The sequence below is a fragment of the Phocoena phocoena genome, chromosome 1 (assembly GCF_963924675.1).
Source record: "Phocoena phocoena chromosome 1, mPhoPho1.1, whole genome shotgun sequence".
In the NCBI taxonomy this organism is placed as follows: Eukaryota; Metazoa; Chordata; class Mammalia; order Artiodactyla; family Phocoenidae; genus Phocoena; species Phocoena phocoena.
This window is the reverse complement of record NC_089219.1, coordinates 147982163-148054251: the sequence shown is the minus strand read 5'-3', so window position 1 is coordinate 148054251 and position 72089 is coordinate 147982163. Positions and strand designations below refer to the sequence as shown.

At 43.3% G+C, this 72089-nt stretch overlaps 3 protein-coding genes across 3 annotated transcripts in view; all 3 read left to right on the top strand.

Moving 5' to 3' along the window:
* The window catches only part of G0S2 (G0/G1 switch 2), a 312-nt gene extending 142 nt beyond the window's left edge, over positions 1–170 (top strand). The window contains exon 1 of the mRNA XM_065893609.1: positions 1–170. This exon is cut by the window's left edge and continues 142 nt beyond it. Coding sequence (XP_065749681.1) covers positions 1–170 — 170 coding nt within the window.
* A 20524-nt stretch (positions 171–20694) lies between these two features.
* Positions 20695–50813, top strand: HSD11B1 (hydroxysteroid 11-beta dehydrogenase 1). Its single transcript, XM_065883277.1, has 6 exons — positions 20695–20884; positions 21627–21757; positions 22481–22592; positions 22723–22914; positions 48455–48598; positions 50210–50813. Exons 1-6 carry the CDS (start codon positions 20797–20799, stop codon positions 50437–50439), a joined length of 897 nt encoding a protein of 298 aa, XP_065739349.1. The 5' UTR covers positions 20695–20796; the 3' UTR covers positions 50440–50813.
* A 19339-nt stretch (positions 50814–70152) lies between these two features.
* TRAF3IP3 (TRAF3 interacting protein 3) overlaps positions 70153–72089 on the top strand; it is a 19522-nt gene continuing 17585 nt past the window's right edge. Inside the window, 1 exon segment of the mRNA XM_065880105.1 lies at positions 70153–70497. Coding sequence (XP_065736177.1) covers positions 70153–70497 — 345 coding nt within the window.

The following is a 72089-nucleotide window of genomic DNA, read 5'->3' as shown; positions in this document are numbered from 1 at the left end:
GCCCCTTCACGGCCGCCGACAGCCTGCGGGAGCGGGAGGCAGCGGTGGCCGAGCTGCAGGCCGCCCGGGAACGACAGGCCCTCCGGGCGCGGGCCCTGCTGGAGAAAAGCAAGCAGCTGGAGGCCGTCCAGGGCTGCCGGGCCCCGACCAACCGGCTGCACGCCTCGTAGGAACCTTGGGGGCCGGCGGAGGGAGGGGGAGAGAGACACACAGGGAGAGGAGAGTGAGGCAGAGCGCGAGGGTCGGGCTCGAGTGAGCGTCTCGTGCTGTTTGGACTGACGAGAAGCTACTGATTTTAGAACTGAACTACCACGTGGACCCACCAAAAGGCGTTTGGGATTGAGTTTTGCTGCTGTGCAGCACTGCAGAAAGATGACATGTCCAGAACCTTCCAGCTATCTGACTGCATCCAGCATTTTGCACTAGGGTGAACGGGGGAGAAATGCTTTTTATATTATTATTGTTACCGTTATTAGGTAGTACCGTGACCACCATTTTGCATTTTGAAATAAAAAACGTTTTGTATTCTATCTCAGCATCTGATTCCTGAGGGGCACGGTTTTCTGGGGTGGGCAGCAGGGAGGGCGGGCATTTGGGCGGAGGGGGTCTTCTTAACATGAGCCCAGTGGAGAGAGGAGCAGTTTCCTGAAGGTCAGGCAACACTTGCTTCAGGGCTCTGGACTCATAATGATGTTACATGCTTATAAGTCTGGTAAGGATTTGTTTTTGCTTTGTGTTAGGAGTGGCAAGAGGGAAACTTTTCTAAGTCCCACCAGACTCAGCATTTTAAGATCAGAAGATAAATCAACTTCTGAGCTAGAGTAAGTGAATGAGAGATACTGGTTAATTCTAGGGCACAAAGCCTATTTGCCATCTCACACCTGTGCACCAGAGGATCTCGTGGTTGATACCTCTTTCTTCCTAACTGTATTTTAGTGGAGGGGGGTGGGGACAGTGAGGGGGAAGGAGGGGTGGAGGGAGGGAGGGAGGGAGGGAGGAAATTGGATGTCTAGCTCTACCAAGCCCTTCTCCTCACACACTGAATCACAGTAAAAAGTTCTAGGTTAGGAGGGGAAAAGACCGGTTGTCACAGTCCTGAGTCATCTTCCTCCAGGGACAGAACTTGCTCTGTGGTAATAGCTAGTCCAGTGGCTCTATAGGGCTCAGCATAGGGAATTTTAAACAATGGCTCTTAAAGAAGTAGTTAGGGGCATAGGCCTGATGCCACTCCCCTAGTGATTTTAATACGTCTCCTGCCCTAACCAGGTACAGACATTTCCCTCTCTCCATCCATGGCTATGCATTTTTGCCAAACATAGCAAGGCTCGTGCCATCGCCTCTGACCAGACTCTCTCTCCACCACCACCCTCTTCCCTCACACACACCCTTCCATTTTATTTCTGCCAGCTCAAATCCTACCCAGTGTTCCTGGCCCTGATCTAGTGCCATCTCTGATATCTATCCTTATCACTCCAAACAAGAGAGCCATCGGAATGGGGTGAGATTAATCAAGGGAAAAGACACGTATTTAAAGGAAAAGAAGAATATCAGTGGAACCACTGTTCTTGCAGTTTCCAAAATGGGAAACTTGACCCTATATTAAGGTGACATAACCTCACCTTAAATGTCCAAAAAACTTCTCAGGAATCCACCCCATCTTATTCTTCAGTTTTCCTTCCCAAGTGCCTCTCCTATTACGTCTATTATTCTTCCACCCATGCAGCCACCCTCTGGTCCAGCTGTCAGCATCTCAAACCGCCTCCTGCACTCTCTAGCACATTCACCCCAAAACATTCCTGCCAGACTGGGGACTGTGACCTTCGTTCATCCTGCTGCTCCTCCCTCAAAAATGTCAGCGCCTAAGACCCCTGTCCAGATTTTCCAGTGTCTCCATGATCCGCTTGCATCTCAGCCCTCCCACCTGATGTTCCACATGAACCCAGGACTTTCCTAGTCCCTTCCGGTCTTTCACACCTTTTTTCACATTACTCTTCCCACCTGAATGCCTGTCCATCCACAATCGCCACACCTTCTGAAGGCATAGACCTCAGATTCTCCAAGAGAGGGATAATTTCAAATATTCTGCCTCTTGTCAAACTGTATATCAAATCATGTACTCCAATTTTTGGTTTAGAAGGTAATGCCTATATTTTTTGGTTTGCCTATATGTAAAACTACATATATTTTACATATTTGCCTAAATATATAGGAAATGCCTGTGTATTTTTAGTTTCGAAGGGTATGCCTTTTACCTATGCGTGTACAAACTACCCAACCCAATCAAATCCAACCTATAGAAATCTTTTCTGTCCTCACTGATCTTTTCACTTCTCTGAATTCCTACAAGACATTCAGTCTGGGTCTCATACTGGATCACGCAGTAATGGACATTTTTGTCCCAGTTGTTTTACGGAGGTGATCAGATATGAACTTGTACTACTTTCTAGTGAAAACAGATACTAGGTATCAACTGTGAGAACATTTAAAAGTTTCACACTTTCTTAGGAAAAGTTTGATTGTTGTGTAATCATGGTAACCAGAACCAGTTTTAAACCCATTGGCTCAATCAATCACAACTCTCCTCAGGTAACACTTTTACAAGCCAACCAATCAGTAACATTCCCTCACTTCTAAGGGTCATTTAACCATGAAGTGACTCAACCCCATAAATATATTTCAGAGTGCCAACCAATCAACAAATAAATATGCTTCGACAGATATCAGCCCACTTATGACCAGGAAAGTACACCAAACTCTGAACTTCCTGCTTTCCCAAAACCAAAAGACATACTTAACGGGTTCCTTGTGTTCAGACTCTATTTGTCCTTCAGATCGGCTGCCAGATAAGTCAGTCTCAACCATAGTCTGAATCTGATGAGTTTCACTGAGTTCTCACAGCTTCTAAAATTTCTAACCAAGTACGTCTTTGTATAAACTCATTAGATCTCAGTCTTTGTGTAAAGTAAATAGAAATTTTAGTTTACAGATGTACATTCTGGTAAATAATTATACCTAGGCCTTTGTATATGGCCATTAGACATTTTGTCTAGGAGGTATACTATTGAGTAATTAGACATAGGTCTTGTATAAGTTCATTAGACTCTCTTATTGGAGGCATACCATTTGATAACTGCATTTGCCATTAAACTGCTAATCCCCTGCTGCTCACTTTGCTTTTGCTTTTGTTTATCTATATTGTAAAGTTTTATTTTATGTGTTTTTGTTTTGTACTGAAAAGCCTTATTTCTGATACACAGATAAAGAAGTGTTCCATATGGAATGGCCCAATAAGTCAACAATCCAATCCAAGCTGGTCCTAGGGGACAACAGCTGGAGCTCCATTAGATTGTGACCAATTCAGGAAAAGGTAAATGATCAAACTTGGCTTTGGGTCTCCTTAAAACTTTGTTGAGAGCCGCTCTCTATCTATCTCACCAAGGTGTAAAAGAAGGTCACTTTTAGTCTGTATTCTGAGGTCAAAGATTGTCAGGTCATTGATTACATGGCCCCTTCCTAACTTTTGCATAGAAAGGGAACCCAAGATACCATTCACAGGCACACATTCTTACTAAGTAGCCTTTCTTGTCTTTCTTGGGTTCTTCTAATCTGCAAACTCCTCTTGGAAGAACTCCTATTCCTGTTGCACTATAATCCCAGTTCTTGCACTTACTTCGATAAAGCGCAAAAACTGAGTTTAGAATAACGATCGTCAACATGGGGGAACTTTTGACATATCAAAATCAATAAATTAATTCATTTGACGAACCCCCAAATAAATTAATACATTTAAGAGGAACCCCAGAAATCTAAAGAGTCAGTAGTTAGCTTCTTTGATTAGTATGCTGAGGTCTAAAAAACAAAATTCTAATTCCAACATGGTCTCCCGCAAAGACTCTATTACCTTCTGAGATCCACCCTAATTTCATTTCTCTCTCTTCCACTCACCTTTCTCCGACCTTCTATATGAAACACCCTTTTTTTCAGAGTTTTCTTTAGAAAAGATGCAATTACATTGTAAATCTGCTAAACCAGAAGGCATCCCTAAGGAAGTTAAATTTAAACCCTGATCCGGAGCCATATTAAGAGTTAAAATTAAGGATCTTCCTAAATCTCAGGAAGCCAGGTAAAAAATTTTACATAATTTAGGATTTTATTTGGTACTTATTCTTCTGGACTAGATCTTTACCAACTAGTTCAGTGAATTGTTAATCCTTCAGCTGGAGAAAAATATTTAAAAGCAGCAGGGTTAGAAAGGAAAATTTTAAATAAGTCAGCTGTGTAAAATGAAAAAAAAAAGTGTTTTAAGGGGGGCAAGAAAAAAAAACAGAAAACACAGTACAAAAGACAATTCTAGGGCTTCCCTGGTGGTGCAGTGGTTGAGAGTCCGCCTGCCGATGCAGGGGACACGGGTTCGTGTCCCAGTCCGGGAAGATCCCACATGCCGCGGAGCGGCTGGGCCCGTGAGCCATGGCCGCTGAGCCTGCGCGTCTGGAGCCTGTGCTCCGCAATGGGAGAGGCCACAACAGCGAGAGGCCCACATACGGCAAAAAAAAAAAAAAAAAAGACAATTCTAGAAGCCTTTCTTTTAAAGATACAGTGGACAAAAATTCAAAATTATAAGTTAAACATGAAAACAGACTTCGGGAAACTTTCAAAGAGCATTCTGGAGTAAAGCCAGCTGTTGAAGTATTAACCCAGGACCTGGCAAGGAGCAGGTGTTCATTAAATATTTGTTGAATATAGAATAAGTAAATGGATGAAGAAAGTAAACTTTTTGATGACCCATTGTTATCCGTGCCTTTCGTCCAAAAGAATGGAAACCTCTGAATTGGGATGTGACCCTCCATCATTAGTTGGTGTGAATCAGGCTGGCATTACCATCCCTACTTGTGGAGACCCTACCCCACGTGGATCCGTCTCCCCACTGCCGTCCACTCCACACTCCCGCTGATGTGATTACCGTAATGGTCTATAAGTCACCTCGATGATTCCTAAGCAGTTTATAACTAAGAAACGTGTAGACACGCAGCCTCACAGAGTACATTAGGTTGCTGGTCTCTCTGGGTGGGAAAGGAAAATCTGCCCAAACCCAGTTCTTGTTTTGATTATTTCCTTTGAGGCAAAGCCAGGAATCTGAGAGTGAGCGCTTGCTAAGGGTGGAACAGGGGTTCTGCCTGGTGTGCCGCTGGCATGTTCAGAGCTAGCAATAGTAATGGACAAGTCTCCAGGGCAACCAGGACCACTTCCAAGCATTCCCACCGTGGGCCGCTGCAGGGGCCCTCTATTCTTTGGGGAGCCCTGAACTGGGCTCATCTCCCAGTGCCTCCTGGCTGCAAGCTCAGTCCTAGCATGAGGGCTTTCTTCCTTGGCCCTTCCTTCACCTTCTTGTATCAGGTGGCAGACCAGCTGGTTCCAGTCCCGAATCAGATCTTCTGACTCCTCCCAGAAACCAACCACCTTCTGAGCAGGAAACCCTGCCCCTCCCCAAAGAGTGGGAAACCGCAGAGGAAGAGAGAGATGAAACAGAAGGGAAGGCAGAGGAGGAGGGAGAAAAGAAGCAAAAGAAAAAAGGAGATCAATAAAAAGAAGTCAAATCTGGTTGAAACCCCAAGGTAAGACTTTTTTAAATCACAGTAATATGTAATAGCATCACCATTTGTGTCAGGGCCTAGTCCATAGTAGGTCCTCAAAAAACCGCTATTGAAATAATGCATCTATTTGGAATAAACCGGAGGGCTGGGCTGAAAGAGATTTCAATGTCAAATGCTGGTCAAAACAAGAAACAAAAAGAAATGCCCGGTGAGCTTTGCATTCTTTTTTTTTTGGAGCTTTGCATTCTGTAGGAGGGAAGATGTTATAAAACACAGATGGAACCAGATGTCTGTTACTGGCACTGAGCACATTCTGATCATTTTGGGACAGAAAGTTAAGTTGAAACAAAAAATTGAAAAAGTAGTTTAAAAATGTCTGCATGTTCTTTTGAAATCATACAAAGATTGCAGGTCTTAAGCATTTTTATAAAGCGGCTTTAAAGTAATGACAGAGCACAAACACTGTGCTGTATCTCGGGAACTCCTAAGAGTGCAGATATCTGCCTTTTGCATCCAATCATCAGCTAGTTTCATATTTTTAATATTGAGATCTAGAGCTTTGAAGAAGGCATGTTTTATCTCAAGGAGTCTTATTCAAAGGACCAAGGGAGGCCTCTAGTTGTCATTCAGAATTCTTCCTGTGCTGTTCATCTATTCCTTAATCCCAGCCCAGCCTGTTGCTTAGGACACTGACATTCTGAGCCTTAGAAGGGTCTAATCAGATTTCAAAGCCCCTGGTTTCAGGTCCATTAGAGGAAACCTAACAGGAGCAAGAAATAGCATTCCCCACGCTCTACACCCCCATTTGCCCAAACGTTCCCTTGCCATCGATAGCTAGTACCCTCCAGAAGGTTGCAGTTTACTGATCCAGTCACTTGGGGGAGTTAAACTAGTTAAACTCACACTTTGGAAAATGCCTGTAGACCATGATGGTGTGTTTTAACAACACTTGGCTTTGAAGAGTCCTGCTCCCCCAACTTTTCCAACAGAGCTTACCAATTCAAAGGGACACACTTGAAGTGTTTATTTTTCTTTTAGTGCCAGTATTTTCCTTTGGGTTTTCTGTGAGTGCATCACAGACGGAAGCTGAAAGGAAGGCGGGAGAGGTAAGGAGAGATGGAAGAATCTCACTTCTGCTTGCTTGCCAAAATTTGGAAGGAATTGCCTTTCCCTCTTATGTATGATATGAAAATAAAATCCAAAAATCCTAGCTCTTTCTTGATGCTGATTTCAGTACAGCTAAAAAGCTCCGTGCATCCAATTTCTGAGCTGGAACAAATCTTAAAGGTAATCTAATTCCCCTTGTTTGCCAGGTGAGGGAATTGAAGCCAAGACAGGGGCAGGGTCTTGCCCAAGGTCACATATATGTCAGTGGAGGAAGGGAGACCGGAACTCAATTATCTGGGTCCCACCCAGGCGCCTTGCAAGAAACTTTATACAAAAGAGCCCCAGATACCCAAGGACACATAAACATGGCAACCCCTGATTAAATAAAATAAAATATTCAGTTAAAGATGCTCAACTAATCCTTACTTGGCAGAAATGAAAAATGGGAAAAGATTTTCCTAATAGTTAAGCTTTTCTAGATCTGTTTTGTAACTGTTAGGAAACTGGAGAGTAGAAGGATTCAAGACAGATTTGTCATGAAAGAGCCAGAATATTTTACATTCCTACCACTGATCCAGCATTTTACATATCTTACCTCTTTATATAATCGCATAGTATCCTCCTTTTACAAGTAATATATTTTTTTTAATTTGCTCAAATTCACAGAGAGAATAAGATATTACTATTTCCGCATCTTTCGTTAGTAGGCCCGGCATCGTGCCGTGGACTAACGTGAATATTTACAGTGAGTGATTGTTGCATTCTTACTCAGGTCATTCCCCAACGTGGACCCCTGCTCCAGCCACTTCAAACTACTTGAGGTCGCTCTGAGGTATCAAGCTATTTCTAGACTCCTTACCTAAACACATATAGCTCCCTCTGCTTGGTATGGCCTTCCCCCAATTTCTTCATCTCCATAACTTGTACTCATTTCTTCAAAACGTAGCCCCAGGGTCACCTCCTCCCTGAAGGCTTTCCCACTACCCTGGGATGACTTGGCTGCCCTACTCCGTACTCCGTTAGCACCCTATGCACATTATTTTTACACTACTGTGAGCTTTGACTTACTTACCTACCCTCCTTAACTAGAATCTCCTTGAAGGAAAGCATCAGATATTGATCAGCTTTTACAATACATTCCTGGCACCAAACACAGTTTTGGACATTTATTAGTGCTCAGTAAACATTTGGGGGAAATGGATGGATGAACAAATGAAAGATTTTCCCTCCTTTTCTTCCACGTAAATGATTTAATAAAAAGACTCACTCCCACACTCTTGAATTTTGGGTATCTTGGGAGGAATAGAAAATGGCACTACTATAGGCTTCTTCTCCTTTCAAACCTGACAGCCTGCTCAAAAGTACTTTCTAGGGTTATACGTGCCAGTTGAACAAACATTCATTTCTGCTCCCTTACAAGATGCACTGATCACAGTACAGTAGAAGAATGTGCATGCTATAAATCACAAGGACAGAGGACCAGGATGGAGACAACAACAGATGAGAAATGTCAATACCCTTTCAGAAGATGGAAAGTGGATGGACGAGGGATAAGTGACTTAGCAAACTGGAGACTGCTGAAGCCCAACAGCCCATGGAGGCCAACAAGAAGCCACAGAGCCCAGGAGAGTCCCAGGGATCAGGCCACCAGAAACCTCAATTCAGAGGGAGAGATGGGAGCAAAAATAGGAAGAGATGCTCCAAATCCCCTTTCTTTCCCTCCAAGAAGAAGGAAAGTTTATTTTCTGGAGAAATCAGCCAAAGAGGTGCCAGGCTCAGGGGCATCAGGCACAGCAAAGGGTGGGCTTAGGCAGGGAGCTAGAAACAGAGGATTAGAGGAAGACGCCATCCTGAAAGATGAGACTCCCCAGCCCCTATCCTGACTCAGATCCCAGAACACGCACAGCCCTCTGCATTCTCCTTATTCCAGCCCACCCCAGGCAGAAGAATGAAGCATTCCTCCTTGTAGAAAGTATGCAACTAAAGAAAAAATGATTACAGACACTGATATTTGGGGGTCCCCCAATGATACTGCCGACTTCCCTCTGGGTTATCCTGCAGTGCATTCCCATAGTTGACAAGCCCTGCCCTTACACACAAAGTTTCCAACAGCCAAGGAATTGACTCCAAAGATCACCAAGCATAAAATGAAAGCCCCCAACGTTGCCGATGGTGACCCCAACATAGGTAATCCAGGGAGCAGAAGAAATCATTAACAACAGCCCTGGCAACGTCAATATCCCCCCCAGAGATAAAGGAAGGCAGTGTATACCTCAATGAAGATCAGGAAGTCAGTGTTTCTAAAAATAGTGGAGAACAGAAAGGAGCTTTTGAAAATAAAAATGCAGCTAGAAATTTAAAAATTAAAAAGAAATACTGGAAGATAAAATTGACAAAATCTCCCAGAAAGTAGGACAGATAGGTTAAGAGATGAAAAATAGGACAAAAACAATAAGAAACTTACAGGATCCATCCAGGAGCTCTGACATCTTCTAATAAGAATTCCAGGGCTTCCCTGGTGGTGCAGTGGTTGAGAGTCCGCCTGCCGATGCAGGGGACACGGGTTCGTGCCCCGGTCCGGGAGGATCCCGCATGCCGCGGAGCGGCTGGGCCCGTGAGCCATGGACGCTGAGCCTGCGCGTCCGGAGCCTGTGCTCCGCAACGGGAGAGGCCACAGCAGTGAGAGGCCCGCATACCACAAAAAAAAAAAAAAAAAAAAAAAAACAAGGATCAGGAGTCCAGACAGAAATTGAACTTCTCAGTATCAATACTGGAAGCTAGAAACCGAAAGGCAATGCAGCAATGTCTTCCAATTCCAGGAGAAGATAATCTCCAATCTTGAAATCCTTACCCAGCCAAACAATGAATCAGGGAGAGGGTAAAGTAAGGACAAGCAGGCAGGGCTAACACACTGGGCTGTATGTGGCCAGGGTCTGATGGACTAAAGCCCATGTAAAGATGTTCAATGTAAAATAGCACTCCTGCATCCAAGGTCTCAAAAAAAGTTCCCTACCATCATGAAGAAATAAACCAAGAAAAAGTCGGGGTTGCCAGGTGGATGGCAAAGGGAGGTCCCATCTACCAGCCTATCAGGCTCCTAGTCCAGATTGGAACAGGAAAAATGGGGCTCCAAGATGGATGTCTCCAAGGGAAAAAATAAATAGCTTATCCAATTAATTTGACCACTGTATTTGAGTTGTATTGCCCTTACTGGAGGATTTGGAGAACATGACAACTGAGTAAGCAAACAAACAAAAATGAGGTGATTATTGACTCCCGGGTCGGGGGTGAGGAATAGAAGAAAAGAAATGCAATCATAGTACATTGTATTGTTGAGCTGCCAAAAATCCGTCATCATAATATGAACACTGACTATTGATTTCATTAAAATTGTAATTTAATAGTGTTAGGAATCTAGAAGGAAGGGAATGAGTATCTGTGTGTGCTGTTTAAAAAAAAAAGGAAAAGTCCTAATATTCCGTAGTGGAAAATCAGTACATAATCTCTAAAACTGCAAAATCAAGAAATAGCAGTAAATGTTTTTAAATATGCAGTTAATTCCCGGAGGAAAGAAAGATTTTAAAACGTGATTGCCTCTGAATGGGACTAGGGCATGGGGAAGGGAGAAACAAGGATTGCTGTTATCATCATAAGCCTTTTGATATCATGTGACTTTGTAACGCCTCTCGTGTATTATATTAATAAATACAAAAAAGAAAGAAAGAAAGGAAGGAAGGAAGGAAGGAAGGAAGAAAGAAAGAAAAGAAGAAAGAGGAAGGAAGGAAGGAAGAAGGAAAGAAAGAAAGAAAGAAAGGAAGGAAGGAGAGAAAGAAAAAGAAAGAAAGAAAGAGGGAGGGAGGGAAGAAGAAAGAAAGAAAGAGAGGAAATGGCTCAGTTATAACAACGTTCATGGATTACATTCTACTTACCACTCAACATGTTGATGGCTGGAGCCATTAAATTCAGTCTCAAACAAACTATATTTAAAGTATTTACCTAATTACCCAGAAGAGTTCCCCAGTCTGTCTACCTGAAGGTTACTTCAGAATCACCTGGGGAGCTGTGCAAAAATACAGACTGCTGGGTCCCACCCTTGATGGTTCTGATTCAACAGGCCTTGGTGCGGCTTGGGGATCTGCCCTTAGTTCCCCCAGATGATCCAACTGCCCAGCAAGTTTTAGGAATCATTGGACTAAAGCAGAAATAGTGAGTGCGTGTAGGGAGGAGTGAGGGAGGGGGGATTATGTGATTTGTGTGTGTGTAACTGTTTCTGTGTATATGCCGGTGTATTGCGAATGTGTCCTCCCTCCTTCCCTCTTTCATCTTCTTTTATCTTAATCCATAAACCCCTGTGGACTGCTGAAAACAATACCAGAAACAAAGACCCCATCCCCATGATTTTAAACCCCAGCAGTCTGTGCTTTCTCTCTCAGCCCTGGGGCTCCCTCTTCTGGCAGAAACCTGTTAAAACTCGTAGCATCCTAAACCTAGAAATTCTCCCTCCTTTCCTGTAAGGCCATTTTCCTGGGTGATTTCCAAGCCCTCAAACTTCGTGAACCTCCCATCAGACAGAAAAGGAAAAATTCAACCACCCTGGGAAAGACTTTCCTGCCTTACAGGTGTGAATGCACGAAGATCAGGAACGGCGCGGAATGAGGCAGGTATGAGAATAGAAGTTACCTACTGTGGCCAAATCCGAGGAAAAGGAGACCTTAAGGAGTTCAACTCCCCGCTTGCTTCCTCGCCCTCCTCCAAGAGAGAAGGACACATGGGGAAGCCTTAGCCATCTGCCTCTCAAAAATCGAAGGAAGGACACACGCTATGCTAAAAAGCTCACGGAATTTAGAAGCAGACTGCAGGAGTTCAATAGCCACCCTCACCTTCCTTCCTTGAGTCTCCTTTTCCGGAGCCACGTGCCAGATCGTCGGACCCTGTAAATCCAGCGATTCCGTCTATGGACGCTGTTGGATCTTTCCCCTACGCTGAAAATCTGCTCAGCCCAGCACAGTGTCTGGCACAGAGAAAATGCTCCAAAACATTTGAATGAAACCTTAACTCACCGCTATCCTAAAAATCAGAACCCTCCTTCAGATCTGCGTGCCTCCCAAGCTCCTCGAATGTCCCCCTTCTCCACACTCACACTAAACATGTCCTTTCCTTCTATACATCACTCCTCAACCCATAGCATCCTGGCTTTAGTGCCTTCACGACTCTGACAGGCCTCCAGCGATTCCTATTTCCAGACCCGATGTATTTTGATCGCTTTTCATCCTCCTTGACCTCTCAGAAGCTGTGACCTCTCGCATCTCGTAGAGACCACCCTCTGCCCACCCCCACCCCTCCCCCAGGTTACCTGTTGCCTCAGGTCCTCCCGCTGCCTGTTCCTCCTTTGCTCCGCTCCACCAGTTCTCGTCTTCTGTGATATCCCACTGTGCCCTTCACCCTCTCCCTGCAGGTGTCATCTGTCTGCTTTTAACTTTAACTTATATGATTTCATTCTCCCAAATCAATATCTCTAGCCTAGAGATTTCTCCTGACCTTCAAATACCTAGCAGACATATTTATTTGTATGTATAAGAGCCTGTTTCCATTAAGCATTAAGCACGGGAGATACACTGGTGAGATAGATCAAGCCTCTGCCCTCTCAGACCTGTGTGTAATGGGAAAAACAGACAGATGAGCAACTGTGAGTACAAAGTGATGGGAGCTATGATAAGAGAAATACCCAGTGTTTGGGGATACGTTACATGTCCAAGGGAGGGCAGGGAGGGTGACTTCAATGGGTAGAACCTGAAGGATAAGAAGGAATGGGGGTAGAGTGGTGAGAGGTTCCTGGGAAAGTATTTCAAAGCTTACAAAGAGCTTGTTAAAGCTAAAATAATGTGTTTGGACTTTATTCTAAGAACAATAAGGAGTCACTGAAGAAGAATTGGGTGCACTGAAGCCCACAGGGCACTTCCACAGTGTTGGCAACAGTCAGGTCTTAAGGTGGTTGGTAAGCCAGCATGGCTTTTGCTTCATTATCATGCCCCCTAAATTGTTCATGGCTTCATCTATTGTTTTGTGCATATAAATGTTTCACAATCTTTTAAAAAAATAAATCAATGGATTGGAGAAGGTGGGATAGGCAGAGAGAAGAGTGAGGATAGTCACAGTGAGGGTGAGGATGGAATGACATGGTTCTAGAGATATCCAGGAGGTAGAATTGCCTGGGCTTGGTAAGTAATGGGATGTGGGGAGATGGGGAAGCAGGAGTAAAGAAGGACTTCCAAGGTTCTGGAGCATTAACTGGATGGGTGGTAAAGCCCTTGATTGAAATAAATCACAAAGTCATTGGAGAACAGTTTAGCGGTTTCTTTAAAAGTTAAATATAGATTTACCTCACAACCCATCAAGACCACATAAAGCCTTTCACACCAATGTTCATACAAGCACTATTTGTAATAGCCAAAAAGTGGGAAATTCTAAATGTCTGTGAATTAGTGAATGGATAAACAAAACATAGTATATCCATACAGCGGACTAGGATTTGGCAATAAAAAGGAACAAAGTACCCATACATGCTGCAATATGGATGAACCTCAAAAACATGATAAGTCAAAGATATCAGGCTCAGAAGATCACATATTATGTGATTCCACTAAAATGAGAGACAGAAACTTAGATTATTGGTTGCCCAAGCCTGGGGATGGGGACTTGTAAATGGGTAAAGATGAACCTCTGGGGGGTGATGGAGTAAAATTGGATGGTGGTGATGGTTTCCCAACTCCGCAAATTTATTAAAAGCCATTGAACTGTACACTTACCATGAGATACTTTTCTGGTATAAAAATGGTACTGGGCTTCCCTGGTGGTTCAGTGGTTGAGAGTCCGCCTACCGATGCAGGGAACACGGGTTCGTGCCCCGGTCCGGGAAGATCCCACATGCCGCGGAGCGGCTGGGCCCGTGAGCCATGGCCGCTGAGCCTGCACATCCGGAGCCTGTGCTCTGCAACGGGAGAGGCCACAACAGTGAGAGGCCCACGTACTGCAAAAAAAAAAAAAAAAAAGGTACTTCACAAAAGCTGTTAAAATAATCAGGGCAGTTTCGGCATGTTGAGTTTGAGGTGTTTAGGAGGCATTAAGAGGGAGAGGTGGAGTAAACAGGTGGTTATGCTGCCTGAAATTTAGGATACAATGCGGCACAGGAGATAGAGATTTTTAATACTCATCAACTGAAAGATAGCAATTGGAACCATGAGAATGAGGGAAATCGCCCAAAGATAGAAAGGAGGAAAGAGTGAGGACAGAATCTAAAGAACACCAAAAGGAAGTAGTCTGAGGAGTAGGAAGAAAGCCCAGAGACTATATATGGACAGAATCCAAGGGAAGAAGATGCTTGGGAGCAGGGCAGAGAGGCAAGAGCAGAAAGGGCTCCTGAGACATCAGATAGGTAAACAGAACCAAAGAGCGGAAGACGTGGTAGGAAAATCTGCCTGCGTATGGGTTGGGGAGCCCAGGAACATCGCTCAGCAAAGCTCCAGAGCTGCAAGCCAGAGGACGAGGCCAGGCCCAGCATGGCACTGGGAGAGTGAAGTGTTGATGGAGGGAGGGGGGCTGGAAGTGGGCAGGGGATCCTGAATTTTCAGCATAAGGCTGTGAGGGATGCAAAAGGCCAGTGAACAGGCAGAGTTCTGGGAAGGGATGAGGGTGCCGAGGCTTCATGTCTGGCCGTAAACGCCAGAACAACAGATTCCAGCAGTAAATGTGTATGGCCCTCAAGGATGTGGTTCCTGCCTACTTCTCCTGGCTGATTTCGCCCCATGTAACCCCACCCCTTGAAATTCAGTGATCCTGCCATGTGGAATTTTTTGCAGTTTCCCAAACACTCCATTCTCTTCCACATCTCCTTCTATTTTCTCACTCAGCTTCCTCTGCATGGAATGTGCTACAGACCAACCCTCCTCTCTCTCCCACACACTCCGGAACCCTAGCAATGCTCCCTCCTACCCTTCTTCACTTGCCTGGAGTATTCCTGCTCTTGCTTCAATATGGATCAGGGTTGACCTCTCCTCTGAAGCCTGCCTTACTTGCCCATCCCCCACTTTGAGAGAGCTATTTCCTTCTTTACTCCCCACCGTAGACTTCCATCACAGCACAGACAATACTTTACACATTTCATTTATTGCCATATTTAGTGCCTTCTAGGACTTGGAAGGCTTTTGTTCTTTCATAGGTCATAGGATCCGATCGGTCATACAACCTAAATAAATGAAGTCACTCAGCCAACATGCGGCATGTACCCTTTTCCTCCTTTGCTACTTATAGCCCTTTGGGAGCTGTCTGTGGCCGGGCAGCTGGATTCCATTGCGGGGAAGGTACACAAGGTGTTCTCACCTCTGCTATCACTAGCCATGGTCAAGGATGCTTTGTCCACACCTAAGGTACAATTTCTCCCAGCGTTCCCAAAGTTCTGTGCCAATTCCAGGGTTGTCAGATAAAACTCAGGGCACCCAGTTAAATCTGAATTGCAGATAAACAATGAATAATGTTTTAGTATTCGTATAATCCCGTGCAATAGTTGAGATTATATAAATCCTCAAAAAGCATTTGTGGTATATCTGCAATTCAAATTTAACTGGGTGTCCTGTCTTTCTATTTGCTGAATGTAGCAAATAGAATACAATAGCAAATAGAATACAAATAGAATAGAATAGAATAGGGGCAACCCTACTTCGCGCCTAAGGGAAGTGGCCTCCCTCTAATGCTGTAGTCACTGGCACCCTAAGAATCACACCTGGCGGAGGCTGCTATGCCAACCTGATGTGCTTCCTGAAAGCTGGGCTGAACAACCAAGAAAAAGCACTGGGTGGCCGAAGCCATGCAGTAGCTTTGCCGGAGTCAGTCCTCTCCTCCCCACTGTGTGGGCCTTTCCCATGGAGCCCTGGTGCTGCCCCTGTTTAACCAAACTTTCTGGGGAGTAACTTTACAGTTACTGTGCATGGCTACTCGGAGCTCCAGGGCAAGTTCACGTGCCATAGACCAGAGGAAAATCTTGAAAAACTGCATGCAAGTACATATTTAGAATTGTCTCTGCCCTACCCACACTGAGGGGGCAGGGATCGGGCCAAACTCTGGGCCTCATTAGGGTACTTGCTCTTTCCCAGGAGGCTCTCGGCTCTCCCAGGCAAACACATTCCTGGTAGTCTGCCTCACCAGTCCCCCTGCCATGGACTACATGTGACTGGTAGGGACAGGATGGCAGACACAGGGCAGGTTATCCCATCATTTTCCTGCATCTGAGCTTCCATTAGTTGGAAAAAATGAGTAAATCTGTGCATTAGGAATAGGGTCCTACAAAAGGTTTGACAAATAGAACTTCCCCTCTTGTTAGGTATACAGGGGAGGGAGAAGAAGGGGACGGGGTAGGGGAGGAAGGGAATCCATGTTATTAGACAAAATGACGTAAAATGATAGCTGTATCGACAAAAAATGAATCCGTTGATCTAAGAAAGAAAAGGAAATTTTTATTTGAGTCAAATTTGAGGGTTACAACCCAGGAAGAGCATCTCAGAAAATTCTGAGAATTGTTCCGCCCGTTAGAAGTCAAGCCACAGTTATATAAGTTTTTTGAGACAGAGGGCTGTATTATTGACGTATAATGACAGATTATTGACAATTTACATAATCCACATCTAAGCACCATGAAGGACTGTTATCTTTAAGGAATTGTCTTATTGATGCTAAAAGAACATCGCTTTTATGGTTGAGCAGGTATTTCTGTCAATGGGGAAGGTTTGGGCCATGCATAATACAGATATACAATGCACAGTGGGAGGAGAAAGGAGGCCAAAGAGCAGAGAAGATTTTCTGTTTAAATTTTTCTTGTCTTGCCATAAAATGAATTTCATTTTACAGCTGTTTCCATGGCTAGAAACAGATTTTGGCAGCCATGGCACAGACTGAGGAGTCCTTAAAACAATCGGACCAGAGGAACTGGATTGGGATGGGGAACAGGGTGGGAGGATTGAGGAAAGGGGAGAATTTTATGCGTTCTAACATTATGCTAAGATCCTTTCCTGTCTCAACCTGTTGGTGCTACTTTCCCAGAGAAGGCAGAACCTCAGAACAGAGAGGGTTCACCCACCTTTTTCTCCAAGGTCTGCCCACTGTTCCACTGGCAGGATTAGTTTTCACAAGGAAGAGTCCACTTTCTTAACAAAGCTACCAAACAGTCCCAGAAAGCCCTCCAGATGCTGCTGCTTCAGAAATGACAGGTGCTCCTTGCATGATCTACATTTTATGCCAAATGCACAGGAATTCCCCTGTGGCTGCCCCCCCTCACGTGTTTGCCACTTCCTGTGAGTCCTCCCAGATCTGGCCCATCCCTCCGAGGCCCTTTCCCATTCAACAGCACCGCACATCTCACCATCTCGCTTTTCTTGACCCCGTCTATTTAGGTGGGGCTGATCGAGTCCGAGAGAATTCCTGGCTGGGCTCAACCATGCACCTCCAGCTGAGAGTGACCCATGCTACGTGGGTTTTTGAAAGTGACCAGGTCATGCTGAGGGCATTTCACTGAAACCCTGCTCTAAAATGTAGGTGGTCAATGCATTACAAAGGAGGAGCAGCGTGAAGGAATGAACAGCTCAGTTCGTTGCTATGGCAGTGATAGAAACTTTACTTGATTGGTGAAAATTTGTCCAAACAAATGCTAGGTGAAGTGTTCATATTTCCTTTGTCTTTTTTTCTTTTTCTTTTTCTTTTTTCAATTTATTGAGTACCGCCAGAAGAGGATTAGGGGGCGGGGGTTGATCAGCTCTGGCCAGAATGCTAAACCTCAGTGACTTCCCCGGATTAAATCAGGCTCCAGAAAGACAGCAATTTTCTCATCGCTGCAGTGCCTTGGAAACACTAAAACAGCAAAAGTTCCCTGAATGCCTATTTTGGAGCAAAGCTAGAGGGAGATGGAGAGAGATAAAGATGAAAAAGACATAGTCCATGTCCGAGTTGACAAGCTAATGAGAGAACCAGGCGTGTAACTATAGACATACAGTGGATCTATGTATATTACATAACGTGGTCCAAGTGTGGTCCCCCGGGTCCCTGAGACCCTCTTGGGAGTTTGAAAAGTCAAAACTGCTTTCATAATCATACTAAAACATTATTTGTCCTTTTTCCTTCTCCTTCTCTCATGAGTTTCCCCAGCCTACAGGATGTGTAATAACACAAAGCTTAATACATGGATGTTTATGTATTCTTGAGCTAAAAAAGAAATTCTCAGTCAATTTCTAATACATCCGTGTCAATAGGTAAAACCACATACGCAAAAATTCTTTGAGATCCTCAATGATTTTTAAAATTGTTAAAGGGATCCTGAGACCAAAACTTCTGAGAGCCTCTAAGATTGAATGTCATCAACCATTACGCAGTGTCCTCATTCTCACTGATGCATTTTATTGATTAAAAATTATGTCATCAGGGACTTCCCTGGTGGTCCAGGGTTTAAGACTCCGCACTTCCACTGCAGGGGGCACCGATTCAGGTTCGATCCCTAGTCGGGGAACTAAGATCCCACATGCCACGCAGCCAAAAGAAAAAAAAGATATAAAAAAAATTATTTCATCAAAGTCCATGAAAATTATTTTCTTGGATGCTCTGTCTGTATCCCTATTTTCCAACATGATAGCTCTTTGGCCATCTAATTATTAATCTGTTTGCAGCGTTTTTTATGTGTCTGCATTTAAATGTGTCTTTGGGGGCAGCACAACATTGGACTTCATTTTTTTTTTTTTTTGCGGTACGCGGGCCTCTCACTGTTGTGGCCTCTCCCGTTGCGGAGCACAGGCTCCAGACGCGCAGGCTCAGCGGCCATGGCTCACGGGCCCAGCCGCTCCACGGCATGTGGGATCTTCCTGGACCGGGGCACGAACCCGCGTCCCCTGCATCGGCAGGCGGACTCTCAACCACTGCGCCACCAAGGAAGCCCTGGACTTCATTTTTTAATTCAGCCAACAATGAGCAATAGTTGACGTGTTTGTTTTATGTTGTCACCTACAGTTCCTCCTGCTCGTTGCTATTTTTGCTTTCTTTAAATTTATATTTTCTGTAGTGCACTTTAAAATTCTTTTTTGTGTGTGTGTCAGGCAATAACCTTCCCTAATCTGTTCATCTTTCTATCATTTTAGCATCATCAGATTTGAAAGTCATTTTTCATTGTTTCCTATATTTTTTGCTATTAATAGTATAGTATTAAGAAAATAAAACTTAAATTCCTTTTCCTGTAGAGATGAAAATGGAATCTAGTGTGTAACATATCTTGGTGGCATAAAGTCCTTTATAAAACTATGCCTATAGGTCTTGTACTTCTGACACTATGTAATGTAATTTTCCACTTGATTTTTAAAAAACATGTTTTCTGGGCTTCCCTGGTAGCGCAGTGGTTGAGAGTCCGCCTGCCGATGCAGGGGACGCGGGTTTGTGCCCCAGTCCGGGAGCATCCCACGTGCCGCAGAGTGGCTGGGTCCATGGGCCACGGCCGCTGAGCCTGCGCGTCCGGAGCCTGTGCTCCGCAGCGGGAGGGGCCACAGCAGTGAGAGGCCCATGTACCACAAAAAAAAAAAAAAAAAAAAAAAAATTTAAAAAACATGTTTTCTATTTTGTCCTCCATGAACTTTGAGCTCTATGTAGCCCTCAACTGTTCTCAAATCTGCATTGTTTTCTGGAAGTGAACTTCACAGCTGTGGGCCTTTGTTGACAAATTATTTCATCTCCTCTGGGTCTTAACTTATTTTCCCTTGCTCTGAAGTGAAAATTCAGTGAGTGTTTCCAGATACTGTGCTTGGGGTCATAATTCAATTTCTCTTAATCTTGTGTGAATCCTCCAAGCCCCGGCCTCGACCCACATTCCTCCTCCAAAGCACAGGTACCTATTCTTATTGCCATATTTAAATGATTTTCTTGGCTACACTGGTAACTTGCAGAATTCTGGATTTGCTCTGTGATAGGGTAATGTGTATGGTTTGGTTAGCTGTTTTTAAGTTGAAAAACTTAACAATACTATATCTTAAATTCTTTCTTTGAAGATTGAGCCTTAATGAATTCTTGCTACAGACATACCAAGGTGGTTATTTCTATATTTCTGTGATAAATTCTAAATTAGTAGGTGTTTCTCCCCCCTGGTCCTTTTACTGTTACTAGATCAATTTTTAGCTGGATGTGGGCTTTTCAGGCTAGCTTTGCATCAACAATGCTTATTCTTTTTTTCTTCTACGTCAGGTCCCCTCTTCCTACCATCCTGTTCACGTTCTTGGTCCTCTGTCGCATTTATAAGACCTACTTTAACAGCTTAATGCCTTTTTTTCTTGGCACTCATTATTTCTTCTGTATTTGCTGTTAAATTAATAAGTGTACATTCCATTGCACTTGCCTGAGAGTCTTGAACCGGTCATGGGTTTCCCGCCATCTGGGTTCTGACTGGCTTGCATTCCCCTTTGATGTTGTAATATTGTTCATTGAACTTAAGTGTGGGATTTATATGGCTTCTTTGCTTTTTTTTTTCCTCCAAAATGTGCACTTTTTTTTTAAAAACTAAGCTTATTTTTCTGTTTTGTGCTGTTATTTTTAATTGCTTCCGACTAGGAGGTGGGGCTGAGAATGAGACTTGCTTGACTTTGGCTCTCTTTGCTATTACTCACACTTCCCCAGAAGCCCTGTGCACACTTTCTCTCTGCCTTTGATATACCACTTTTGAAAGGCCGTTGATTCCTGGAGTAAACGGCATTAAGAGGAAGACGGGCTCAGGGTAGGGATGCTCAGGAATCCAGTCCTGTACAATCGTGAGCCTGGCCATCTGGAAGTCTCTTCTTGCTCAATGAAATGGAGTAAACATTGTCCATTATGAAATCCACCACACAGGCTGCCAGGGACGAATGGGATCCCACCCAAAGCCAATCGCTGCTCTGACAGGGAAATTGGCTAGGACTGCCTGAGACTAAACCAGCCTCCCCCATCCCTGATGTCACAATTCAGAGGCCGCTGCCTGCCTAGGAGGTTGTAGAAAGCTCTGTAGGTTCTCTCTGTGTGTCCTCCAGGGCTCCTCAGGCCAGGTCCCTGTCTGATGGCTTTTATGAAGAAATATCTCCTCCCCATTCTGGGGATCTTCTTGGCCTACTACTACTATTCTGCGAAGGAGGAATTCAGACCAGGTAAGTTCCAATGTGTCTAATTTTGGAGGAATAGATTTAAAAACCCAGGGATGGCTAGAGTGTTTCTGAGGATAAAAAGGAATTCTTGATCCCCAAAGTTGCTGGACAAGAGGGGACCCCGAGGTGAGACTGTGTTTCTATGTCTTCCAGCCACAGGCTGGGTAGTAGGGGTGTAGGGAGGGGTAATCATCGCGTTAAAAGATTACCAAATAGTCCCTGTTTTATTTGGCACCTTTGATCAAAAGCAATTTCAGATCTCTTACCAAAAAAAGTAGGGCTATTCCAAAATTCACAACTTAGCCAGATAATTGGGCTCTGTGGAGAGATGGATAAGTGGGAAACAAGAAAAAATTCTGGAGCTGATGACTAAATAGAAGTGAGAGAAAATATCTGGAATCTCTCTGAGCACATGTGTTTTGATGACTCTTTGAATTTTATTTCAATTGAGCAACTGGATGAATCCAGAAATGTCTGGAACTCCAGTGTTTTAGCTGTTCTCTTTCCATAGGGGTTTTCAGAAAAGGACAGCAGGAAGGCTTGGTTTTGAGCAACCAAAGCAAACTCCCATTTCAGAGAATGTTTACGGAAGAGTTGATCTGTTCCTTCATTGATTTATGCAATTTGAGATGAGTTGATCTGGGCTCATAACCTTTAGACACTGAGATAAGGCTGTCCACCTCTAAAGTGAGAGGAGGTATGTTGCTGACAGCTATGGTCCTTATTTTCTTTTGGGGTTTCCCAGAGATGCTTCGAGGAAAAAGAGTGATTGTCACAGGGGCCAGCAAGGGGATTGGAAGAGAGATGGCCTATCATCTGGCGAGAATGGGAGCCCATGTGGTAGTGACAGCGAGGTCAGAAGAAGCTCTAAAGAAGGTGAGGGTCCTGTGCCCACAGCCATAGGTACCCTCACGTGCCCAGATGTATTCCTATGTATGCTCACATATACATGCCAACACACAGACATAGATGCATACTCACACAGAGGGTTCAAACACCCCAACGAATACAAAAATATGCATTTAAGTATTCATTCTCATGCATACATATCTAGACACAAAGTTCTTGGGCTCTATCTCTATCTATGAGATAGGCATGCCTATTCACACACATTGACACATGGAGTCACAGACATACATATATGTGCTCAGATACCAACATTCCAGTACCTACTCAGGAATTCATACTCTGGTACCCATGCAGATACATGCTCTCTTATATACTCAGACTCAGAAACCCAAGGATACACAAATATTCACAAACTTAGGGCTACCCACACAGGAACTAGCATCCCTACCAATAATGTGTTCAGAAACATCTGTTTACAAAAACTCATGAGCACAGACTTAAACTCCAGCACAGTGATTTATCCATTTATACCCTATCTTATTCCAGACAGTATTTCAAACAGGGGACTAATATTGTGTCAGTTGCATTTAACAACACACACACACACACACACACACACACACACACACACACACACCCCTACCAAAACAGGGCTGTGAGCAACCTCTCAGTTAAACCCCCATTATGTCAGAGACTGCCCCCCAAAAGTCTGCAGCCAAGATTGACACCATGGCCGCTGTGCCTCTGCAGGTGGTATCCCACTGCCTGGAGCTCGGTGCATCCTCGGCGCACTACGTTGCTGGCACCATGGAGAACATGACCTTCGCGGAGCAATTTGTTGCCAAAGCTGGAAAACTCATGGGTGAGACAGCTTCTCCTCTCTCCTCTTCTGGACTTTGCCCTAGGGATCACCAGGGAGCTTTTGAGACGGGGAGGAGGGGGAGAAGGTATCAACCTCGGATGGTTTCTCTCAACACAGCCGTCTCTTACAGGGGGACTAGACATGCTCATTCTGAACCACATCACCAACACCAACAACCCTATGACTGTATTCATCGATGACATTGACCACGTGCGCAAAAACATGGAGGTCAACTTCCTGAGTTACGTGGTCCTGAGCGGGGCCGCCATGCCCATGCTGAAGCAGAGCAACGGGAGCATTGTTGTCGTCTCCTCGATAGCCGGTGAGTGGGGCGGGGGCCAGCGTGGAAGGCAGGAGTGGCAGAAGTGCCGGGGATGGTGCTGGGGGCTCTGCAGTGAACACGCGTGTTATCAGTTTCCATCCTGAGAAGTAACACAATAGAAACTGGAAGCTGAAATGCTCACAGTGATATTAAACAGCTTGCCCAAATGCGTGGACGGGCAGATGTACGAATAAGAGCCTTGGGTATGGAAACTCACCGAGATGCATGCACGCTGAGTAAAAGACACAGTGTTAGGAACAAGTGAGACCATGAAAATGAGGGCTTGTTCAGGGTGGATAGACTACAAGATTCCTGGAAGTAACAGAGGAAGAGCAGCAGTTCGGAGTGCTTCCCTGAACTCGCCCGGTGGTTTGTGATCAACAAATGGGAGTCCAAAGGGTCATCGAGAAGCTGCTGGAGGGACAGCCTGTCCTGAGTTTCAGGGAGAGACCTGGTCATCATAGATAAACAAGATTTTGCTTCTTCCATGACCAAGAGCTCTAGGTTGGTAAAGTTAGTTGATACAAAGGTAGAACTGAGAGGTGAAATGTTTTAACAACATACAGTTGTCTGATAAGTGGGTTGAGCCAAGACAAAATGAAATGAACAACAAAAACAAATGCACCGTATTATAACAGACCTGCCTATACTGGGGTGTTCTCCAAGATCTGAACTTGCTACATCAAAAGTCCATTTTAATCCACCAAGAGGGTCGGGAGAGAGTGTGTACAGAGAAATATAAAGAGAACTCTGCGTGATCAAGAGAAGTGCCCTATGCTTTGGATGGTGTGACAGCATTCGAAGTTATCACCAGTGAAAAGCCAGAGAGTTTCCAGCTTGGGGGATTCCTAGGCCCATTTCATTATGGGTCCAGTAGAGAAGTTCCACACGTATTTGTCGATCAGTCCGTTAGAAGGATGTGCATGGAAGATGCAAACACCAGGATCAAAATTAGCCATCTACGTGTGATTCCTAGCAATGTAAAAACAAATCACCTAAACTTTGTAATTTCTTAAGTACTTCACAAACATTAGTTATTACTGTGACTCAGAACACCATCTATGTTGTAAAGAGTTCTACTTCCAGGACGGAAAAGGCCTGCATAGTGGTCAGTGATCAGATAAAAGGGCAGTGTGTCTGTTCTACCCGCCAAACAGGGTGATTGATATGCAGCCCTGTGCTTCCTGGACAACACAGACTCCCCTGCCCCTCCCCAGGCACAGCCTCTCTCTGGACTGAAAGGAAGGGAGAGCTTCTGGATGCATACTGAGTGAGAGGGTGCTGGGCACATCCCCAAACCACCCTAGGGCATTGGCCCAAACCCTCGCATCAGTCATGGTGTAGGTGGCTTTAATGATCTCAGTTGAATAAGTAATATATCCACTTTAGGCAAAGGAGGTTTTACAGCCTTACAACACTACAGCCTAAATGTCCTCAGAAGGAACAGTTACTGTAGAAGTCCAAGGGTGTGATGAAATTCTGATAACCTCTGCTTCCACACATCTTCTCCACCTACCAAATGTCACCTCGTAATTTCTATGGACTCTGGGAGGTAGAAATCTAGCTGGACTACTAACCTTCATGTCTATTGTTTGTATAGCCAAAAGTTCAGCCTGTTTGCTTTGAAGCATGTCTGTGAATTGGCAAAGTACAAACACTTTGCTTTCTCACCCTAACTTTTTTAAAATTGAAGCATAGTTGATTTACATAAGCTATGTTCTTTCAGACAGTCAGCAAATATGTTCCTTAATCCTTCCTCCATAAAATCTGAATTCCACAAACATGGGACGCTAAACCACAGATTGGCCCTAAGGTCAGCCAAAGAGTGTTGGGTTGGCTTTTTAATAATTCTTTCCAGGGACTGCCTTAAGTGGTTTATTGAATTGCAGTAATCAGCAATTGTTTTTATCCCCAGTGCATTTCTAGGTATTGTGTTACATGGAAATCCCATACTTTTAATATGTTCTTTAAAGCCTCAGCTATTTCTTTAGCATCATCAAAGACAGTATGGCTGCCTCTGGGAAGTTCCTTACAGTACACATCCATCCACCACTCAACACTGTTTCTGGCAGCTGCTGCTCAACTTTCTATGTATATGTTACATCGATTAGTCTCCCCTCCTTCCTCCACATGCTAGTTTGGATATATTTTGAGCTACTATCACAAAAACCTAAATTTACAATGGCTTGAACAAATAGAAATTCATTTTTCTCTCATGAAACAGCCTGGGGTAAGCAGTTTATAGCTGCAATGGGAGTTCTGCCCCATGGAATCGTCTAGGAACCTTCTATCACAAAACCACCATCCCTGGGCGTTATCCTCACCTGTATGTCCAAGGTGGCTCATTATCATGTCAGAATTCTAGCTAGAGAAAATGGAGAAAGAAGACTACAACTTGAATGTCATATACTTCTGCAGTTGTGGACTTCATTCAAGGTGAACTTGTGTCCAGCTGAAAATCAGGGGTTCTATTTCTATAAAAGACACTGATGTTGACAATTAACAGTCTCCCCCATATTACCCATGCATATAAGACCAGAGGCAGTATTCCCTCTAGGCCACCCCACATGTGTACCTCACACCATACACACACACCCCAGACCCAATCTCTCTCACATTCAGGTCCATCACGAAAGCAAAACCCCTTCCACTGATGCAGGAGACGGTAGGGCAGGAGAAAGAATGGGAAGAAAATACCTAGATGGTATTCGTGAAACAAACTGAGACAGAGAGATTAACACTCCAATTTGCCTGAGAAAAATCACTGGATTGGGCAGAGAACATTTGACAACATCTGGAAAAAGTTTATTTGTCCTGAGTCAAAAAGGTTGTCTTAGGTTCAATTTTAGAAAAGGAAAAGTCATTCCATTTTTGAATTCCCTGGTTCTGTGAACCCCATAACTATGGTAGTTACACACATGACAGCTGGACCCAGCATCTAATAATGCTTCTCTGCCCCTTCTTTACTCCCCCTCAGGGGGATCATGGACAAACCTGTCACCCCCACCAACAGCCCCACCTTTTTTCCTCTAAGGATCCATTTAACCTCACCTCCTATGAAGACTTTTTCTGTCCTCACGAGCTTCCTTTAAACGTTTCCTCTTACCTACTGCATTTTCCTAAGTTACCTTTAGAAACCCTACTTCCTCTCTATTTCTCTTTTCTGGCTTCACTGGTGATACAAATACTAGCAACAGCAATTATAGTCCAAATGCCAACCACACTGGGCCGGTACACGTGTAAGGATGTACACGTGTAATCCAAGGCCTATTTTGAAGTGAAACTAGACATAATAAAACACTGGGTTTCTTTAAATATTCAAAGTGAAAAACACATCAAAAGGAGTAAAAGAGCCTTGCCAATAACCTCTGAATGCTCAGACCTTCCTTTGGAAGCTCCATTAAATGTGTCCAGTTACCTATTCATTTTTCTCCAAGTAAATCTTCTTTTAAAAAGATCAACTTTACATATATATATATATATATATATATATATATATATATATATATATATATAAAGTTTAAGTTTAAGTCTTATTCAAATGTATTCCTTTCCTGGTTTACTCATTCCCAGCATTGTTTCATACTATTTTTTATACAAACGTGTAGTATTTCAGGCTCATTATAAGCTGACTAGCCAGAGGCAAATACCTTGTAAGACAACGCTTTTGTGGGAAAACTCAAACCAACGCATGAAGTCTCTTGTTGGACCTTAAACTTTGTCGGTTGAGGGTTGGCTGTGCAGTCCAAACCTATTTCAAGAATTCTACATTACAAAGAGGAAAAAAGAAACAGATTTCTCAACTACACAGATCAACTAACAGGATTTGGAATATGCAAAATGCTGCCCTGCATAAAGACAAGAATGTACAGGTGTTAATCTCATCCCCCACCTTCACCTCTGGCACACACTTTTTCCTAAAAGATAAATCAATGCTTAGTGTATGGATATAACTTGAGTGGGGAGGAGAGGTTGGCAACCAAGGTCTAGGATGCACAGGAGACTAAGAAATACAGTAGAATGGGGTAGTTTATCCCTCACCCAATTGTCCTAATTTTTCTAAGAAAGATGAATTTTTACCCTTAAACCTGATTACCTCAGAAATAATTTTCAGGGACCACAATTTCCAAGGTAAGTGGAAGTGTATGCATGTGGATATAGGTATTTACGTGATGGGGGAGTGCTGCAGATTTGGACAGTGTGGAGGGGCATAGGGAGAAACACAGGGAGGTGAGGCTGGTGTGCGTATAGATTTGGATTGAGATTACTGTTTTGGTACATTCATTAATGGATGTTATTATATGTATTGCTGTATAAAAACACTCATTGCTATGGGAAAATATTTGTAATAGAAAAATCATGCTACAAAACAGTGTGCCATACTTTTATAAGCAAAATATTTATGTATATAAAAAAACTGGAAGGCAACTGGAGTTAAATGTATATTGGGTGATGGAATTATACAAATTTTCTTTCTTAAAAATATTTTCCGGGCTTCCCTGGTGGCGCAGTGGTTGGGAGTCCGCCTGCCGATGCAGGGGATGCGGGTTCGTGCCCCGGTCTGGGAGGATCCCACGTGCTGCGGAGCGGCTGGGCCCATGAGACATTGCTGCTAAGCCTGCGCGTCTGGATGACTGTGCTCTGCAACTGGAGAGGCCACAGCAGTGAGAGGCCCGCGTACCGCAAAAAAAAAAAAAAGTTTCCAAGTTGTCTGTACTAAGTATGCAATCAGAAACAAATCTAATAAAAAATGTTAAAGCATAAAAAATAAAAGGAGATCAGAGTAAGAATCAACAGCCTGGACATAAAAATGTCAGGAGACATTGTTACCTGAATTCAAGAGACTGGGCTCAGTCAGAATCTGGAGGATTGAAACAACTTGATGCACTCGACATTGGAGTTCAGTGTTGTACCTGCCCCCCCAGGAGGGGTGACTGGAGATTTTAAAGGGGAAGAGAAGACTCCCTGCTGATGACAGTGACAATTTAGTGCAGGTTGAGAACACTGTAAGGCTATCCATGTGACCATTACTCCATTTACTCCCTTGAAAGGGGTGGGTGGGAAGAGCTTAAGTAGTCATGGCTCCTTAACCCTGCTGCACCATTATTTTTGTTCAAGTACTGTTCTTGACAGGGTTATACCATCATCCATGCCTTTACGTTCACTCACCAAGGAGTTTCAAAAGGCTTACAACAAATACACTCTATTTGGAAACACCCAAATAAAAAACTAGGTCTTAAGAAAAGAAGAATATAAAAACACCAAAATTAAACTCAACATAGAAGCTGTGCTTAAGTTTCTAATTTGGCTCTTGAGTTTCTTAACAAAAAGGAAAAAAAAGAAAAAAAATAGTATCAGTATATACACAAGATAATATTCAAAAGAAGGAAGCACTGCAGGAAGCCAATAATTTCTGAAATAAACCTCTCATAAAAGATTATAAATTGAAGGCACAAAATAATGGAACTAGCAAGGCCCCTAACAACTTTTTTAAAATGTTTCTGGGATTATAAAAGCTACACATACACACACATTATGAAAATTGGAAAAATGAAGAGAAGCACAAAGCTGAAAATAAAGATCATCCATATTCATGACAATATTTTGGAGAATTTCCTTCTAGGTACATATAGGTACAGAACAATTATTTTCCTACTGCCAGATATTTAGGTTATGTTACTGAACTAAACTCAGGTCTGCTCACCTGTCTCACAGCAAAGCCAATCTACTGACACCAGGTTGTGGTGAAGGAATGTACAGCGTTTACTGCAGGTCACCCATGCAAGGAGAACAGGCAGTGTGTGCTCAAAAGACCCAAACTCTTCATTGGCATTTTTTTTTTTTTTTTTTTTTTTTTGGCCAGCATGCGGTATCTTAGTTCCCCTACCAGGGATTGAACGTGTTCTTCATTGGCTTTTAAACAAGGGTTTTTTTGTTTTTTTGGTTTTTTTGTGGTACGCGGGCCTCTCACTGTTGTGGCCTCTCCCGTTGCGGAGCACAGGCTCCGGACGCGCAGGCTCAGCGGGTGCGTGGGCCCAGCCGCTCTGTGGCATGTGGGATCCTCCCGGACCAGGGCACGAACCCATGTCCCCTGCATCGGCAGGCGGACTCTCAACCACTGCACCACCAGGGAAGCCCTAAACAAGGGTTTTTAAAGACAGTGTTGGGGAGAGGGTCATACGATCAGCTTGAGGACCTTCTTCTGATTGGTTGATTGTGAGGTAACAGGGTGATGTTTCTGAGATCTCAATCATCAGTCTTCTGGTTCCAACAGTCTGGGGTCCACAGGCTTTTGGTCAGCATGTAGTCATCATCCTCCACCAGAGTGAGGGGCTTAGTTCCTGCAGAACAACTCAAAGATATGCATCAGATTGTTACTTATATCCCTTCAGGAGGAAATAGGAGTCCTGTGACTCTTGTCCTAATCATTAATGGCTTGAGTCTGCACTTTGGAACTTGGGGAAGGCCTAACAGGTGAAAACATTTTTTTCTACAAACAAGAAATTGGGGACACGGAAGGCCCCAGGAATGCCCCTCAGGGTCATGCTTGGTTTCAATCCCCCCTTTTCTTTGATGCTCCTCAATCTTGAGGGGAACAAGGGTGGGACAAGAAAGGGAATAAAGTGTTGGATAGAAAGATTGTTAACTCAGCAGGGGAACTCAGTTTAAGGGGGACTTGGTTTCAGTTACTCTCAATGTATTTTAAAAATTCTAAACAAGTATCTTGCACATAAATCTGTGGCCTGGTTGATGATTATTTCCTTGATAAATTCTTAGTACTAGATTTACTGGGTGAAATGATGGAACCAATTCTAAGGTTGTTGGTACATATTTCCGAATTGCTTTATATAAAATGAAAAATAAAGGACCTGACTTTTTAAGTATATAAAAATAAAAACCAGTTTAAATGAACACGAACATCATGTCCCATTCCCCCCCCCCGAGTATACATATGAGTGTTCATCTCACACCTGCTTTTCAGAGTTAATAAAGTTTTCAGCCATTGACAATTTTGTAAGTAAAGGAGAAAGGCATTTAGTGGTTATAATTTGAATTTCTTTGTTTACTTATGAAATGGAATGTGAGGTCCCTGTCCCCTTGAGAGCAGTAGTGATCTCGGGTGGCCTCGTCCTGCAGCAGCTTGAAGCAGGGTTTCAGTTCCCGGCCAGTGATTGGCTCTCAGCGGTGAGAGCACTGATTCCTAGCCACTAGACCCATGATCAGTGACAAGGCCCTGGCCCTACAGCTTTGCAGAAAAAGAATTCCCACAAAGACAGAAAGTAGTGAAACAAGTAAAGTATTTATTAAGAGGAAAAAAGAGTACGTGCGGATAGACACACGGGCAGGCTCAGAGAGAGAGTCACGCCCTTGTGGCAGTTTGAATCACTTTTATGGTGCATTTCTTCCAGATTTCCTTTGGCCAATCATTCTGATTTGCCTGGTTCAAAGTCCATATTTGGTATAGCTCAGGATTTTCCCATGTGTGCACGCACATCTCTTAGCCAAGATGGATTCTACCGAAGAGGCCTATGGGTAGTGAGCATTAGTTGGCATCACTCCCTTTTTGACCTCCAAGGAGCCTTTCTGCACATGTGTAGTCAGGGAGGTCTTCTGACTTTGAGAATGAGGAATATGTGGTCTCATCTTCTCTCTGGGCAGGTGCCAGCCTCCTCTCTCAATTGCCCTTTATTCCCGTCTTGGAGTATTTGTCCACAAGGGACAAACTCAAATCGTTTGCCCTGGGGCCCATCTGTCTCTTTCCTTAGTAGTATTCTATTTTTGGTTATACTTATTTCCTTATTTCCTACAACAGCACCTGGCACGTGGTAGATATTTCATAAAAGTCAGGTAATTAATGAATGAATGAATTTTCATGTGTTTATAGGTTATTTATATTTTCTATTCTGTGGGTTGTTTTTCTATGTCCTTGCCCATTGAGATGTTAGCAAAACTTTTCTGACAATATGTACAGCAAATCAATGTCATGTGCAGCTTCTTGTTGCAAACTTTGACAAAGGTATATTGTTGAGACACAGCTAAATTTAAAGTTAATAAAGTGAAAAGTGAATTTGACATGGTGTGACTATATAGCTTTAGATGGTTGAGCTTGACCCAAGGAGGATTCCTCTTGAAATAAGCATTGATTTCAATGAGGAGAAATCCACTTAAGCTACTTCAAAATGAGGACAGGGGATTTCCCTGGCGGTCCAGTGGTTAAGACTCCGCGCTTCCACTGCAGGGGGTGTGGGTTCGATCCCTGGTTGGGGAAATAAGGTCCCACATGCTGCACAGCACAGCCAAACACTAAAAATATAATAATAAACATTAAAAAATAAAACCATCTAAAAAAATTTTTAAATCTTTTAAAAACATAAGGACAGGCTGGGGAGAGAGAGCATCACTTTACACCTGAGAAATGTATTCTACAGATAAACTTGCACAAATGTTCCCCAAATACGGTCACTCATTTATTCAAAAGATATGAATGGAGGGTCCACTCTGAGCCAGGCACAGTTCCAGATGCCGGCCCTGTGACAAGGCAAGCCCCTGTCACCTTGAAGCCCACATTCCAGTGCAAACCGATTGCCACTGAATTGTTCGTGGTCATAAAAAAACTAAAAACAACCTACATATACACCACAATTTAGACAGATTTCTAAATGGTGGTGAAATACTACATAAATTTTTATGCATACTGACTATAAAAATCATAAGTTCAAGGAAAAATAATTTAGAGAACAGTATATATAGTATGAGCTCAACTGTGTCTAAAGAAAGGGCCTTTTACCTTTCATTTTATACACTTTGGAACTGCTTATTGTGCAACAAGCTTGGTATGAATTTTGTTAGAATAACTTTGTTAAAGAAAAGTAAGGGGGCTTCCCTGGTGGCGCAGTGGTTGAGAGTCTGCCTGCCGATGCAGGGGACACGGGTTCGTGCCCTGGTCCGGGAAGATCCCACATGCCGCGGAGCGGCTAGCGCAACGGGAGAGGCCACAACAGTGAGAGGCCCGTGTACTGCAAAAAAAAAAAAAGAAAGAAAAGTAAGGGATGAGGTTCTGTATGGTAACCAAAAGCAAAATATTTCACCTCTCAGGATGACTGACTTCAGGACGACAGAGATTGTACTCCATCTCACAAGTAAACAAATAAATTGAAATGACTGAAAGTACTAAAACACCAAATTCAAACTATTAAATACCATGGAGCGGGTGGAGGTATTGTTTTTTCTTATTTGGTTTGGTCTTTTGTTTGCCTACAACATTGTAAATTGTTGCAAACTTTGTTAACTCCACAAAGTAGGTGTGAGATGATGGGAAAGGGTATAGCTTTTTATTCATTTTAACTGGTTTCACTATTGATTTTTAAAAGTCTAGTCCTTCATTTTTCATCTTACCTAAAGCAATCTAGCAATATGCATTCTATATGTAGAATATGAATATTCTATATTCAATATGTAGCCTTAAGTGTTCCCATCATTTTGTTACTGAACTCAGGTTTGGCTGCTCGCCACTCAAAAGCCAATAATTCAAGAGGCAAGTGTCAGTAGAAAGGAAAGTCACTTTAATCAGAAAAGCCAGCAATCTAGGGAGAAGGTGGACTCATGTCTGGAGACCAACTCCAAAGAATCTGCTCAGCCATAACAGTTTTTAAAGGGAAAAAGCGGGGGAAGAATCCCAGTGAATCATCGAGGCAGGAAGTTGGGTTCTGCATCATCCTCCATTGCGTACATGCAGGCTGGCTGACTCTTCAGATGTTATCTTGCCCTTGTGTTCTGCCTGCAGGATTGCTAAGGGGGTTATTGGGGGTAGAGAGCTAGTCACTCTTTAACCACTTAATTCTCCATTCTTAATTCTTTTCATCTAGGAAAAGAATCAACAGCTTAGGCAAGGCATGGTGTGCATTCAGGAACACATAAGTCAGAAGTTAGTTTAAATTGTCTAGTGATCTCATTCTTATAATTAGGTTCTTTCAAGGTTAGACAGGAACAGAAATGGGCAAACAGGAAAGAGGCAAAAGAGCTGCTTTCAGTTCCCCACTGTCCAGCATCATTCCATTTCTATGGGATTAGGAGCAAAGGTCCATCTTCCGTAACTTCTTCATGCTCGCATAGGGTGCCGTATTTTCAGAGTTGAAGATATCAGCATGGGTCTGTAGCATCTCTTTGCTGACAAAATTGCCCACTTACATATACAGGCAGAGCAAGCTATAATTATTTTGATGACCACAAAGATATAGATCATTATGAGCAATAATGTTAATCCCATTCTCTTGAGGCCAGTTCTTGGAATTGCTTTAGTCATATATTTAGTACTGATCAAGATGGAGCAGCTTATGTCATGTCCTCTGGCGGCGGTCATAGCATCTGAAAAACAGCTCAGGAATGTGCATGAGACACTGAGTCTGTGACTCTATTGTTCTAATCTTTGACTTCTCGAGCCTGCTCTTTTGTGACTGTAGGAGGCCTGGGAGACTTCAGGTTTCCTACAAGCAAGAGGCAGGGGACATAGAGGGGCTCTTGTACTTGGGGTAGTGTGGAGTCTGCAGGGTTCTGCTCGGTTCCAACTACACCCAGCAAACATAATGTTAAGAATCTGTCAAGGAATAATCCTCAATCCAGTCATAGATGTATGCACAAAAACATGTGTTGTAGGATTTTTTTCAATGTGTCTATGCACCTACGAGCAAAGCTACCAATGCTGAAAATAGGCAACGGACATGTGCCTGAAGTCAGATTCCGATTAACGTATGGCAGAGTTGAGTTGATTACATGAGTTTTAAATTATTTAACACTTTTCCATGAAGTTGTCTGGTTCAGGAACTTCCATGTAATAAGTGTATATAATAAATCCTTATAGCATTAGAAAATTAGTCTTTCCCTGTACTCACTAAATAATTAAATGTGAACAATATTTAAAGAATATTATTTGAAGGGCTGCCAAATTACTGGCCCACACTGGACACACATCTGTCTCAGTCCATCCCTAGGGAGACAACTGGCCTTGGGGGAACTGCAGCTGGGATATCCCAGAGGTAGCATGGTCAGGTCATACCAGCTTCCCTCAGCACATCTGCTCCTCTTCCTCCTCTCCCTATTAAGCTCTGCTTCATTTGAGACGGAGTTCAATCTGGCTGTTACAGTCCTTTCTCAGCATGACAGTTCTCAGTGCACTCTTGACTTCAACCCCATTGCCAACATTCTTGGTCTCTCAATTCTCCAACTCTAAACTTTCCCCCAAAGAAGGGGTGTCTAACTGGCTTAGCTGAATTTTATAAGTCAACCCCCCAAATTATTTATGAAGACCAGCCTAGAGAGGTACAGTCATTGACTCAGGTCTAATCAGCAAAGCCATGCTGAGGGAAGGCAGAGATAGGCTAGAAGCAAGGTAGGCAATTGTAGACATGTCTGAATTGCTTGCATAGCCTTTGGATAAGCTGGCACAGGGTGTCAGAACTAAGAGAGGCAAAGAGGGTATGTGCAAGGGGGCTGCAATGGAGCAGGCCAATGTGGAGTGAAAAGGGCATCTGTGTAGCCTGGCATGGGGGTGTCAGAGCCCAGGTACACTGGAGAGGGCATCCACGTAGAGGGCACAGAAGCCACCGAAGAATACTCACATACAGGATCATTAATCAAATAAGTAGTATCTGTTGAGGATAACAGAAGCTAGGTTCTCACTTTTGGAGTTATAAATATGAAAATAAGAAAATTAGAATGAATCCAGTGATGTTGAATTGGAATTGGAGGTGTTGGTATGAATCAATAGTTTTTAATATACATGGATAGATATGGAAATACAGATATATGTGTCTATATATGAGTGCATATATTCCCTAGCTCTGTCATCTGAGAGGCTCTGGGAGCACACTTAGCACCCAGATCTTAGTTTCTAAATATCATTCTCCACTAAAAGAAACCAAGACTTTCTGGAGAAAAGGTTGATTCAAGGACAATGGCCAGAAAGATGAACCCGAAAATCTCGTTGTGTCTGTAAGTAAAGAACTGCTCAAAGAAAAATAGAGACACATTACTAGAACACAGAAACTTCTCATGGGCTCCCACTAGCCAAATCTGGGACCACTGGGACATTCAAATAAATAGTAAAGATAATAACAGATTATAAACCATTACATACAATAAGAATTCAAAATGATATAAATAAATACATAAATAAATAAATGGGGAGAGAAGAAGGTTTTCCCATACAATAAAAAGCTAAGTGATAAATATAGATGGAATAATGAAATTAGTAAAATCACCATTTGGCAACTATCATAGTAATAATTTATCCAGGAAGCATAAATCGATGCTAAACCTAGTGGGTAAAAGTTTAATAAGAAACATAGTATTTACATAGTCTCAAAGTACCACCCTACCCAACAACAAAAAAACAACCTGATTGAAAAATGGGCAAAGGACTTGAATAGGCACTTCTCCAGAGAAGACATACAAATGGACAACAGGTATATGAAAAATGCTCAACATCACTAATTATCAGAGAAATGCAAATTGAAACCACAAGAAGATAGCACCTCATAACTGTTAGGATGGCCTATATCAAAAACAAAAAATAACAACTGTTGACAAGGATGTGAAGAAATCGGAACTCTTGTGCACTGTTGGTGGGAATGTAGAATGTTGCAGCTGCTGTGGAAAAATAGATGGAGGTTCCTCCAAAAATTAAAAATAGAATTGCCATATGATCCAGAAATTCCACTCCTGGGTATATACTCAAAAGAATTGAAAGCAGAGTCTTTTCTTCTTTTTTCCTTCCTTTTTTAAGTTGAAGTATAGTTGCTTTACAATGTTATATTAGTTTCAGGTGTACAACACAGTGAATCAATATGTTTGGAAAGCAGAGTCTTGAAGAGATATTTGTACCCTCACATTCATGGCAGCATTATTCGCAATAGCTAAAACATGGAAGCAACCCAATTGTCCATCAACAGATAATAGATAAGCAACTTGAATTGTGGTACATATATACAATTCGGCCTTCAAAAGAAAGGAAATTCTGATATATGCTACAACATGGGTAAACCCTGAGAACATTACTCTAAGTGAAGTAAGTCAGTCACAAAAAGACAAATACTGCATGATTAAACTTATGAGTACTGAGAGTAGTCAAGGCCATAGAGAGAAAGTAAAATGGTGGTTGCCAGAGACTCAGGGGACAGGGGAACGGGGAGTTATTGTTTAATAGGTACAGAGTTTCCATTTTGCAAGACGAAAAGAGCTCTGGAGATAAAAAGTGGTGATAGTTGCACAACAGTGTGAATGTACTTAATGCCACTGAACTGTAGACTTAAAAATGGTTAAAATATTTTTTAAAAAAGTACCATCCTACAAAATACTTATTGATTACAGGAGAAAAAAAGAGTAATTTTACAGTGGAGAGACCTGACAGACACGACCTGAATCAAATGATCAAAGTTACTTAACATCGCCAGTAATGGAATAAATCGAAATCATGTATCATTTTATGGGATACAGTGTGAAAAGAAGATAATTATTTGTATGATTCTGCCAAAAATATATGCCTGAATCAAATCATAGGAAACAGAGAAATCCAAACTGAGGGACATTCATGTGCAGTGAGCTGGTAAATGTTTACCCACTAGCTCTTTAGAAGGGGAACATTAAGAACTCTGCTTGGTAGCATTTCCATGGTGTAAATAATCTCTTGATAGCCATATCAAGATCAACCTGCTTGCAAAACTCATGAAAATTGCACAACCAGCTCTCATGATCCAGGATAAACCAACTCCAGTACAAAATGACTGGCATACTCTTCGACAGTGTCAAACTCATGAAAGTCAAGGAAAGACTAGAGAATGTTCCAGCTTGAAGGAAGCTAAAGAGTCATGACAACTATATGCAACATGTGATCCTTGATTGAATCCTTTGCTATAAAGAATATCATCGGGACATGTGACAAACTTGAATGGGGTCTTCGGACTAGATGAAATGGATACATCGATGTTGATAGAGTAGGTTGAATGGTGGCCTTCAGAAGATATGTCTACATCCAAACTCCCTGAACTTGTGTAGATGACCTTATTTGGAAAAAAAAGGCCTTTTCAGGTGTGATTAAGTTAAGGGTCTTGCAATATATAATCCAAGATTATCTGGGTGGACCCTAAAACCAATGACAAGTGTCCTTATAAGAGACAGAAGAGAAGACAAAGACAGAAGGAAACAAGGAGAGGTCCACGTGAAGATAGAGGCAGAGTTTGCAGCTGTAAGGAATGCTGACAGCCATTAGAAGCTGGAAGAGGCAAAGGAAGATGCTCCCTCCCCTAGAGCCTTTGGAAAGAGTGCAGCCTTGCCAACACCTTGATTTCAGACTTCTGGTCTTCAGAACCGTGAGAAAATACATTTCTGTTGTCTTAAGTCATCCAGCTTATTGTAATGTATTACAGCAGTTCTAAGAAACTTATAAATTACTTTCTTCATTTAGATGGTTATGTAGGAGAATGTCCCTACGTGTAGGAAATGCATGCTAACATATCCAGGAGCAATGGGGTATCAGGTCAGCAACTACCTAAATTATAGCAATTACTCTCAAATAGTTCAGGAAGAGGGGTGTGTCATTTGTACTATTCTTGCAACCCCTGCGTAGATCTGAAATTATTTCAAAAGAAAAAAAATCCCCATCTTAGGGCTCTATTGACTTGGAGGAAGTGAGGGTGGATTCTGTGGGGCTTTATTGTGGGTTCCTCAGAGATCCCCTGCAGGAGACCCCCTTGACATGAACAGTGGTCCCTCTAGCTCACTCCTTTAAGTGTCCTCCTCAGCTCCAGGGCTTCAATAAATCCAGCCTTCTTGACCCAGTCCACCCACCATCCCTGAGTAGGTGACACCAAGCCAGTCCCCCTTCACCCTTCCCAGGTCTCTGGGAAGCCTGCTGTGTGTGGATATATTTGATCCCACAATGCACTCAGATCCACTCTCAAGCTAGAGCAGTTCCAGCCCTGCCTCTTGCCTTTAGACTTCCAGGTGTGTGTCAGATACCAATCCCCAAACTCCAGGATACTTGTAAAGGTCTCCAAAAAATCCTCTTGAAGTCCCTCTCATGCTGATTAAGATGAAGGCAATGCAAATGCCTCCCCTGACCCTTGGTGGATGAACCTGACCCTTAGTGGATGAACTGACCTCTGGTGGATGAACACATAGGACACTGACAACACTCCTCTCTCCAAGTACAACTACTTAGGCTTTCTATGGGAGATGAGGTGATGCTGGTGGAACTGGTTTGGGTCCACCCTTCAACTATGGGGGTTCTTAAAATCTATTCTTTTATTCTTGCCTTAGGAGATGTGCTAAGGACCTAAGGAGGAGCTACATTTCCCAGGTCCCGTACCTGCACAGAAATGCTCTTGCCAAAGTTGCCTTGTGAAATTTTACAGGTTTTATCTCATCTCTGCAGGATTTTGTGCTGATTCTACACCATACACTCTCTTGTCTTCAGCCAAAATCCTTCCCTGGGTTTCCTCTAGCTGCTCTGACTGCCTGTCTCAGTTCTGTCTTGTTGGTTTCCTCAGGATTCTTTCCATTGTAAGCCCTTGTGTCTCTTTTCACCCGACATACTCTCCCTGGACAATCCCATCCATTCCCATTATTTCAATTATTATTGGATAAATTGTGGGTTGTCTCAATACCTATGAAGACACCTCAGGTTACCAAAGCTTGGAAAAGAGAAGGATTTATCTTTAGCACCCAACTCAACCCAAACAACTAAAGAGTTTAGACCATGAGGGTCCTAGCTGAGAAAAAATATTCTAGGAAGAGCTAGAAAAACTGGGCAGGACCCAGGCTTTGAGGCATGATGAACCTCAAGCTGGGGCTTGCTCAACAGAGGATGTGGCACATTTTCCTGGGGTCACTCTGAAAGTCTAAGGGCATGCAGGAATGAAGCTTTTCAATCCTGTGCACTTTCTTCCGAGTTCTCAATTAAAGTAGTTTAAAATCTGCCTTTGGAATGGAAATCATTTCAAAATCTCAGCAAAGCAGTTGGGGATGGAGGGTGTGGAGTGGATGAACAAAAGCACCGAGGCCTGCTTTTGACCTCTTCTGCTCAGCTAACAAGCTCCAGCGCGCAGCTCATCTGCCAGCTCTCTGGCTCTTGCTGTTTCTACAGTGGCTAAGTCCCTGCGTTTCTGGGACAGAGCTAATTGCAGTCTGTCCCATTTATCACCAAGTCTGCACTCTTACTTGTCAGATTCCGTGTCCCATATTTTGCTTCAGGAAATACGGTCACCATAGCTCTGGTTCTTTGTGGTCTAAAACTTCCCGGAAGATAAATCTCACTGCAGGCTCCATTCTCCCTACGTAAACCCAAACTTAACCCTGACCAAAAGCACTCGGGCTTCTAATCCCTTCACTTTCATGACTGAGTCATGCATATTAGAACAGTTTATTTATTTGTTTGTTTGTTTGTTTTATTTATTCATTCATTCAGTTATTCATTTGATTTAATTAGGTTCATATTCTGGTATATTTTTTATGAGCAGTGGTTGAACGGTGGATCTCGTAAGGTGCAATCAGAAAACAAACTTATTCTTTCCTTCAGACCTGTTCTATGGGTGAGTTCTTCTCTGAACCTGGCTGTGATTGAGGGCAGATGGCAATACTCTAGGATAATAAAAGATCCTCCAGCTGCTTCCAGTCTCAGGAAAGGTCTCACTTCAGTAATTAAATGTCCATTCATTTGTAATGACCTCATCAAGCTTGAACCTGTTGTCATAGGAGACCTGGGATAGGAAAGAGACATGTGTTCAACTTTTCCTCCTGTTCCGCATCTCCCTAGTCATCAGGCTCCCTCTAGCCTCTCCTATAAAAGGAAAGGGAGGATGCAGGGAAGAAAAGTTCAGGGTAGGAAAGATCTTCCTTGGCTGGTACTCAGCTATTACAGCATCAGTCTCCTCTGGACACAGTGCATGTTGAAAGCTCATGTTCTCTGGACTGGGAGGATGACCACACCTGACTCTTCCACTGGGCGCTTTCACGGGTTCTTTGGAGGTCCTTGCTGGGATATTGAGAGTTCTTCCTGTGCGCTGGGCAGTACTTGCTTATGTCATTTCCCTCAGACTCTGAGAATACAGTGGGAGTACAGGCGGATACACTAATCACATAGGGCTGTCCTTTTGGGCAGGACTGGAAATGACTCTAGGGGAGAAGGGATGAGCCCTGGGACAAGACCCGCAGGTTGGCAAGCAGAGTGTGGGCTGGATTTCAGGCCCCCCACAGGGAGAGTTCCCTTACGTACGACACAATTTGCACTAGCTCTGCAGTGGCCTTGCCCGTAACCAGCGCCTCTCAGGTTGGGTCAAACCTCAGCCCTGGGCTTCCCTGGTGGCGCAGTGGTTGAGAGTCCGCCTGCCGATGCAGGGGACGTGGGTTCGTGCCCCGGTCCAGGAAGATCCCACATGCCGCGGAGCGGCTGTGCCCGTGAGCCATGGCCACTGAGCCTGCGCGTCCGGAGCCTGTGCTCCGCAACGGGAGAGGCCACAACAGTGAGAGGCCCGCGTACCGAAAAAAAAAAACAGCCCTTAGTGCCCCTCAAATTCCTGGGGACAAGTTCTCCACGAGGTGCCCTTGAAGCTCTTCTCACAAGGATTAACCCCTTCTTCTTGGAAGCTCATTGAGACACTGTTCTTTTCCTCTCCCTAACGCCTGTCCTTTCCAACCTCTTCACCTTCAGCCCTTTTTATTCCCTTGGGATGGTTAAGGGTCTACGTGTTGCAAACTAGATTTTATGTTTAGGGTTTTGGGGGGGTTGTTTGTGTTACCACATCCTACATAAGGTGCACAGGTAGTCTGGAACCTCCCTTCAGAATATGGAGGCTTTTGCCATTTACTATGTTCTCAGTCTTTGAACCTCAGCTGAAATTAGAGCAGGAAAAGTCATATTTTAACATCCGGTTGCATATTATTTATTCCATTTTGACCAGGTCCCCTTAGCTCAAAGATCCTTTTTGAAAAATAAAAGTTTGTGTTTTTAGAGGGCTTTTGCCCTTTTCAGCTCTCTGAAACTTCGAAATATATTTCACCTAGAGCAGAATGCAAAGGTTTCCTCACACAAGCTAATTAGCGTTATGTGGGGAGATGATTAAGAATAGTGCTGTGAAGAGAAAACAGACTTTAACGAAATGCACCAAGATTGTTTGGAATCGTGAGAACCTAGGAGGTTTTTTCCTCTTTCCTCTTTTTTTTTTATTTTTTGATATGTTTCAGCTTTCCTTTAGCGAGCCTAGACTGGTTTACAATCCTTTATCTGCAATTTCCAAATATCCAAAAAGTTTTGTGGAGTAAAAGAAAAACTCCGAAAACCAAGGATTTTTTTAAAATAATTAATTCTATACGCAAGTAAATCCCCTACATACGAATCTTCAAGTTGCAAACTTTCAAAGATGAGAACATGCATTCAAATGTCCAGTCACGTAAGTTAGTTCACGTGTCTGGTGTACATTGCTACATACATGCATCCTCTACAAGTGGTTGTGCTTTTGTGTACTTTACTGTACAGTACTGTTTATGTGCAACACGAGGAGCTTACTAATGAGGACCTGATGGTATTGAAGGTCCAGAAAAAGGACAAAGAGAGACAAGAGGAAGAAGTAACTGAAGAACCAAAGAGATTCACGATGCAGGAAATGGCAAGGGGATTTTCTTTATCTGAGGAGGCACTGTTAGTTTTTGAGGCACAGGACCCGAATGTAGAACGGTACATGAAGGTTGCAGCAGCCATTCAGAATGCAATCCAATGCCACCGTGTCATCTATGACGAGAAAAAAAAAAGAGCTACTACCCAGACATCACTGGATCATTTTTTCAAGAGGGTAGATAGAACTGAATCCACCAAGGAGCCAGAACCTGTGCCATCAACGTCGGGCGTGAGTGAAATGGCAGCTTGCCCTCCGTCTCCTATTGCTGATGATCCTTCAGCTCTACCACCTCCCACCTCCTCTCCCTCCTCCAGTCAGTAACTCTTCTTGCCTGTTCACTCGATGCCAGCCCTTGTATGCCAGCTGTTGTATTGTACTACTGTACCTTTCAAGGTACTATACTATAAGATTAAAAATGTTTTCGTTGTTTTTTTTGTGTTTGTTTGTTTTTTATGTATTATTTGTGTGAAAAGTATTATAAACCTATTACAGTACAGTACTATATAGCCGATTGTGTTAGTTGAGTACATAGGCTAATTTTGCTGGACTTACGAACAAAGTGGACTTAGGAATGCGCTCTCGGAACAGAACTCGTTTGTATGTAAGGGACTTACTGTAATTTATTTAACTTGAACTAAAGTGAGGCTACTTAAAGCCTTTATCTCTGTGTGAACTTTCAAATATCTTAGTGCAGAAATTATAATGTGTTTGCTTACAGGATGCCTCCCCAGGCCCTACTGGGAGTGTTATGGAATACACTGTATAAGCCTCACACCATCTTCTAAATTCCAAAACTAATTCCATAACACATCAGGCCCTAAGGGCTTTGGATATGTGCTTATAAGCCTATACTTCTACAGAGGAGAAAATATAATAAACTTTGTTGTTATTTTTCTTGTTCCATTGGCTTTTCATTGTAACTAACTCATTCCCACCCCTAGTCTTTGTACAAACCGTTCCCCCACCAACCTGGCCCTTCCTGCACTTTCTTTCATCAAAGCAGAGCTCAGAACTTACCTCCTGCAGGTGAAGTTTCCTGGTTAGTCCAATATGTTTCTTCACCTGAATATCCACTTTAGATCTGGGACAGATGTTTTCCCTGATCATACTAGTATGAGCTTTAAAGAGATCCAACAGCTCATAATTTACTGACGGCTCATCCAATTATCATTGTCAGAGACTTCAGCCCCTTCCAAAGACCTTCCCCCTCCATTTCTCCTGTAAGTTCCTAGATCAGGTCCAGTAAGCTTATGTCGCCATACCTTTCCTGCTCCCATATCCACCTTTAAAACCACCCTAGATATGGTTTATGACCCTCTTTCCTACTGAACCCTTCAGCACAGCCTCTACCCCAAAACACCAACTAGAAGACTCTGAGGAAGAGGTGGGCTCAAAACTGCATGTTCTTGACACATGGTGCTTATGGGAATTAAATATGAGAACTACTGGTTTAAAGGTTTGCAGATCAGTGGCAGGTCACAAAATTTAAGAAATGAAATATGGTTATAATGAATGTCAATGACAGCTGCAGCCTTCAGCTGAAAAACTGACAGTTCCCATAGGTAGTTAGGTTAAAGTGTACCTCATGCATAATTTTCATAATAAAGATGAAAAACTTTCAGTAGTCTGTTCAATCTTGACCCCTGTCTAATAGTTCAGTATTTTGTGTGTGTGTATGTGTGTGTGTGTGTGTGTTAGTTTCAGGTGTACAGCAAAGTAATTCAATTATACATAATATACCTATTCTTTTTCAGACTCTTTTCTATTATAAGTTATTACAAAATATCGAGTATTGTTCCCTGTATTATAGTAGGTCCTTGTTGGTTATCTATTTTATATATAGTAGTGTGTATATGTTAATCCCAAACTCCTAATTTATCCCTCCCCACCTTTCCCCTTTGGTAACCATAAGTTTTCTATGTCTGTGTGTCTATTTCTGCTTTGTAAATTAGTTCATCTGAATTTTTTTTTTAGATTCCACATATAGGCAATATCATATGATATTTATCTTTGTCTGACTTACTTCACTTAGTATGATAATCTCAAGGTCCATGCGTGTTGCTGCAAATCACATTATTTCATTCTTTTTATAGCTGAGTAACGTTTCATTATATGTATATATATTTCATTTTATATATACACACACACACACACACACACACACACGTACCACATCTTTATCCATTCATCTCTCGATGGACATTTAAGGTGATTCCATGTCTTGGCTATTGTAAATAGTGCTGCAATGAACATTGGCATGTGTGTATCTTTTCAAATTAGAGTTTTTTCTGGATATATGCCCAGGAGTGGGATTGCAGGATCACATGGTAACTCTATTTTTAGTTTTTATGGAACCTCCATACTGTTCTCCATAGTGGCTGTACCAATTTACATTTCCACCAATAGGGTAGGATGGTTCCCTTTCCTCCACACCCTCTCCAGCATTTATTATTTGTAGACTTTTTAATGATGGCCATTCTGAACAGTGTGAAGTGGTGCCTCATTGTAGTTTTGATTTGCATTTCTCTAATAATTAGCAATGTTGAGCATTTTTTCATGTGCCTGTTGGCCATCTCTATGTCAATTCAGTATTTCTCTTCACCATTTAAAACGTTTTTTGAAACCATACAGCTATCTGATGAATTTTTCAAAAACTCTTCTGCCATGGCTCCTTCCGTACCCCTCTCCTTTCTTCCTCTTTCCCTTTCTCTCTTTTCTCACCTTCCTCTCAGGAACAACAACAATAAAAAAAAAAATCTGTCCCTTTTCTCCTGCAAAACAACTTAGAATCCTTATTATTTTGATCGTTACCTAGGTCGTAATCAAGAATACAAAACAGGGGCTTCCCTGGTGGCGCAGTGGTTGAGAGTCTGCCTGCCGACGCAGGGGACGGGGGTTCGTTCCCCGGATCCGGTCCGGGGGATCCCACATGCCGCGGAGCGGCTGGGCCTGCGAGCCATGGCCGCTGAGCCTGCGCATCCGGAGCCTGTGCTCCGCAACGTGAGAGGCCACAGCACTGAGAAGCCCGCGTACCACGAAAAGAATATCTCTTACCTTGAGGTTATATATTCACACATATTTTATTATTTTATTTTCCACATATATTCTCTAATATAATTTGAATTTATTTATTAGAATGGCATTTTTCTTTTCTTCAAATAGCTAGCTATTTGTTCCAACGTGATTTTTGGAACAGCTCATGCTTTTCTCACCAATTTGAAATACTAATACTACTAATAATAGCATTTACTAAGTGTCAGTTTGTCCTAAGTCTATTACATGGATTACTTCAGCTTAGTAATATTATTATCCACATATTACAGCTAAGAAATGGCATACTTGGGATTTCACACCCAGGTCATCTAACTCGAGAACTCATAGTTTTGACAATTGTGCTATTCTTATAAACAATTTGGATCTATTTTTGACTTAAACAACAGGAAAATTATTGACATAAGTGGAAGTCCAGATGCAGGGCAGGCAACTGACTTGGCTCAAGCTCAGGGTCCCCGTGACTCTCTTGGCTCTGCTCTCCTCCATGTGTGGCTTCATCCTCAGGCTGACAGTGAGATAGATGTAGCAATTTCAGCCCCCATATCCGTACACGGAAATGTCCAGCAGAAGAGAAACAGGATTTCTACTTTAAGAAACTCTCCCACAAGGGCAAAGCACTTTCCCAGATACTCCAACAAGATTCTGCTCAAGTCTCATTGGTCCAAACTGGGCCCCATGCCCATTCCAGTAACAATCATGGGCAAGGAGGATGGTATTAAATAAATCATACAAGCCACCCCTAGAGTTAGAGCTGGTATCAGCTTTCCTTTGGCACATGGGCTACATAAAAGTGAGGGAGACTCTCAACATGGATTAGGTGCAGCTCTCTGACACAGAAAACCTAAAATAACAGTGGATATAATAAGTTAAAAGGCAAATCAAGTCTGGAGGTAAGCAGTATAGAGCTAGGATGGCAGCTCCACGGTCACCCAGGTTCCTTCCTTTTCTCTAAATGCTCTGCCATTCTCAACATACGGCTTCTACTTCAAGGTCCATGATAGTTCTGGGGTCAACCTTCAGGAAACAAGAAGGAGGAAGGATTGAGAAAGGAGAGACTGATTTCTTCCTTTAAGGACATATCCCAGAAATCACATGACACACTTTTGTGTGCAACTTATTGGATGGCACTTAGTCATTTGGCACCATCTGGCTGAAAGAAGCTGAGAAGTGTGGACTTTATTCCATATAACAGAGCCCAGCTACAAATCCGGGATTCTACTGCTAAGGAAGAGGGGCAGAAGATATTTGGAGAGAATACTGCAGTCTCTGCAACAGGTGGAAACATGAATTCAGTTGGGGTTCTGATACAGAGGAAGAAAAGGGAACTGATTTCTTGTTAAGCAACAACAATGTATCTTGATGCCCTGCTTGGGTCTTTGGTCCAACCTTAGACTAGTCAGTAACCCAGTGGTATCAGAAACTCTGATTGGCCATCCTGTGTTACACACCCATTCCTGGAACTTGACTGTAGAGTTATCTCAAGCCAAAACTCATGATTGAGGATTGAGGATGGAGTGTTTCCCTACAGAGATTTGTTTGTATTTTTTGAATTTTTAAGAGTTCTTTATATACTAAAGATTGATGATATTAAGCTTTTGTCTGACTAATATGTTGAAAATGATTTTCTAGTTTATCATTTACCCTTTATCTTTATAGTGAAATTATTATAGTTACCGTTTTGGCATATAGAAATTTTACATTTTGTATAATAAAATATTCTTTGCCTTTACCTGTTTTTTTTACTTTTATGTTAGAATGATTTTTCATAAACGAGAATCTGGTAAGTGTTTGCCTATATTATCTTTCTATGATTGAATGTTTTCATCAGTCAGGAGATTCATTCTGCTGTGCATGTAACAAAAACTCCACTTAAAAAAATGGCTTAACACTAAATAGGATTTCCTTTTCTCAGGTAATAAGTTCAGGGCTGGTTTGATGGACTTACTATATCTTCAAGAATCTAAGCTCATTCCACATTTTTGTTCTATAATCCTTAATTATATAATTAATATACAGCTTTTCCTCAAGTTCATAAATGACGACTGCAATTTTAGGCATCACATCTGTAGTCTACTTAGAAAAAAAGAGAAAGGGCAAAATGTAAAAGCTGCATGTCACCTGAATCCATCTAGTTTATCAGGTAATCAGTATCTTTCCGGGAGACCCCAACTACTAGATTTCTCATTGGCCAGATTTAGATCACATGACTACCCAAAAGAGCAAGGGAATCTTGAAGAAGTAAATATTTTTATCTGAATACATTGCTATCCTGAACAAAATTAGATTCTTTTATTAAAGAAAGGGAAATGGATATTGGGTAGACAACACCACCTGCCATAATTTTCCATGTATCATTTTCTGATATATGACATAAAACAAAGAGCTAACAATTTTTTCCAATTAGTTAAACAACTTTCCCAGCATCTTTACTGAATAAATCATTCTTCCTTCATTGGAAGAATGGAATTGGAAACTTCATTATATTTTAAAAACTCACAGAGGTTCCAATTCCAATAATGGCAGGGTAATACCTAATAGACCAACCTTCTCCAGATAACAAACTTAGACAAAATACAGAAAACAACCATTGAAAGCACTGAAGAGAAGAATCAAAAGAAGAAACTGGAGAGTTGTTGGCACTTGAAAGAGGGAAATGACACTAGATGAGTTTCCCAATTTTGTAGCTTGTGCTCAAGGGCAGACCCCAATCAGTGTCATTTTTAGGATTGAAATCTGCCATCTTACTACCTTGTAAAAGCAGAAGGAAGAGTTTGGGGTTTCTGTAGCAGCTGGAAAGTGAAGGGAGACACCCCAGAAAGGAAAGAGCACCAAATTCTGTCTGTAAACCCTTCTCAAATCTCTATTTGTCCCCTGAAATACTCACAGGGCAGTGTAGATACCAAGAGGCCCAGTTAAGATTCAAATAATTAACAGAGATTTCATCTGGTACTTACTGCAAGAGACACAGAGTTTCAGCCAAGTTAACTGTCTACCAAAAACTAAAAAATAAAAATGAATACTCTTTGGAGGAATATGACAGAATCCAGAGACTCTTACAATATCAAGGATACAATGAAAAATTACTGCACATACAAGAATAGGAATATGTGATCCATACTCAGGAGGGAAAGGCAATCAATGGATATCAGTCCTAAATGACCCAGATTTTAGAATTAGCAGACACGGATTTTAAAGTAGCTGTTATAATAATGCTGAGAAAAGAGTCTAAGGTCTCAGGACACCACTACTCTCTCATCTTGGAAAGGGTATAATGAATAGGTTATGCTATCAGGCATATGTCCACATATCCTCCAAAAACCTGAGTGAGAATTAACCAGGCTGATGAAAGTAAGAAAAGTGATATGGAGTAGAAAACAAAGACAGGAGTTTTCATTCCCCTTGCATAGCGAGTAAATCAGTGATAGGTTTCTGTGTAGACAGCCCTTGCCAAACCCTTCCAGCGCTCTTGGGTCAGAGGTGGAAAAGTTAGCAGCTGTGGAATTACATGGGTCTTTCATAATCCACATATTTACTATCTTTACTAAAAATCTAACTAATCCCTCTTCATTGAAGGCTTTCCTGCAGCCCACTCCACACTGCATCCCAGTCTCATCAAGGGGAGTTTCTTTGATACCTTAATGTTTTTTCTCTTTCAGAAATTCAACACAGCATAATAATCTCTTTGGGGAGTAGAGAAAAACTAAGATTCAAAGGGTAAAAGGACTTCACAGGGGTTACAAAGCCTGCTACTGATAAAACACAGATCAGCTCCGTCAGAGTTGAAATAGGTCCCCGTGTTAACCCATCTCTATATCATTTAGGGAAAACAGCTAATCCACTTATTGCTGCCTATTCTGCAAGCAAGTTTGCTCTGGATGGGTTCTTCTCCTCTATCAGGGTGGAATATGCAGTGACCAATGTCAATGTGTCGATCACCCTCTGTATCCTTGGCCTCATAGACACAGGTAAGGTCAAGAGACTGGAATAAATGGCCTGTAGATGGATTGTCTTTCTTACCATTGTGGGTAAAGAGGGTGCTGAACTCCCTGATATCGTCATGTGTCATGCACTGAAAACCAGTGACAGCGCTATTCTCCCTTTAATGAAGGGGCTCCACTGTCATTAGTGGAGCCTCTGACTGCTCTTTGACCCTTCTTTCCATTCTGACCACCAAGTGAGCCGAGTGACACCACACTCGTCATATGACCCTGTTCTAAACACCTTATGTCCTCATGAAAACTCAACGGCCATTACTTTCCTATGTGAGACTTATCAAATGTGAGTTTGTTCTCCTTAATAATACACCAGTAATAAGACATAGATATCATGAACCCTTTGATATGATGCACTGAGAAGGACACAGTATCATTTTGGGGGTATTCTTACCAAAAATTCATAACTTCATTCTAATTATAAGAACAGTGGACAAACCCAAATTGAGGGGCATTACACAAATCAGTTGAACAGTACTCTTCAACAGTATCAAGGCCATGAGAGACAAGGAAAGACTGAGGAACTGTCAGAGATAAGAGGGAAAATAAGAAGAAATTACTACTAAGTGAAATCCTGGATAAGATCCTGGAATATATAAAGGATATTAGTGAAAAACTAAAGCCTGCAGTTTAATTAGTAAGGTTGTTCCAATTCTATCATATCTATTGTTGATAATTGTACAATGGTTATGTTGTTGTGATTGAAGGATATAAGGAAAAACTTTGCACAATTTTTACAACTTTTCTTTAAGTCCAAATGCAAGTTTATCTAAAACATGTGGCAAGTATGATAAGAAAACTTTATTTAAGGGACTTCCCTGTGGTCCAGTGGTTAAGACTCCGCACTTCCACTGCAGGGGGCATGGTTTCTCTCCCTGGCTGGGGAACTAAGATCCCGCGTGCCGCGTAGCCAAATAAATAAATAAAATTTTTTTAAATTTTTAAAAGAAAACTTTATTTAAGAGTAATTGAGTAAATTGAGTAGTAGTTACAGAACGAGAGAGAGAGAGAGAGAGACAAAGAAACACAATGAAACAAGGATGGAGAGAGAGACAGAAGCTGGGCAAGAAGGACACGAATACCTGGAGGAAGAGAGCAGGTAACAAGAGTTTCCTTCTAAGTGAAAGTGATTGGTGTTGACAAGGGAGCAAAGGTCTGGATTCTCTCCCGTCATTTCCTTTTACAAATCAGTAGTCGTTATCATACCTCACGCTGGTTTTGCCCACTGACACTTCCCATCACATGACCTCTATCCTCATTCTGCTTCCCCATATTACTCCCTCACTCCAGCCAAAACACCCAAGAGAGGAGTGTGATTCAAATCTCCCAACAAGTAACCTCCAGCTGCCTCCACAAATCTTCATCCAGTTAGACGAGGCCCATACGAACACTAAGCCTCTCTTTGCCCAATAGGCCCTAAACATACCCAGTCTTCTCCACGTATTCCTGCCAGGGCCCGTGGACCTTGCCGAGCAAGCACTGGCCAACAGCCCCTAAAAGCTAAGCTGTTGGTGTCTGCAGGCCTTCTATCGTGTAGACTCTGCTAGTCTTAGATAACCCCACTCTTCTCTTGTCGTTCTACAGAAACAGCCATGACAGGAACTGCTGGGATATACAAGGCAGAAGCATCTCCAAAGGAAGAATGTGCCCTGGAGATTATCAAAGGGGGAGCTCTGCGCCAAAAGGAAGTATATTATGATAGTTCGGTCTTGACTCCTTTCCTGCTGGGAAATCCGGGGAGGAAGATCATGGAATTTCTCTCCTTACGAAATTATAATATGGAAATATTTATAAACAACCAGGTACTTCCTTAGGGCTAGGCATGATAAGGGGGCTTGGAACAATTCTGCCTGATATCTACATGAGTTCCATCCTGAAGGTATCTCCCCAGAGAGATATGAGTGTTCCCAGAGGGTTGCAAGTCACATATCACATCTCAAAATTTAAAGAAGCTCCTCTAACACTTATGCAGTAGAAAGTGTACGAATGTCATGAACCAGCAATTGTGAACCTGATAGTAACAACAGATATAATTACAAGATAGTTATATCAAATTTATCTCATATGTAATAATGTTATAATGCTTAGTCAATATCAATTATAATAAAGGTCACATAAACTTTATAAGTTCATACCTCATGGCTGTAACTTCAGTTCATTCAGTACGGCTCCATTAAAACCATAACCTATACATGTGAAACTTTTCAGTGTACATTTCTTATTTTGTGATATGAACCTTTTATCTCTTTTTGAGTCGAAGAAATCATTCTACTCTTCATTTAGCGAACATCGTGTCTTTACCATTTTGTATATTTCAGACAGTCTTTACATTATTTCACACTGCTCCTCTGGGAAGGAAGACATCTGGGTATGAACAATCAGGGCAAATCCAAAGAAGTGGAGGTTCCTGGAAACTGGAGCCACAGCACCTACACTCGTTTATTGTACTCAGAGTGCATCAAGCAGCTGTACTCTACATGTGAACGCTCAGTAGTATATTAGAAGTTTGTAGAGGAGGGGTTGGAGTTCAAATCCTGTCACTCACACATTGAGTCATTCATTCATTCAACAAATATCTATCAAACACTTGCCAGGCATCACGTGACTACAACCAAAGAGGAAACAAAACATTAACAACTCGACAAAGCCCTATATTGGCCAGGTCCCCCAACAGGTAAGAGTGGCAAACTGGATAATTTTAGTAGAGGTTAATGAAAAGGAGATTTTTTACAAAAGTGTGGGCAAGATTACAGGGAAATCACAGAGGTAATGTAGTATCTCAGGGTTAGTTGCAGCTATTTCCAACCCTAGGCCCACCATCGGGAAAAGAGGTGAGAACTGTTATGAAAGCCCAGATAGAAAGAAGTGTTTGCAGAGTGCCACATGACAGGAGCTATGACATTCAGTTAAAGGATACCACCAGCCCATCAAGGACCACAGGGGAGGGATCTGGGGAAATAAATATACCAGCCTCATTCACTTCCCTCCTTCTGATTTCTGGTTGGTATTTTCTATTAGGTGAACAAAGGGGCAAAGTGTAGATTGATATAAACCATACAGGTCAGCATACCCATACACAGAGCGGGGTGGAAAAGGATGGAGAGTGTTTGGAGGGATAGATGGTGTATATCCAGCACAAACCCAACACTCCCAAATGTAGAGTTTCCACGGGAAGTAATGCTGGGACACAAGACATGGGTCTGGAAGTGTAGGGTAAACTTCCTTTTCTTGCTTCTTAATCAAGATGGCTGGTCAGCAGAACAGATTGGAGTCCATTGAGCTGCCAGCCGCATATACAAGGAGTTGGATCTGGGAGTGTGAATATGGCTGGACTTTTCTCAGTCCATAACATGGACCTTCCCAGGTTATGTCCAGGGCAAAGGGAGCAGGAGAGACCTGACTGAACCTGTGTGTGAGAAAATGCACCAAAAACGTGAAGTCTGGTTTCTGACTATATAGCATAATACACACACACACACACACACACACACACACATACACATGTAAAATGAGATCTAGTAGATGTCTTGGTTTCTGACCAGTCAGATTAACACTCCTCAGTCTCCTGTAGAAATGAGGCTCCCTCTTCACAGACTTTGTTGATGACATAGAGTGCAATAATTCCTTAACTGAAGGGTGGGGACAATATTAAACGCGACTTAGAATTTGCTTGGGTACAGGTTAAACGTCTTACTACATGAGGTTTTCCCCAGAATCCTAAGGGGATGATCTCAGAAATTAGGTCTGAGAACCAATACCATTGACACCCTCATCATTTGCTGTCTTCACTAACCTGGACATTACAATTCCCTTGTCTTCAGCAGCATGACCTTACTATTCCAAGCAATTTCTGTCCAGGAAGATAAATGTTGCAAACGCATTTAAAAATGCTCAGCTTTTCAACAGACAGCATCAAATGGCTATTCTCTTCAAGGCTCTTTGGAACCTGATGTCAAAACCCTGTCGTCACCAATCTGAAATGTTTGCATCACGACCCTTCCCCAATCCTAATCAAGCCACCACACTGAAAGTCCACCTTAAACTAGACTCCAACACTTCATAAATACACCAACTTTGCCCTCCCCATTCTGAAAGGCTGCTAAGTCTCCACCCAAGGTAGTACTTCCCCTTACCTGAGAGAGCAATAAACTCAGCTCTTTCTCTCACCCACAGGTGGTTGTAGTGATCTTTTCAGGGAGCCCTTCCCAAGATGCCCTCTCAAGGTCCCTAACCCAGCTCCTTACCTGGCTCCCCTACCCCTAGATATCTGCCCACTGTCTCCAGAGGCAAGGTCCAATTTCAGTGATACCAGCAGCCTAAAGGCTTTTGTCATTGGATGAGTTCCATGTAAGAGAATCTGGCCTGCCTAGCTCACTTCATAATGAGCTCAAAAATATATGTGCAAGGATGTCTGTTTTCACCCTCAGTGACACAAAAATTCAGCATTCCTTTGTGGATTCTAAAACCAATTCCACTCTCACTGAACGTATTAGTGAGCAATGTCACCTTTTCCTAATATTTCAGAGAGGTGAAGGAAGACTGGGTTTACATTCCATGGCTGGGCATCATTTAACTCAAAAGGGCCCCCTGGGCCAGGTCCCTTTCAAAGTGCTTCCTCCCGGCTCCAGGCTCCACATCTTCCCTGACTCAGACCCCAGTGTGCTCAGCCCCCACCCTCCTTCTGCTCCCTCATTTATCATGCAAAGTAGATTATGACTCCACCTGGAGGTCACCCAGCAATATTTTTTTAACAAAAATATTCTCTTACCATAAGGAATTACTGTCCTAACCGTTAGGAAAATCTTAAAGCCACCAAACATTACATTTGTGGTTAGGGCTAACCCTAACCAAAACATTGAAAACAACTTTACTGTCTACCCACAGGCTATCAATACTATGAAATGACTATATCATGATAACAAGGGATGAGGTAGATTTAAACGTACTCACATGGAAGGACCTTCAGGACATACTGTTAAGTGTATAAGGCAAGTTGTTTACAAATCTGTATAACATAATCCCATTTATGTTAAAATTATATACATAATATTTATATAGATATATACACACACATAATGGGAGGTGTGTGCACACATACGTGTGAGTGTCAGTGTGAGTGTATGGAATGGGGAGGCTAACTTGCATGAAGCACTCTTCTCAGGCCTGACAGAATTAGGAATGGCTTCCCTCTGAAGAGCAGACCTGTGTTTCTTGCAATGGCAGTGTTGTGGGTTGAAGTGTGTCCCCCCTAAAGATATGGTGAAGGCTTCATCTCCAGTACCTCAGAGAAACATTTACTTCACTCATGAGTCTGCAGTCTGGGCAGGGCTCAGAGAGGGACAGCTCACTTCTGCTCCACTCAGCACAGCTGGGCTGGCTCAAAGGCCAGGCATTAAATCATCTGCAGGCCCCGTCGCACATGCAGCCTGTGCCTGAACTGGAAAGACTTGGCTAGCTGGAGCCTGGAACAGCTGAGGGCTCCTTGGGCCTCTCTAGCTTTCTGTGGCCTCTCCGCGTGGTCTCTCAGAACAGCAGCTTCAGGGCTGCCGGACTTCTTACATGGTGGCTCCGGGCTCCAAAGGCATGTGTCCTGAGACACAGAGACAGGCAGAAGCTGTATTGCCCATTACGACCAACCATATGCTATTAGTGAAGCAGTTTTTTGAAGACCCACCCCATTTCAAGGACAGGACATACAGACCCCAGCTCTTGATAGAGGAGTGTCATGTCACATCGTAAGAAGAGCGTGTGGTGTGTTCATAAGGAAGAGCGTAAGATGTGTGGATGCAAGTGAGAAACTGCTGCCCCGGACCCAGAATCGGGGGCTTCTGTGGGTGGCACAACTGGGGCAAGAAGCTGGGCTTGCAAGAGCTGAGACCCTGTAGATTGTCGACAGGATGGGGGCAGGAGGCTGATGACGTGGAAAGGAGACGAATGCCGAGACAGGGGCTTGACCGGATGACAACTTTACAGCCAAAGTCAGATTAAAATTAGTTTTACCTTCAGGCTGAACTTTTAGGGCTCACCTTAGGCCCAAAGACATAATAAGACTTCAGCCTGGGACTTCCCTGGTGATCCAGTGGTTCAGAATCCGCTTTCCGATGCAGAGGATGTGGGTTGGATCCCTCATTGGGGAACTAAGATCCCACATGCCTCGGGGCCACTAAGCCCATGCCTAGAGCCGTGCACAACAAAAGACCCTGCATGCCACAACTGAGACCTGACACAGCCAAATAAATAAATAAATAAAATTCAAGGATCTTTAAAAATAAATACATAATAGACCTAGAGTCTGTCATACAGCGTGAAGTAAGTCAGAAAGAAAAAGACAAATACCGTATGCTAACACATATATATGGAATTTAAGGAAAAAAAATGTCATGAAGAACCTAGGGATAAGACAGGAATAGAGGCGCAGACCTACTGGAGAACGGACTTGAGGATATGGGGAGGGGGAAGGGTGAGTTTTGACAGGGCGAGAGAGAGTCATGGACATATACACACTAACAAACGTAGTAAGGTAGATAGCTAGGGGGAAGCAGCCGCAAGGCACAGGGATATTAGCTCGGGGCTTTGGGACAGCCTGGAGGGGTGGGATGGGGAGAGTGGGAGGGAGGGAGACGCAAGAGGGAAGACACATGGGAGCATATGTATATGTATAGCTGATTCACTTTGTTATAAAGCAGAAACTAACACACCATTGTAAAGCAATTATACCCCCATAAAGATGTTAAAAAAATAAATAAATAAATAAAAAAGAAAAAAGAAAATAAATAAATAAATACATAAAAGACTTCAGCCTGAGTTCAGTAGAAATCAGCTGCTTCTTGATTCTGCTCACTTATAACTTATTAGCCAGCATGGGGAAAGCAGAGAAGCTATGAAACAATATTAAGGTAGTTAGTAAACTAAACTTGTGGTCTTTCCAAGGGTGTGTTGGTAAATGCTTAAAAACTGGCTCTCCCGAAAAGAAAAAAAAAGAAAAAAGCCCTGATGTGTAATATTTGCCTACTTCCATGATACAAGTACTCTCACCATGGCCAATTTGAAGCCACCACTGAATTTGTATTAGCAGAGCTAAGCACCATCAGTTCGCTCAAACCTGCACAGTCGGCTCCAGCACTCGCCCTGACTTTCACTTTCCACATTCTTAACAGAATTAGTCATCCTTAAAGGGCCAGCTCAATGCCTCTCTCCTCTTCCAAGGACTCGCAAGTAACAGGACAGCTTGTTTCCATCATTGCTGGAGAAGAAGAGGGAACAAGGGCTCCCTGAGACAGGGGACGCTCACGTTCTTCAACTCTAAGGACGTCAGCATCTTGCATGAAGCCATGGCCTTGTGTCTGCGAGCCCTGAGTCCACCTTCCTGTTCGCTAGCACTGCGTTCCCCTGGGAGCAACAGAAAAACCCCTGCAATGGCTGAATCAAATAGAGATTTCTTTTCCTTCCATAACAAAAAGTCTGGGAAGAGCAGACCAGCACCTCCGGCAGCCAGGCTCCTTCTATATTTCCAATTATCCATCTTCCTCCTTGTCACGGTGGGGTCACAAGACAGCTGCCCCACCTTCAGCATCATGCCAAAAAAAAAAAGAGGAATGTGAAGGGTCAAATGTGTGCACCAGCTGATTCTGACCCCTAATAAGCAGCCAATAGGAAAGCCCCAGCGAGGACTTCAGCTTACATCCCCTGGGCTAGGGTCACATCTTGGGACCACCTCTCCCTTCAAGAGAGGTTGAGAGATGGAATTTTCAGCTGAGCACATTTCCACCCCAAACAAAAATGGGGTTCCGTTAGGCAACCACAAGTATTTGCCACAAATGTAAATCACCTCGGAAACAAGTCTGAGATACAGTCAGAGCAGGACACAGTCCCTAAGATGCCAGGCTCCTAACCATGGTGACGGGATCCCCTCCCACCTGACCATCTGCAAAGTCCTAATCAGTCACAGCTCCCCCCATGCTGCAGAATATCCTAGGCCTCCCACCTCTTCAAATTTCCCTTTGAGAAACTATGAAACCTGTCCTCAGCAAAGAATGTAATAAAAGGCCCTAAGGTATCAGGTAGCAGGGGACCCTGAGGTTGATCTCAGAGGCTGTGACTCACATGGGCATGGGGGACAGTCATCCAGCTGCTGTTTCTGGAGAGCTCCCTCTCAAGGACAACTAAGTCCCACCTCGCCGCCAAGTCTGTCCACACAGGCTGGACCTTTTTCCTCAGCTGGGCTGCTCTGGGCCAGCATCACAGGCCTCCGCTAGAGTCCATGGCAAGCTCCAAAGATTCTCCAGAGCAGTGATCTCTGAAACTTTGGATCCCACACTTCATCATTAAAAAATGATTAGACATATGTATTTCTGATAGATACATAGCTACTATTTATATAATATATGCATGTAATATTTACTAGCACAAAACATATGCAAAAATAGAAATCTTAAAAAGACAAGATAAAAAAAATAAAGAGAAATTCTAATATTTTTCTCCCTACACCCCAGTAGTCCCTGCAACACATCCCCTTTGGAGACTAAGGCTCTAAAGTTGTGTGAGAGGAAGCAGTCAGCATATGTTATGCTACTAACCAGTCCTTTGGGACCTTAGTTACAGGCCTAACCTTCCCTTGGCTCAGAGTGTACTCCTGTTCCCCTCTGAGGATGCTACATGTTGGGTAGAACCCTTACACCTTCTGGCATTGCCTGCTGTCCAGGGAATTTGCCAAGAACCCACATTCGTCTTCATTAGTGCCCATCCCAGAGCACGGGGACACATATGCTAATCAGGTCCCAGAAGCATCCCTTAATTTCTCAAGGGAGGTATGAGAACCAAATTAACTTGCAGCATTGAGGGAAGAGAAAAACACATAAGTACCCATGCTGTCTCACCATGTCTCCAGCAAGTCTGCCTCAGTGTCAGCCTCTCAGCGCCCCTAGATCACCAGCCCACCCCAGAGGGTCGCCAGCTCATGAAGGATGCCAAGAAAAGTCAGGATACCCCTTACTTGCTATATCCTCCCCCGCTAGTTGTTAGACTCTAACTTCTCTAGTTGTTAGACTCACAAGTTTTCTAGTTAGACTTAGAATATGTCTACATTCTCTGGTTTTTAAAGGTGGGGGAATGGGAGACAGGGACGAAGACAGGGCAAATGTGAAAAGGAAAGGCAGACAAGAAAAGAGAATTTTTAAAAAGGTAAAAGAGTCCTTAGAACTACAATGCCCAGAGGCAGAAAAGCCAGGAGAAGCAGAATTAAGTCTGCACAGATCCCGAACACACAGGGTGAGGACACAGACACAGCGAACAGCAATGCCACAGGAAAAAGGAGAGGGGGAAATGGATTCCTAAAAAAGTAAAGTCCCAGATGAACACCCGCTGAATGGGGAGGCTTTGGAGATGGGAGTTGCTGGGAAGGAAAATAAGGAAACAGAAGCCAAAGGGAAGGGTGTATTGGCTCATTGCATGACCTGGAACCAAAGGGTGGAAACTGGGGACAAGTCAAAAAATACATGCCGGCCCGGGGTGAGGCCTGAAGGACCCGAAAAATGGCAGTGTTGGCTGACCTGGTGTGCTTCCAGACCTCCCTCACACTGTCCTTGACCAGTCCTGTGGCCCCCGAACTCCAGGTAACAGAGTGGACGCCAGAAGTTACTCCATCCCAAAGCAGCAAAGCAGTCCTATCCAGAGACTTACCCTTTTCACAGGCCTCCCTTTTCTGCGGTCAGTGGTGGCAGCGCCACCCAGTGGCTGACTGCGGTGGTGTGGTGGACCGCACTTCACCACAATTCCTTCCCCCAGCTTGCCCAGGTTCTGCTCAAGGGCTACCACCACCTCCTCACTGCGTGTCTACGGGGAGTCACCTCGCAGGACGGATGAACAGACCCAGAGGAGGCGGGGCACACTCAAGCATCTGGTAGGGCCGCCGGGAGCTAGCAGCCTAGAACACCACCATTGGCCTTTAGCTGTGGGCAGCCAGATCTGTTCAATAGCGACAGCTAGTGGTCATCCTCAAAAGCAAGGGGCTCTGAGCCTCCAGGGGAAAGAAATGTCAAGGTATAGGGAAATCAAGACAGAGTCTTGGCTGCGAGTGGAGGCTAGCATATACCCAAAGCCATCCTTGGGTAAAATGGTACATAGAAAACCTAAACTCTTTACAGTGATGTGCAAGGACCCCGGCCACCTCCCCAGACACACCTCAGGTCACCTGCCAAGCTTTGGATTCCCTGAGGACACAGAACCGCTGGCCCTCTGAAGGCGCCCTGCTATTCCCACCGTACCTCTACCCAGGCCACCGCTTCTGCCCAGACACTCTTCACTCTCCCCATAGTCTGCTTAAATCCTGCTCAGCTCAACCACTACCCCCTCTAGGAAAACTTGCCCCCTTCTGCCAGGGCCCACCCCTCAAGGCTGGGATGGGCGCTCTCCCACCCCTCTCCCGTGCCTCTATAAATTTCTGTATTTGCCTATCACTTGAGTTTACCAACTCTAAATTTACCTTTTAAATTGTCTTACATGACTACATCAAGGGACTTGCTGTATTTTACTCATTGTTGCCTCCCTAGTACCAAACACAGATCTTGGCATGTATAAAGTATTTAATTAATATATCAGAAATAGAGGACTCTTAGACCCTAATACTGGGAAAGGCTTTAGGGGAAACTGAGACCCACAGGGACAAAACAACTTTGCATTTCAGGAGAGAGGCGTAGATGGATGTAAAAGTCATTTCTCCAGATTCCAGACCATTACTCTTTTCACCACACCACCCTGGTTTTGCCTCCTTGCCGACACCCAGCAGCAGTGAGCTATCACGCTGGTAGGAGGGCCCTCACCTCTCTGCAGCTCTCCTGACTTTGCCATCTCCAGCAGTGCCCTATACCTTAGCTCTACTCCTTCCGGCCCACTTCCTGCAAAACTTTCTCATCAGAAGGAAACCACGTCTTCATGAAACCGCTCCAGCAAACCCACTGCTGAGATTTGCATCCTCAAGGACATATTTTAAAAGAAGAAAACGCATAACTGCATGCATGCAGGTGCTCACTGTAGTAAAATCTAAAATTTAGAAATGACCAAAATCTCCAGATAAATCAAATTAAGTTCCTCCATATAATCTCCCTATAAATCAAATTATCAATCACATAATACAAAAGCTAAAACGAGTGTCAACACATTGGGATGATTTTTTAACTTCATTTATTAGCCCACATTTCCATATACTCACTAGGTTCAGACATTATTCTACTGTATGAATATTAACTCATTTAATGCTCAAAATGAGGTAGGTGCTATTATGATTCCCATTATTTATGTCAGAACACATTTGATTTGGTCCAATAAAAAAATAGAAGTAAATGACCTGCCAGACACTTATGTGGGGGGAGCTCTGTGAGGCACGTCAAATATTTTTCTTCCACAGAGTAGCGTAACACGTACTCTTAAAAGAACCTGGTCCGTTTAGTGAGTTTTAAAAGTTACATATTTTATTAAACACAAAAAATAGAATAATAATAAAGATATTTAGATTGTCAAAACATTACATATTTTAACTTTTGCCATCATCTCATGGATGGAAGGTTCCACATGTTTATTGGTCTTTTGAAGTGATAACTTTAAACATTTTTATCCTATAGATATACTTGTGAAATTATACCAGACAAAAACTCACTGAAACCATTCCTTCATATTCATACAACTGCAGATCCAAGTGAGGATCCATTACCTCCATCACTGATAGGTCACAAGGGCTAAAATAATAGTGAGAGCTAACATGTACTGAGTACTACATAAGTGTTAGCTCATGTAATCTTTAAATAATCCCGTAGGGTAGGGATTATCATTATAGTCATTTTACAGAGGAAGAAACTGAGATATAAAGAGGTTAAATAATTTACTAAACTGAAACAGGCAGTAAAGGTGAAGCCAGGCTTCCAACACAGGCAGCCCTACTTCGGAGCACCCTTGCTGCTCTATTGCCCTGGGCTGCCACTCAGGGCAAAACCCTTCAGAGTGAGCAACAGGACGTATCAGATATGATACATAAAGTGATCTTGTTCCAAAGTTGAAAGTTATCCCAGCTCTGAATTTATCATTGCAATCACAGAAAATTATAATATTATAACTCATAGTTATTTTTATGTCTATTAAATGGTATTAACCAGCGGTTGATCATTATCCTGAGCAATGCTAGGGAGGCATGGCTGTCATTCAATAATAAGGAAATTATTAAACAGATCGTAGCACACTCACATTATGAAAGATTGTGACAACACTAAAAAGTAAAAATATGAAAAAAGGTAAAAACATGAAAACTATTTATAATACAGTATCAAGTGGAAAGAAAACAATTGTAGATTCACAACACAAAATCTACATTGTTAAAAAAAAAAGATGTGTGCATACAGGCAAAAACTAGAAGGGAATGTAAAAAATATGAACTAATTTGTGTTTGGGTGGTAAGATGAAGTCTTTCTTTTTCTATTTTAAAAATTCTTTTAAGGGTATCAGATTACCCCTTTTTAGAACTGAAAAAAAGAAAATGAAAGAAAATCTGAAGGCTTTCTGACTCATTTCTCCACCAAGCTGCTTTCATTATTAGTTTTCAGAGCCCTGGAATGCTCTCTGCAGAGCAGGCTGACAGCCGTCTAGCACGTCAGCCCTCTGGTGAGATCAGTCTGGGTTCATTTTACTGCATCAATTCAAATATTCTCTGTTATGGATAATAGATTGTGCTGAGTCTAAAACAGATCTGAAAGGTAAGGGTAGAAACGTAGATGTAAGACGTATTGAAAAGGCTCTGGTGGATATTACAGTTTGGGAATGTGAGGCCATCTGTGAAATAATTGGTACCGTTTAACTGAAGCTGTGGCCAAAAAATGACAATTTAAACTAGGAAGGAAAATTGTCAGTTTCAGAAAGAGGATAACACTATTAAATAACCTAATTTTACCAGAGAGCAAACGTCTCTGGACTTACATTGTTAGTGAGTACGGTTACTCTTGTTGAGGCTCTTAGAATTCTTGGCTTAAGACAAAGGTACTGGTTCTGACGACCCAGGCTATCATGAGAAAACAATACGCAAGTAAAGTAAAGTAAGTGAAAGCATGTTTTAAAGAATAGAAGCTTCATATTTTTAATTTTTTCTTAAATGGTCTTTGGTAGCTGAGTAATTTGTGTAAGTATATTGTTTTTAATAAATAAGGTGGCTTTTTAGTGATAAACCAGAAGTTCTCAGAGTCCTGTTATTGGACAACTCACCCTGGGGGAAGGAGGGCAGTGCTTTAATTGAACCCTAGAAAGCAGTAGTTTTTAAAGTTCAGAAGGGGGTATGGCATACCTAGGGGATAACTCACGATGATATCTGATTCGGAGATAAGCCTTATTTTGTATTCTGACAGGCCCAAGGGGACACAATCCGAAACAAAGTCTAAAGGGAGAAACTAAGTTGTTCTGAAGACTAACACCAAGTTTTTCCTTTTAGTCCAAACAGATTGGTGTCTGGGAGGCCCTCCTTTTCTGGCCTACCTTCTTCTTCGCTTTTCTATCTGTCCATTCTAACACACACACACACGCACACACGCGCACACGCGTACACACACCTTTCACCCCACCCCCCAGGCTTAAAGTTGCATCCTGTCTGGGCCCTTCCAGGTCAAACACAGTGAGATGGTCCTTCTCAGGAGCCTCGAATGAAAAGTAACTTGTTCCTTGCTCAGTGCTGAGACCCACAAGAATGGATCCACAGTTAGTTGTGCGTTGGGGTTAAGCCTTTCAGATTCCTAGCATCTACACAATAGATGAATCTCATGCCAATGTTGATCATCTCTCACAGCGTAACTTGGAGGTTTTAGTACAGTAAAAGGTCCTCTATCAACAATGATGACAAAGCAAAAAAAGAGAAGAGGACTGAGAATTCTGTCCTGCCATGAATGTGAAGTTGTAACTCCACTGTTAGAGAAGCAGACTTGCAAATGGACAAGTTAAGAAGCTATTCATCTTCTCCTGATGAGTTTAGACTGTATCCCCTCTGAGAATGGATATTTGTCCTAGGGATGTTTGTATGGACATCTGATTAAACAGTTACCAGCTAGACACTTGGAAGACTAAAGAGGAAAGTCTGCAAGTCTGCACTGGGGAAAACTTGAATGGGAACAGACTTAAGTATGCCCACCCTGAGCTGCTCTGCAGGACTTGGAGTTCCAAGCTCCCCTCACCACACACCCCTGGTACCTTCTGCAGAATGTGGGTTGCCAAGGCCACCAGGTACTATTCTGTTGAATGTCTGTGAACTTATTCTAAAGTGAATAACTTATACTTCAGGAAGGCATTGCTGAGAAAATATTGGACGGACAACTTCTTTTGAGCAAGGTTGCCATTTCCCAAAAAATGAATAAGGAGTCATCCAGTAGAGTGGAAAGGGAGAACAAGATTAGAACTAGTAGCACCCATAGGGGGCCCTCCATGGGTTAACTAGGGGTTAACTTCACAGTGCTATTTCTTGGAGTATAGGAAAAGTCATATTAGCATACAGTTTAAGATTTTTTCTTTCATAATTGAGATTCCCGGTCATTACCCCAACCCTACCATAAAATCTGATAATCCTATACCTCCTTGTGTGATGTTGTGAAGGGTAAAGCAACAGGGTTCTAAAGCATAGTGTTTCTTATCCTATATTTACCTGTTCATGGGAGCTCAGAGAGGGCTCAGCATCTATCAAGGAGACCATATCCCAAAGTTCAGGATATGACCATCAACAAAGGGACCTGGAAATAGTGAGGAGAAGCACTGAATGCTGGCCAGTAAATGCCAGGTGGTCAACTCAACAGGGGCCTGATCTAAATCCTTCTCTTTTCTAACCCACACTAGAGGAAGGGGACCCTCAGTAGAGGCAGGCAGATGATTAGACCATCTACCTCGACTTGAGTCTAATTTGGTAAAGCAGAGTTTCTTAAATCCATCTTATCCAGATTTTCAAAACACTAGCTTAGTTGCACAAATAACTCTAAATTTATTTTAGTTTCCATTGAATTATGTTTACTTTCCATGTATTGTTAATACATTTTTACAGATGTGCTTTTGCTTTTTTAAATTGATTTGGCTTGCTAGTAGTTTATTTTATTGCTTTTTTTTTTTCTATTGGTATTTATACCTCTCTCCACAAACACACACGAGGACCAGTTCCTGAATTTATTTATGAATAAATAAATGAATTCTACTCTAAATTCCAATTTATTCTATTGCTTTCCCCTTTTATCTCCCTTTTATTCTTACCTCCTTTCTTTTTTTAGAAATTTATTTGAAAATAAATAAATGGCTAATTTGTTTTTAATCCCCCTTATTTAAGTAATGAAAATATTTAAGACTACGAATACAAAAATATTTAAGACTATGCCTTGGCCACATCTCATAGATTTTGTTCTTAATATTCTCATTAGTGTTGTTTTCAAGTCATTCTTAGTTACAGATTTGGTCTCCTCTAGATTTCAAGAGTAAACCAGGAGGATTCTTTTTCCAAGAGGTTGAAATGTTTATTTCTTCCAACTTTTGCTATTTATTTCTAATTTTACTGTACTATGGTTAGAAAATCCTGCTGTAAGAGATAAACTTGTTTTAATGTTTGCTTTTTTTCTATATTCTTTTGTATGCATGACATATAATAATTTTTATTGTGAAATATACGACATAAAGTTTAGAATTTTAACCATTTTTAACTGTACAGTTTAGTGGCACTACTTAAGTAATTCACACTGTTATGCAACCATCCACCATTATCCATTTCCAGAACTTTTTCATCATCCCAAACTGTGCTTTTGGTGTCACATTCAAGAAATCATTGCCAGATCCAATGTCCTGAAGATTTTGTCCTAAGTTTTCTTCTAAGAGTTTTATAGTTTTAGCTGTTACAGTTAGGTCTTTGGTCCGTTTTGAGTTCATTTTTATTTATGTGATAAGGGTCCAACATCATTCTTTTGAGGGTAATACAGTTTTAAACAGAAAGCAAAGATTCAGAAAATATTAGCTCCAGAAGGGGCCCTCCCCATTTACAAATGAAGAAATTGGGATAGAAATCAAATAATAAGCCAAGCCCACACAACTGATTGAGGGCAGCAGCAGACTAAAAGTCAAATCCTGTCTATTTTCAATGCATTACATTAGACTAATGTTTGCTTTTTTTTAATGAAGTTTGCTTTATGATCAATACAGCAAATTTTTTGACGCTTCATGGGCATTTGAAAATAAGGTACAGTCTCTGTTTTCAGAGTTCTCTCTCTTTCTGTGTGTGTGTGTGTGTGTGTGTGTGTGTGTGTGTGTTTCTCTTTCTTTCTGTCTGTATAGATAGATAGGTATGACAACCTTATTAATTGTATTATTCTCAGAACATAGTGTTAAGAGCTCAGGCTCTGATGCCAGGCAAACCTGTGTGACCTTGAACTGACACTTGTAACTTCTCCAAACCCCAGTTAAAGTAGAGGTGGTACCCCATTGAATGCATAGCCCTAAAAGGGATTTCAAACTTCATACACATTTCTTTCTGACTTTCAATGGGACCCGAATAGCTGGCCAACAGGAACTCGTATTACCGTCACCTGTCCTCTCTTATGCTCTAGCGCCCTAATCTCCCAGAACCCTCTCATACTTCTATGCCCATAACATTCTCTTACTCTGCCATCTTGGGCTCCCCAGCCCCTCTGTCCTCATTCCTATCTCCATGTGCCAAGCTTCAGACACAGGACCTTGGGCTATTGTCTCTCATCCTGAGGGAATGTCGTTTCCCTTCAGTCCCAGCACTTGAGAATTCATCCTCTTCATTTTCCCCTGCCTTCTCCTGTTCTCTTTCTCCTCAGAGAATGGAGGCAGTAGTAGGCAACAGAGAAGATTGTGACATACTCCCAACCTCTTAATAATTGTTATCTTATCACAGCTATTTAAAAGTCTCATTACGTGCCTCACATGTGAAGTCTTAGACTTCATGGGAGCCACATTAATCATCCATTCAGACACTGAATGGGCCATTCAGACAAGATGGACTGCACAAAGGTAACAAAGCTACTCAGTCAACTTGTCCCAATCCGGTTCCCTCTCCACCGTCTTATACTGAACTTCTTGGAAATTTCCTATCGCATTTGTAATAGTTTCTTTTTAATGCACACAGATAAGTTCCTTTTAGTTTTTCCCCAAATTTCCTAGTTCAGTGGATTGGGAAATATTTTCATAAGATTCTGCCTGCTATTGATCCCTGATTTCCCAGCCACCCAACCACCATCTTTTCACCTTCCCCTACCCGCTGTGTCCCGTCCCGTTGCTTCAGAAAGGAGGAAGTTCAGAGCTGACCTCATTCCAGAATTCTGAAAAAAAATACCAGTACTTTAGAAGAGCAGAAAGCCTTCACAACACCAGGATTGGGAAGAAGTAAAGTAAGAAAAGAGAAAATCCTTACACAGGGAACTACCTGATACACGTGAAAACCTACACTGGAACCTCTCTTCTAGGTCAAAAAGGCCTTTTTTCCCCCTTCATAGAAACTGCAAGGTTTGAATCTGACCCAGAGACCCATCCTTGTCTAAGCTAGAAAGGGAATTTTGACTTGAAACTGACCAAGAGCTCAGACCAATCGAAGAGCAAGAGAAAGGGTGGCTGGGATGCCTGCTGGTGGGAGGAGCTCCTGAGCCCAGCCCTGAAGGCCTCAAGGTTCAGGCGCCCCTCAGATCACACCAGAGAGGAAGAGAGAAGAACTGGGGTGAGCAAGTATTGTGGTTTCCTGTTTCAGCAAGGCTGCTGTGCAAAAAGAAAGACAGTACCAAGAAGGGAAATGCTAAGGGGGCCCAGAGCCATGGATTGAGAGCTTGCCCCATCAGAGACCAGAGCCGAGATCTGCCCAGGAGCTGGGAGGCTTTCCTGAGCTGCTTGGGTTGGAGCCTGGGACCCAAGGTAACTTAGGAGGAGGCTTTTGTGTCCAGGTTGGGGACCTCCGATTCTGGGGTGGGGCAGAAGAGGCTCTGTCTGCCAGCTTCCCTGGTCTGAAAGGGGAGATACTGGAGTGGATTTTGTAGTTTGAGTGTTGGGGGTTGGGTACACAGGAAAGTGTCCCGCGTTGGTCTCCAGAGGCACAGCTTCCATCACTCTTTGCTGCGTCCATAAGATTAGATTAGCAGTGAGTCAGATGACTAAGGGTTCAGGCTCCCCAGTGATGGGAGGCGCATTTTACAGCTCCCTTCACAGCAGGGACCCCATAGCACCAAGCTGCCTGCCCAGCAGCTTGCGTGCAGCCCCTTCTCTCCTACCTCACTCTGAGAGCTCTCGGCTAGGAAGGCCAGACCGTTCATTCATGCAGGAGGCCATTTATCACACACACAGCAGGGAATTAGGAGCAAAGACCGGGAAAGGCAGCAACAAAGCACAGTCAGGTGAGGGCAGCGCCCTGATCTCCCCCTGTGGCAGTGAGGACAGTCTCCCCCAGCCAATACCACCCTTTCCCAGAGCTCCAGCTGGGCCCTGTCATGCCACCAAGGGCTGCCTGGGCAGTGGCCCAGTGACCTTTCTTTGAAGCACACGGGGACCCGTTCCATTTTCTTCTACAGCCCATCTCTGTCAGTCAGCCGTCCACATGGCTTCTTGTGTTTAAGCAAATCAGAATAGCCAAGACCTCCCGGAAAGCTGGGTATGATTCTACCCAGGTGTGCCACAACAAATCCTACCCAGTGTGAGAGCCTGGGGGCCTGAGAACACTCACATCTCTGAGGAGACTTTCCCATTGCAACTCCCAGCTTGGGTAGCAAGGGCTAACGTCTGCGCCCCCCACCCCCACTGGAAACAGAGCAGGGCAGCCATGCGTTTCAGTGAACTAGTGTAGACAGAGCCCACACACTTATCTCTCCCAGACAGCCCTCTTTTCTTCACAGCAGGAGGCAGGAGGATTCTCCACAATCAAGGGATCTTCCTCGTCTACGAAGCCTGAGGGATTACCTGGAACCAAACAGGGAGGGGACCTAGCACCCCACATTTTAAAGGTGGGAAGCAGGCAGTCCTCTCTTCTTTGCCTTTCTGCCAGGCCTAACTGAAATGGCAGTTGTATCCAGACCACAGAGTAGTCCTTTCTCCCTGTAGCCTACACCCAGAAGTCAGAGGAACAGAGCAACAGTAAATATGATTTCAACCAGGGACCAGCATCGCCTCCGTGGGGTAGACAGTGCCCCTTCAAAGAGAAAGGGGGCAGGGGAGTTGGAGGATGAGGCATTCTCGGTCCTGGAGTGCTAGGTTAGCTCGGGACATTTGCCTTATAGCATTGAGTCTTCAATATCCAAGATCAGTAGGACAGGAGTGATAATAATCACATTATTATCAAAAGCTAACATTTATTGTGTGCTATGTCCCAGATGCTTGTGGACATGCATTTTCTCTTTAATCCTCATAACCTTAGGAGGTAGGTTCCCACTTTATAAATGAGGAGACAGAGACATAGAGACAGTTAATAGCTTGTTCAAAAGCACGTGGGTAGTAGATGACAGGGCCAGGACAGGAGTCCACACAGTCTGAGTCCAGGGTCGGGGCACCCCGTCTCCCCCATTTACGGCAGAATAACTAGGGCCTATGGCTTAGGAAACCACAAGTATAGATTCTGAAAGTGGAGTTTACCTGCACACCCAGTCCTTCATAATTTAATATGAATGGGCCTCTCAGATCCTTTCCTAAGTTTTTAAACAAAGAAAGTGGCAGGTGAGAAGTGAGGGGACCCTACAGAGTAGGAGTGAGGAGAAAAGCCTAAAGAAAGGGGAGAGGCACCCAGGGATGAGACGAGGAGCGGACAAGCATTGACAATCTAACAGTTCTGCTTGGGGTCAGCACTGCCCAAGGCCAGGAGATGCCCCTCCGAGCCTGGAGAGTCAGGCATTGGAGAGCGAACAGGGTCTGACTGTGTAAGACTCCCTCTCAGGGTGTGATACGCCCCCACCCATGAGCCCCCAGAAGGAGTCGTATGACGAGAGAGAGAGAAAGAGAGAGCAAGAATCCTGCAGAGAATTCCAGACTGATCCAGGAGGAGCAGGGAACTCCAGTGAAAGGGCAGAGAGGCTGCTACCTGTCGAGTCTGTTTGACTATAAATAAACCCGAAGGGCCAGAGCCAGCAAATGCCTCCTGGTTGGTGAAGCTGAGAAATCCCTTCACTGACCTCCCCGGGAGCTAGATTCCCAGGGCAGTGGGTAGTGAGGCTGTGGGACAGAGAGAGGCGGCAGCTGTAAGGGGAAGTCCCCCTCCCTTCATCAGTCTCTGGACTGACCCCAGGGACCAGAATTTCCAGTGCTCAGAATCCAGCTTAGCCATGTCCAGCCCCAACTCAGCCAAGCTACCAGAGGGTTCTAGGAGAATGAACAAATTTGCAGAAGGTAGGTGAGGGAGAGTAGGAAAGAGAGAGAAGGGCACGGAGAAGGCAGAAGGGGTGAGGGTGGGGTTATGTGAGTAGCAGGTAAGGCCATGTAGAGGGGCAGCAAGTGTGGTCTCTACTCCAAGCCTGGTTCCCTGGGGACTTTTGGTTACTGTTTTTGTTTGTTCGCTTTGGTTTCCTTTTTCTTGGCAATAGCCTTATTTAGGTATAATCCACATCGTTGCTGGTTTCGATGGCACAATCTGTGTCTGGGCTAAGGAAAGCAGACTCGGCACCATACTTAGCCCTAACAGGGAGGTGATCCTAAAAAAATGGAACCTGCCACTTGAAGAGATACTGAGCTGAAAGCTCTGAAATGAGTTTTGGCCAGTGATGGGCAAATGGCAAGTTATCAGCCAGTATGGATCTGGGTTGTCCTGTACCTCAGAGTCAGAGCCCAGTCCTGGGCCAGGAGTGGAGTGCCAAGGGACCGAGGTCAGGGCTCCATGACTGTAGGCAATAACGTGGGGTGTCCCTCCTGAACCATGCCCAGGACCAGGCTGGCAAGATAGCTGCTAAAGGCTAAACAGAGGACAGTGAGTGCTGGTCGTAGGACTGGTAGCACCTCGAGGGGTTTGGCTATCCCTCCAGGCCTTGAGAAAAGTTGCTCACCTCTGTTAGTAACAACTCAGCCAAGAGAGCAGTGAAGATTCTGGCTTTCCTTTTAGATTGGGGATCAGGGAGCCAATTTAACTGGTTCTTTAGAAGTCCCTGGAAAAGGAACACAGCCCCATCTGCCCTCCAGAAGAAGCTTTTAGTGATTTTTATCAATTATTTCTCACGTTCCCCTAACTCAGAGGCAGGGTGAGACGTTTGGTCAAGGAAGAGGTGGCAGCCAGGGGAATCTCACCACTTTGCAGAAGGGGAGACACAGGCCCGAGAAGAGCAGAAATTAGTCTAGAGGCTGAATCCAGAAGTCCTGAGTTCCCGTATGACATCATCCCCTCTTCAGTTGTCAACCCACACATATGGGACGCTGTGCTATTTCTACCCCCTCGTCCAGGAAGATGGCCATTTTTCGGCCCATCTCCTGACCCCTCCTCTTCGCCTCTCTGTTGGCACTTGGCAGATCCGGGCAGCTATTCCAGGAACTGGAAGCCAAGCACAACAGGTGCTCGGGAGGTCATCATGATCAGCCCAGACCCTAGGCCTGCCTCTGGCTTGGCCCGGTGGGCTGAGAGCTACGAGGCCAAGTGCGAGCGCCGGCAGGAGACCCGTGAGAGCCGCCGCTGCCGCCCCAATGTGACCACTTGCCGCCAGGTGGGGAAGGTGCTGAGGACCCAGCAGAGGGAACAGCTCCAGAGGGCACGACAACAGCAGTTTTTCAGACGGAGGAACCTGAAGGTGGAAGAGAAAGGCGAGGCACAGAGCCCGCAGGCCAGGGAGCCAGGTCCCTCCAGGAGGCCAGGCCAGGCGACCGACCTCAAGGAGCCCTTGTCTTGGGCCAACAGGATTTCTTCCCCCAGACAGCAGGTGGGCCATGTAGAGGGACACAGTGCTCTGGAGGGGATGGGGTGCAGCACCAAGGCAGGTGGGTGGGCTCAAGGTCACTAAGAAGTGATTTAAATGAAGTCCATCCTTCCTCAGTTATCATAAAGTCTCCCTTAGCCACTTATTCAACAGATATTTTTGTTGTTGTGTTTTGGGGTTTTTTTTTGTTTGTTTAGCTATCTTTTTGTTTTGCACTTGCCTTTTAGGAGAGAAAAGAATAATTTAAAAACAATTCCATAGCTAATTCCTAGTATTAGTTCAAGTTCAGTCTATCTAGACATACCTTCTACGGCATTCATTCCTCCGTCATTCAACAAACATTCGATGAATGCTTACTGTAGGCCAGGGACACAGACCAATCTCTTAATGTCTCCCTCAAATCACACACACACACACACGCACACACACACACACACATTTCTCGTCTCTATTCTTCTGTAAGGCTGCTGCATCACCCACCTTCTCTCTTTCTCTTGGGCCATCCCAATTCCAATATCGTTCACCTAAGGCTGCCATCTGGCCCAGGAAGCCCTAGCTTCCCTAGCTTCTCCAGGCCACCTCTGCTCTCTGTGGTTTTTATGAGGTTATAAATCCTCTAAGATTGTGTAACTTTTAGAGGGCCCATTAGTCCACCCTGGGAAGGAGCAGTGCTGGCAAAAGCCAGGGTACGTTGAAATGAACTCAGCCAGCAAACCATCTGTGTCTTCCTATCCACATTGTGAGCATGTGGACAGCAGGGATGGGTCCTCCGGATTCCCTGGAAGTAACTGGTATTGTACTGTCCCCAGAGTAGGTGCTCTGTTGGGCCTTCTTAACCAGTGCATGTGTTATCCACAACAGGAGGTGCTGTCCAGAAGAATGATCCTCGAGCCCAGCTGTAAAATAAAACCAACTGTGTACTTTCTAAGGCAAGAAGGTTTCTACGTGCCTTCGGTTGAAAAAATAATTTTAAGGAGAAAAAGAACAGAAAACACAGTTACCTAAAGAACTCTTCCTGAGCCTATCAGTTATTTAAGGTTTCTTGAGATTCAGTTAGTCTGCATGATTAGCTGTCACATGCATTTCTTAGCCTTTTAGTGTTATGTTACAAACATAAATTTTTTTAGTTTGTAAGAAGAAAATGTAAAAATAGCAAGCAAAATTGTGACAACTACTGCTGCATTCCTCCCTACAGCTGCCTAATTTACCTTCTCTTCACACAAAACCTCAACAATAGTCCAGCTGTTACTAAGAGGAAGGAAACCACCTCTAGAATAGGAAGGCACCTTGGACACCATCTACTCCAAGCTCCTCATTATACAGCCAGGAGACTGAGACCAACAAGAGGCAGGACCTGATCCCAGATCCCCTCACTCCCACCTCAGACCGGTTCTCTTTCCGGGATCAGGGACTCTAGAGAGAGTAATTGGAGACAAACCCAGCTCCCCATTTGCCTGAACTGAGGAGGACCGATCCCACCAGCCAGGACAAGAAAGGGCAGGAGCAGGGATAACCTTGTAGCTTTGAAGGCTTGAATGGGTTCCTTTGGTTTTCTGGACCTGAAACTTGATCACTGGCTCATCTTTCTGCAGTCA

Bases quoted from the DNA above. Each gene is read 5' to 3' on its own strand.
- HSD11B1 (XM_065883277.1), top strand. From the start codon at position 20,797: ATGGCTTTTATGAAGAAATATCTCCTCCCCATTCTGGGGATCTTCTTG. The intron at 21,758-22,480 runs GTGAGGGTCCTG...GTGCCTCTGCAG, and splicing joins CAGAAGAAGCTCTAAAGAAG to GTGGTATCCCACTGCCTGGA. The intron at 48,599-50,209 runs GTAAGGTCAAGA...GTCGTTCTACAG, and splicing joins CCTTGGCCTCATAGACACAG to AAACAGCCATGACAGGAACT.